Source organism: Selaginella moellendorffii, unplaced genomic scaffold (genome assembly GCF_000143415.4).
Source record: "Selaginella moellendorffii unplaced genomic scaffold, v1.0 SELMOscaffold_92, whole genome shotgun sequence".
NCBI lineage: Eukaryota > Viridiplantae > Streptophyta > Lycopodiopsida > Selaginellales > Selaginellaceae > Selaginella > Selaginella moellendorffii.
The window spans coordinates 132,170-199,085 of NW_003314353.1; the positions used below are offsets into that span (position 1 = coordinate 132,170).

Below are 66,916 nucleotides of genomic sequence, written 5' to 3' on the forward strand. Positions count from 1 at the left end.
AGATGGATTCATGGAGGATCGTTTGATGATCACTTGTTAAGCATAACTTCGTTATGTTTAGCTTTTGGATTGATGCAAATATGTTATTCATTAGCTTTGCATTATGAAGTTTAATTTATGGATGTGTTGAGGAGGATGTTATGGGTTATACCATGATTTTCTTCTTTAGCATTGAAGTTAGTTCATGCGAGACTCGTGATAATTGCTAAGCACGACTTGGCTATAGGCTTCTTCGAACTTTTGATTCCTTGAGCTTTTATGCTTGTGGTCCATTTGTTAAAAGTTGTTGGGGAAGGCATTTTGGCTCATAGTTTCAATGTTGAATTTAGTATTTGCATCTAGCAATCATTGGTGATGATTAACTATCATCTAAGATAATTGATTATCCGTTTTGCTTGATTGTTGTTGATATCGAATGATTTGCCATTATTTGGGATGGTAGATTCTTTCTTCAACGATGATTATGCATCTTGTTATTGATGGGATGATTGATGATCTTTCATGATAGTTAGTTGTTTTCTTTGATGGCTTTTGGCTTTCCGCAATACCACATGTTCTTTGTGGTTTTCTTTGGATTGTCTCTTGGGTTTGAGACATCAATAGGATGTTGTCGATGCTTGCTTGAGAAACTTTGGTTCCTTAGTATTATTGACCAAAATCTATTCAGATTGGCTTTTGTGATAGTTGGCATGAATGAATATTTGTTGGTCTTACTGCATTCATTCTATTCTGTTGATTATTGCTCGAGCTAGTTCTGATAGATTAGGATATTATTTCCTTCAAGTGATATATTCGTGAGTATTTTGCTTGCCAGTCGATGATATTTCGTGTTCTTTGAGTTATCTTTCGTAAGTTGTTTGGTATTCTATCTGCAATCTTCGATAGTTAAGCTTTATCATTGAGTTTACTTGATGATATACTTGCTATTGAATTTTGTTGGGTGGTGAATCCTATGTTTCCAAACATGATGATCTTGGTGGTTCCTATACTATAATATTAGTTTATCGGATGATAACTTATTTTGAACATTAAGATTCTAATCTAAGTCTCTAAGATATCATTGTTTATGACTTTGATATTGTCCATCTATTGATCTTTAAGTTTGGGCCAGTATAGGCAAACTGGCTTCGGCATTTTGTGTGCATGGTGAAATCTCTAGTCATGGGGTAGCTACTGTTGATTAGTCACATAACCCACCTCTTTGTCGATATTCCTTATTCATTTTTAAAGGGCGTGACCGTGTAAACAACTCTAATTGCCTGTTTATAGTAGTCTATCTAAACCTTACCGACGGGTTTAGTTTCTTTGCTCAGGAGGGTTGGGGTCTCTGGCTTCTCTCTCTATGTTCTTGCAGGCAAGGGCATATCACACTTTTGTAAGTTGGGTGACACCCAGAGCAGCAAGGGTGGCTGACTCCATTGGTCATTTCTTTGTCAGCGACGGCCGGAAGGTGTCTGAGTGGGTAGCACATCCGCGTTAGACAAAGAGGTTGCCTTCTAACTCATTTAAGTTGGTGCATTTCTCACATAGTGTGAATACTATGAACTTTTTCTGGAGTTTTTTCCTTGGCGGTATTCTAGACTCGAGTATGCATCGACGAGGACGTCAATCTTCCTTAGGAGGGGGAGAGTGTCGCAAATGTGACTTCGAGTATTGAAAGTTACATGTTGGCCAGTCCTTACAGACACTCTTTTCTTATTGCTACGACGGCAGAAGGTCGGTATTGCTAGACCCTTTATCAGCCCTTCTTGTGCTAGTGGAGTTAGTGGAATCACCACATCCAAGACTCAATGAAATCCAGCACCACAGACTAAACGTAACCAAATGATATCGACAAAGGTATAATTGATATGCCAACATGGAAAACCCATGTAAGTCTAAGAACACGATCCTCTGCAACATCATTCAGTAAAGTAAACCCATCACTAATGAATCTTCATTGAGTGAAGCAAGTGCCAACAGTCCTCAATGAAGTCTACAAGCAATCACTAGTCACAAAGAAACCAATAATCACTCTTCAACTTGCCTTCACAAGAACCAACACTAAACTCATGCCATTGAGTCACACACTTGTCCATCATGAACATAATACCTCAGGTATGAGATAAAGATTCATGGACAAGCACAAACTAAATAACCACTCAAATTTAACTCCATTGCAATAAGCTCACTAATGCGTTTAACCAACAGCTTTGAGCATGTCTTGAAGAGGCTAGCTATGCATGATCAACACTTAGTCAAAACTAAAGTGAAAACCATGTGATGGATTCATATTGGTACACAACCTTCTCATAGACAAAGCTATAGAACGGGTACCAACATCTTAACCTTAAGCAACTAAGTTGGACATCACCATCCTCAGCCAAGGTGCAAAACTACCAAGACTAAGTTAACATCAGTGAGTTCTCACTACTCTCATAGAGTCTTAATGAAATGCAAAGTGCAATTTGCCACCGAGCATAACGCTACAGAAGAAAGGCATAAGGGTCACCTTTCTAGAAAAGTGCAATGGCCACTTTTCTACATCAACTCTAGACTCTATCCAACTTAATTGTCTTAGTTTCAAAGTCAACATCCCTTTCGGGTCACATCATACAAACTACCTACTAAGGTTTAAGTTAACCAAAGTCAACTCCAACCCTTTCACTAGTTTGTATTGGCTTACGAAAATGGAATGTTTTTCGGGCAAAGTGATCAACAATTCAGCCATTGGAAAAGTCTAAGAAAATTTGTGGAAAAATTTTCCATCCTAGAAAAAGAATCACTCCCAATCTAGGAATGCAAACTTTCAAGACTCACCCAACTTCCTCCTACTAACAACTTCACATAGATTCACTTCAACACAAATTCTCAAGACCCATAGTATGCTTAAGCTTCGAATATCTTTTTGCCCATACTTGCCCATACATTCAATACCGATATCCACAAAATGCAAAATGAACATCCAAGTCTTGATCACGAAGACCATATTTTTGGATATCCATATTGCACTAACACTTTTCTTCAACCACCTTCAAAATCCAATGTGAAGCCAAAACACTAACAAGAAAAATGACATGGAAAATCAAGCTCCATGGAAAATTCCTCATCACTCGAAATAACAATGCCACTTCCACTAACACAAGTGTTAGTGATGTCAATGCCTCAATTACACATCTTCTCTATCCAATAATCTACTCTAAGTGTTAATAGATAAACTGACAAGCTATAACAAATAAATGCTATAACCCTTTCCAACACTTTATGGGCAAACCCTCAAGGAAACAAGGAACCAACTTAAGCTTAGCATAATAAACAACCATCGAGAATTCAGTTAAAGCTACTACAATGCTACTATATGTAAGTAGACTAGCGTCACCATCAACCACTTTGGGATTGATCATCATTTAACCAAGCAACTTCGTAAACACATTGCTCATTATCACATAAGAAATCACAATGATTTGATCATTAATTGAGCAACACCACAAGCAATGCCCATGTCACTACTACAAAGGTTTACGTGAGTATCAAGTGTCAACTCGATTCAACAAAATGCAGCATAAATGCCACACCCCATTGATAGAGATTTACAACACCTAACACCACTAACTTTTGTTCACAACACAGACAAGCTCATGTCACTTTCTTTCCAACCAAACTCAAAACTAATCCAACACCAAGCTACTCAAGGAGCAATAGCAAAGTTCCCCGGAAAAGAATTGAGCATTGTAACCTAAGTCTTCCAATAGCAAGCCTAGACAAAATGGTATAGCACTTCACTGCTATCCATCCCATGACTCACCATTTGTATGACTATCATTTCCAATGCATCAAGGTAGGGACTCTTGATTGCATAATGTGAATACGAGTAGTGAGTTAACACTTCGTTGCAAATCATATCTCCAAGAAGAGAAAATGATTTACGTGTTTGATCCTTCGTCCCTAACAACTTTCTTTTCGGTCTCATCTTTGACTAAACTTTAAGCTTGCGTTTTCACTACTTTCAGTCTAATCCAAGAAAAGTCTATGAGAGAGCACGGTAATGACTACCTGAACCAATAGACTAATCCCTATAGTCTTCGTTGATCCACTTGTAATCATGCCTAAGAAGGATCCACTAATAGCGTGCTAAACAGCTATGGACCAGCCTATTTGCCACTCATAGCAAACCCAGGGAAGGTTTATTTTCACCCATGGTACTTGGAACAATTCATGGAACCACCGATAGGCTAACATTAATCCTGCCAACTCAAAGTGTAATCTTGAGTTGCTAATGTGCTTTACTCACAAGCCCAAGCTCAAGCTCGTGCTAACCTGCCTCACTCACAAGCCCAAGCGCAAACTCGTGCTAACGGAGCATTTTAAATCCATCCTATGAGCCCAAGAGCAAGCTCACATCATAAGGTATAACAAGGTAACCAAATCCATACCCAAGGAACAATTGCGAAGCCTTTGCACCCAAACGTGTACCCACTCGGATCATCGTTTTCATCTCTGCATATACAATGAGACTAGTTGCCCAATCTCATTGGATAGTACTCGCTGAGACTCATCCTCTAATACTAAATGTAGCGCACGTGGTTTTACCCTTTATCCTATGGTGATTTACCATAGGATAATACCACGAAGCGGAACCTAAACCCTCTTTTTGCCACGTGACAGATGCCACGTGTCACATGCCATGTATCCAAAGGAACGTGGTGTGGAACCTGAGGTTCAAGGCCTTGGGCCACTAAACGAAGGAACGATGCTAAACTCCTAAGCATGGAGCCAAAGAGCGACGGAACCGGACCACAGAGCAACTCCCAAGCATACAGCCCAAGGAGCAAAGGGACAGGAGCCCGGAGTGACTTTGGAACAGTCCTGGAGCAACCAGCATCCCAATGCTAGGACCAGCACACAAAACAGAGCCAAACGGAGTCTAGCGCTATTTCGACATACCGGTGGCCTAACGCAAGGACATGGGTACTCCACCAGCTAGCATAGAATGGAACTTGGGCTTAGACTCAAGCCGAACACAAAACAAGGCCAAGCACACAAGCGGGAGCTACACTATGCCTCAGGTTAGTCAACCATACCCCCCCCCCCCCCCTCCCCCCTTGAGGAACATACGCTTTGGGCTTTCACCCCAAGCCTCCCTTAGTACCAGGAGTTAGTCTCTGGGACAAGCTTGAAACTTACTAAATATGGAATGGCGCTAGATTGCAAATTTGGACACGGGACGAACACCATTGTGTTTAGGCCGATCTCTACATTCTGTAGATATGCCAAATGAGCAAATCTAGACACTTTCCCTAAATAGCATTTGGGACCGAAATGAGACTAACACAAAGGCATGATAGCGAGGGTGTTTAGCAGACATGGTAAGTTATCATCCAGCGATATTGAGGGACTAATCTCAATACGCGAGGGTTCTTGTCACTAGCCAGTGCAAGACATAATGAGACGGGAACTCCTTACCGGGCTAAGTACGCTTAGTTAATAACACGTAGGAATTTCGTCCTTATGCTCATCTGGTCTAAGTACACTCAAAATGCCCAGTTAACTCCACTAGCACAAAAGGGGCTGATAAAGGGTCCAGTAATACCGACCTCCTGCCGTTGTGGCAGTAAGGAAAAAGTGTCCGTAAGGACTGGCTAACAGGTAACTTTCGATACCCGAAGTCACATTTGCGACAAAAGAGTACCCATGAGGCTCATATAAAGCCACGGTGTTCTGAAATGTTGTTCCAAAGTCCCAAACTATGGAAAGAAAGAGGATAGTAGGACTTAATGGTTAGTTCTGTGAGCCTTGACCCAGTGGCAGTGTTGGTGAACACGGCCATGGACAGAAAGGGATTCGTTGGGGACTGAAAAAGGGTATTAGGGAAGGCTATCCCCCATGTTTGTGTAAGTTACAAATTTTTCCTTTCCAATTTGTCAGCTTACCTCATCTATCCGACCAACATTGCCTTGGCTTTAGCTAAGTTCCCTCGCCAAGGTTCCCGCCTATGGTACCAGCTCCTACTTGGTCTTACTTGGTTTCAACTACTCACTGCACAAGCAACGGAGTGTTAGCCACCCATCCATAGATTCCCAAATCTCTCCCAATCTCCCTCCCCGGGTTAGACTAGACTTAAGGTTCGGCTACACTCCCCACAGGCACAAGCAGCCAAGCACACCAAGCCTCCAGGTTCCTAACATCCTTTGGTACCACAACACTTGATCATGGGACCCTCTAAATCCCAAGTCTTGGGTGCAACACATGCCTCGGGACGCTAGCGCGAAACACCGTGGCCTAACGGCCCAGCATGGGTACCTCTACCCCCCCACTTCCATCCCGAAGGGAAGGCCCAAGCCCCTAAGAAGGGCGAGGACCAATGAGCCGTTAGGTACTCAAGTGGGGCACCACTCCACATGAGTCGAGAGCACTACAGTCAGTTTCCCTTTCGGGAGTGGGAGTTGCTCTTGAGCACTTCCTTGGGTGACCCCTCCGGCACCACCCGAGTCCATGCTCACTCCCACCCAAGGCCCTTCGGTTCCAGTCTGAACCTCAAGTCAGTTTAGAAGCACCACTGGAGAGTTCTTTCAAAACTGGTTCCTAGACCTCACTATCCCTACTATACTTTTGGAACCCCCTAAAGGCCCCCCCCCCCCCCCCCCCCCTGGGAGACGCACGCTTTGGGCTTTCACCCCTTGACCTGTATTAGTACTCGGACTCGGTCTCGGACTCGATCGATCTCAGACTCGATCTCGAACTCGATCTTGGACTTGATCTCGAACTCGACTTCAGACTCAACCTCGGACTCGGTCTCGGACCCGATCTCGGATCTCGGACTCTGTTTCGAACTCAGTCTCGAACTTAGTCTCCGAGTTAGCCTTGGACTCGATCCCGGACTCTATCTCGAACTCGGTCTCAAAGTCGGTCTTGGACTCAATCTCAGACTCGGTCCCATCCGATGAACTCTTTGTCATTTTGGTCATACTTTTGGGGATCCTTTAGCCTACGACACCTCGGGGAGTTGGTTCCTTACAACTCCACCACCCATAGAAGAAGTTCAATGCCCATATCAAACGTCTCTTTTTTATCCTTCGACTTGTTGACCATGTCTTTAAGGGCATCCCCCCACTTAGCGGTGTGTCTAAATTAGCCTCCCCGGCCAAGAGCCCATAACAATGGAATATAGGTGTCCCTATACCCCTCACCCCACCACGCCCTAGTATAGGGTTGGGACTTGAACCCAACCTTGCTTTACTAGAGGGTTGGGACTTGAACCCAACCTCCATAGAATACGTTTATGGATTTGACATCCCCGTGGGGAGTCGGGTGTAGTTCTCTACGCCTGGTCGACCTAGCTAACCCATGCTAATTAGCTTACCTTTGGCGTGCCTTCGAGTCCCAACATATGCCATTGCTCAACTTCATAAATTTATACTTTAATTGAACTTAGCATAAGTACATAGAGTTCTACCTTGCAGAAATTCCTCCACTAGATCTCGCGCGTTTGCTAGGTTCTCCTTTGGTTCCCATGTTGCTTCACAGTGTGGAAATCCTTTCCTTCACATGGAACTCTCTCACTTCGCGTCCTTGTTGCTTGCTCTTGCACGCATTGAGGATGACTTCGACTTTGTATTCCTCCTCCCCTTGGATAACCTCAGGTAAAGGTCTTACTTGGTCCTTGCGAAGCGGATCCTCAAAGTATGGCTTGAGTAAATTCACATGGAACACTAGGTGCATCATCCCCATCTTGCGAGGATGTCAGATACAGTAAGCCACTTTACCGATTCGTGCCTCAATCTCGTAAGGCCCCACAAACCTGCTCATGGAACTCAAGATCAATTCATTTCCAAGAATACATGCATTTTTACCTTTGGGTCAACTTTCGGCTGATCCCACTTGGTAGCCTGAGGTTCTTGGTGTTCAGCCACACCTTCTCCCCAGCTTGGAACTCTACATCCCGACGCTTCTGGTTCGCGTACTTGGTTTGCCTTTGTTGAGCCCGTTCCAAGGAATCCCTTACTAGATTCCAAATGTTGAGTCTTTCTGCCATGAATGCCTCCACTGCGGGTAACTCTCTATGGTACTCAGCCACACTGAGTTCCATAAGACCTTCAATAGCTCGCCCATTGATGACTTCCCATAGACTCACCTCGATACTCAAATGTGGTGAGTTGTTATAACACATTTCCACAACTCCCAAATGACTTACCCAATCAATCTAGTCTCTTGAGACATAACATCACAAATAATCCTCTAGCTACCTATTCACCCTTTCCGTTTGTCTGTCTGTCAAGAGGTGTTAGTGCCATCAAACTTGATTTAATACCCCATACCTGTCTGTGGGTGATAGGCTGTGCTAAATTTCAACTTGGTGCAATACTGTTCTACATGAGTTCTCTAGAACCTACTAGTGAAGATCTTATCTCGATCTGAGATGATCTCCTCTGGCCTTCCCTGCACTCGAACCACTTGTTCGAAGAATAGCTTCGCCACACCTTCCGCATCCACTTCCGTTGTGGTGGGTATGAAATGTGCTATCTTCGAGAATCGGTCCACCACCACAAATATCGCATCGAACCCCTCACTTTGGGGGAATCCCATGATGAAGTCCATCGTAAGACATTTTTACTAAAAATCACTTTTCTTCTTTATCAAACTCCTCACCACCTTTCATCAAAGCCACCACCAATTCCTGCAACTTCCGCGTCCCATATCTCCTTTCTTTCACCAGACAATCAGGACTCAAGGCTCTAGCGCTACTGGACTCAGGTGCAACTTCCTGCTTTATGGACACGGACTTTGCTGCCCGACATCACGTTCCTCTTTCTCCTATCATACGGGATCTGAGGGTTGAAGGCATCGGCGGGCATTTTGTGTCTCCATCTTCTGGACTTAGGGAAACGTTGCCCGTTCGAGTACACATCGGGTCCACCATCACCGATATCGCCTTCAACATCATCAATAGCAAGTCCTCCTCTGTGGTGCTCGGTCTTCGTTGGTTTCAACTACATCAGCCTCAGATCTGTTGGAAGGACTTACAGCTCATCTCTCCCACATCAACATCATCTCCCACGGCTTCCCCTGCTGTTCATCGAGTCCGAATCAGGAAAAGTTCCCTAAACTCAAATCAGGGTTTTGTTCCTGACTCTACGCAGTTTTCACCCTCTTCTTTTTCCTCTTTTCCATCTTACACTAGACAGTATCCTCGTCTCATCACTCCATTCAGTCGTACACCTCCTCCTATCTCCACAATCACTATGAAAGAACTCCTTCATGAAGAACCTATTTTCCTTTTTGCTTTGCATGTTTTTCCTGTCAGTCTTCCTGAGAAGTATCATGATTTTGGGGATGTGTTTGACAAGAAAAAAGCTAGTGTACTGCCTGTTCATCGGCCTTATGACTGTCCCATTGATTTACAGGAAGGAGCGTCACCTCCGTGGGGGCCTATCTATGGGTTATCCCCATCTGAGCTTAAGGCCCTCAAAGAGTACGTGGATGAGAACCTTGCCTCGGGGTACATTCAGCATTTGCAGTCCCCGGCTGGAGCACCTGTCTTCTTTGTCAAGAAGAAGGATGGGAGTTTGCGGCTAGTTATCGACTACCGAGGTTTGAACAAGGTGACTGTTCGGAACCGTTATCCGCTGCCCCTGATCTCGGACCTATTGGAACGCCTCGGCGGTGCCCGCTTCTTCACCAAGATCAACCTCCGTGGAGCATACAACCTGATCCGGATCCGGCCTGGTGACAATCTGGAATTGGGATGTTTTGTAACAAGCCCCCACTAGCTTTAGTCACGGATTTGACCTGCTGACATGTTAAACATGTCTTTACATAGTCTTGGACATCCTTAGCCATATCTGGCCAGTGGTACTTCCTCTTGAGTAAGCCCATCGTCTTGGGCACTCTGCCGTGTCCCGCAAGAGGTCCGTCATAACACTCTTCTAAGGCTACCTTCCTTAGTTCCCCTTCTAGAATATACACCCTCGTTTATTTGTAATAGATGAGTCCATTGTGTTTTGCTTAGCCCGTTTTCTCTTCCATTGGCAGCTCACCTCTCTAGTGAGCTTCCCGCACCTCTAGATTCCTCAGCAACACTTCTTGTGCTAGACCATCTTTCTCATATACTATCCGCACATCACCTCAAAAGGTCGCTGTCGCGCTGGATATCACCAACTTCAAGCTCCCTTTTTGACTTAGAGCATCCGCCACAATGTTGCTCTTCCTAGGCTTGTATAGAATCTCGCAATCAAACTCGGCCAAAGCATTGGCCCACCGACCCTATTTCCCTCTCAGGTCAGGCTATGACAAGAAGTGTTTCATTGCCACATTGATCGTGTAAACCTTGAAGTGTCTCCCAAGGTAGTGTCGCCACTCCTTGAGTGCCTTGACCACCGCAAACAATTCCTTCTCGTGGGCAGGCCACTTCCGTTGAGCCTTGTCCAATTTTTTTGAGAAGAACGCTATTGGATGTTTGTCTTGCTTCAAAACTACGCCTAACGCAAAGTCTGAAGCATCCGTTTCTACCTCAAAATCCTTACCAAAGTCTGATAACGCCAACATGGGAGTCTTCCTCAACTTCCCTTTGAGGTGGACAAATGCCACCTCGCATTCCACTGTCCATACCATCTTCCCTTTCCCGTTTGGTCTATTAAGATCAAGGCCACTCTTGAATAGTGCTTGATAAACTTTCGGTAGTGGTTGCATAGCCCCAAGAATGCCCTTAACTCGTGTATATTTGATGGTCACTCCCAATCCTGGATCGCTTGGACCTTCTCAAGGTCCACCTTGAGCCCGTCCTTGCCCACTACATGCCTGAGAAACTTTACCTCTTGTTGAACAAAGCCACATTTGCTCTCTTTAGCATACAGCTGGTGTTCCCTTAGTTTCTCAAACACTTTCGTTAAGTGTTCGGCATGCTCCTCTAGCGTCTCACTATAGATCATAATGTCGTCAATATAGACAACCACGAAGTGATCTAGATAGGGTACAAAGATGTGGTTCATCAATGCCAAAAACATTGCCGACACATTGCATAGCTCAAAGGGCATCACCAGAAACTCGAAACTCTCATACCTTGTTCGATAGGTTGTCTTCTTGACATCTTCATCTACTACCCTGATTTGGTAATATCCTGACCTTAGGTCAATCCTCGAGAAGTATTTTGCCTTTCCCAACCTATCGAACAAGTCCTCAATCCTTGGCAAAGGATACTTGTTCTTCTTTGTATACTTGTTGAGCAACCAGTAGTCTATGCACATGCGCATAGATCCATCTTTCTTTTTCACAAATAACACCAGTGCTCCATACGGCAACTTGCTCAATCTAACATACCCTTTGTCCACCAACTCCTCTAGTTGGCACTTGAGCTCCTCAAATTCCTTTTCGTTCAAACGATAGGGGGGACAAACCACCACCTTAGCACCCTTGACCAACTCAATCTTGTGTTCTATTGGTCGTGCGGGGGGCAACCCCACCGGTAGCTCCTCTGGCATGGTATCCTGGAATTGGTCCAACACCCGCTAATCACTAAAGGTACTTCTTCCGTTCCCGTCTTTTTGTCACTCTTCACCGAGAGTAAGCACAAAAATGCTACCTTGGTTCCTTTAGTGAGTTGTCCTCTCATAGACACCAGGTTTAGGCAGGAATCTTTAGCCTTGCATTGCCCTACCTTTAGATCTTAGGCCTCCACCCTAGATCTTTCTCTTTGAGCATTCGCTAGTACCACAAGGTTCCTACCTTGTCCATGCATGGTTACCACGAATCGATTGAATCAATCCATCCTGAAGATTATGTCAAATCCTGCCATGTCCAACACGATGAAATCCATGTCTACTTTCCATGTCCCCACTTCGACTCTCGCTTGTCGAAGTATCTCATCGGTGCTTTGGCTACCTTGAACAAACTCTATCGTCCTTGATTCACCCAGCCGCTACACCTTTAGTCTGGCTTGCCGGACTATGTCTGCAGCCACAAAATTATCAGAAGCACCCATGTCAATAAGGATCTTAACAAAGCTACCTTCGAGCTTCCCTCAGAGGGCTAGTAGATGTCGCGAACGACTCTCTACTAAAGTTTCTCATGTAATGAGTAACTTTGAGTTAGGGACTGGATCACGTACCTCAGTTTGAATTTCACCCGACTTAATGGCCATATTGGCTCTGGCCTTCTTCGGGTAGGGACATTCCCTTGAGAAGTATCCTGCTTCACCACAGTTGTAGCATATATTGTTTCCCACACTGCTAGCCAACTTGCCCTTTTTATCCGTGGGTTTGTCTCTTTTTGCTTGACTCCCCCACATACTTGCTCGCTAGCCACCGGATTTGCCTTTCCGGAACCCCAAGGACTCATTCTTAGAGAAACTCTTTTTGAATTTCCCTTTGCTATATGTTCCCCTTGGTTTGGCCCCTTTGCTAAATGTGGACCCTGACCCCGTCGTGTTCCCTTTTCGCAAGTTATTGTTAAAATGCACTTTGATAGCCGCATCCAACGCTTCCTTGTAGTTGGTCGGGTTCCAACGCATCACCTCGCTGCAAGCCTAGGTTTGCAAGCCTGATATGAAGGCATGGAACACATCCATATCACCCATATTCGTGACCAGTATCCTTTTCGCCATAAACCCATTCACATACTCTTGAATGGTTCTGGTCTGCTTCAGCCTACTCAACTCATCCCTCAAGTGCAGAGTAGCATTCGGAAGAACATATGTCACGCGGATCCTCACCTTCATCATTTCCCAAATGGTCAGTGGTCCTTTGTTGGCCTCTGTTGTTCTCCACCAAGACTTGGCATTATCTGCCAAGTATGGTTTTGCACATAGAACCTTCTCCGAGCTTGGTAACCGCAATACTCGAAAGTAGTCCTCCATATCGTAAAATGAATCCTCCACCACCTTATAGTCATTCACTCCCTTGAAGACCGGTGAGGGCTTTGGTTTGTATTTCGGAATTGCTTGAGGGACTGATTCCACTTCGGTTTGTTTGACCTTGTTTGGTTCTGCCTCAATCCCTACCGAAGGGTCCGCACCTTCTGCACTGCCAGCATCCGCAGTCTTTTGCTTTTTCTTCCGCTTTTCGTCACGCTTTAGCTTGCATACGAAAGTCTCCAGCAGGGCATTGGTCTATGCCAATTGTCCTTCTAGAACGTCCAATCGAGCCTTGGACAATTGAACCTCGCCACTAAACTCCTGTTTGGAAGTTTCCTCACTAGAGTCCTCCTCATGCAAGGATTCCTCATTAGCCTCTTGTTCAACCAAAGGCTCCAACTCTGGTGAAGGTTACGTCTCCGCCTTGGTTCATTTACGCCATGCCTTTGCCATCTCCTAGCAATCCGCCTCTATCCTTCGCTAGAACTGAGGAAAAGGCTCTAATACCAAATTGTAAGCCACAAATTTTTCATTTCCAATTTGCCACTATCCGACCAACACTGCTAGCTAAGTTCCCTCGGTAAGGTTCCCGCCTATGGTACCAGCTCCTACTTGGTCCTACTTGGTTTCAGCTACTCACTACACGAGCAACGGAGCGTTAGCCACTCATCCACGGATTCCCAAATCTCTCCCAATCCCCCTCCCCGGGTTAGACTAGACTTAAGATTCGGCTACACTCCCCATACAGCCAAGCACACCAAGCCTCCAAGTTCCTAACATCCTTTAGTACCACAACACTTGATCATAGGACCCTCTAAATCCCAAGTCTTGGGTGCAACATATGCTTCGGGACGCCAGGGCAAAACACCGTGGCCTAACGGCCCAGTATGGGTACCTCTACCCCCCCACTTCCATCCCGAAGGGAAGGCCCAAGCCCTAAGAAGGGCGAGGACCAATGAGCCACTAGGTACTCAAGTGGGGCACCACTCCACATAAGCCGGGAGCACCGCAGTCAGTTTCCCTTTCAGGAGTGGGAGCTGCTTTTGAGCACTTCCTTGGGTGACCCCTCCGGCACCACCCGAGTCCATGCTCACTCCCACCCAAGGCCCCTCAGTCCCAGTCTCAACCTCAAGTCAGTTTGGAAGCACCATTAGAGAGTTCCTTCAAAACTGGTTCTTGGACCTCACTATCCCTACTATACTTTTGGAACCCCCTACAGCCCCCCCCCCCCACCCCCGGGAGACGCACGCTTTGGGCTTTCACCCCTTGACCTGTATTAGTACTCGGACTCGCTTTCGGACTCGATCTCGGACCCAACTTCGGACTCAGTCTCGGACTCGATCTCGGACTCGACTTTGGACTCAACCTCAGACTCGGTCTTGGACCCGATCTCAGATCTCGGACTCAGTCTCGAACTCAGTCTCGAACTCGGTCTTGAACTCGGTCTCCAGCCTCGGACTCGATCCCGGACTCTATCTCGAACTTGGTCTCAAAGTCGGTCTTGGACTCAATCTCAGACTCAGTCCCATCCGATGAACTCTTTGTCATTTCGGTCATGCTTTTGGGGATCCTTTAGCATACGACACCTTGGGGAGTTGGTTCCTTACAGTTTGCAAGCATCTTAAGGATGCTAAGGAGTGGATCTAGGATAATCACTCATGGACAAATAGCCTAATATTTGAAAGACAGGATTGTAATGTAAGTGGTATTGGATCACTAGTGTGATTAAAGGGAATGGGCATGGCCTTAGCGTAACCTGCTGATATGTCAGTGGTACCTTTGGGTGTTGGTCATAGGATTAGACATATGGAGCATTTGGACCAAGTGCAAAAGTTGAATGCATTCTTGGGGCTAGCAAGCCCCAAGTCCGAAATAAGACTTATGGAGGTTATGGTTAAGTGACTAAAGTAGAATGGAAAATTTAGTCAATTACAAAAGAAGTATCCAACAGTAGTTATAGATGCACTAACAAGAGCATCGACTTCCACCTACGGAGTCAAATAGTTAAAAGCATTAATGACATAATGGAAAAGGCCTCATCAGATCAAATACCACTAACTAAAATAGATGGGAAACTAAAATTGACTCCAACTGTTCTTTTGTAGTACGAGGGGGAATATTACAAACTTGGCACCAAACACAGCTATTCACATATAAGATAACATTATGTCGTATCTTCGGTAATATAAAAACTTATTCAATTTTTCAGTCATACAGTGATGTCCCATTTACCTATCTAGAATAGGAGAATCATTGTAAATATGGAGAAAACGTGGAATAAAGATCAAAGGCACCACAAATCATAAATAAGCACCAAAATCTATCCTTATAAAATAAAGAAAATCATCTTCAAAGTGGTATTGAAAATGTAAATGCCGAAAGGGCAACTTATTAGCAAGTGATGTAAGATTTTCAAACTCATTGCAAATCTTTTGAATCCACGGCTCAACTTTTTAAGTTTTATGAACTTTGTCAAGAAATGGTAAATTTTGGTTTACAACTTATGAACATGGAATATCAAGTATAGCAACTATTGATGGCATAAAATCCTTATCTAGAAAATTCACAAAATGTTGAAACAATAGATTTGTCAAAAACATAAAAAAAGAGTAAAGAAGGAAAAGGAGCTTGAGAAATGGTATTATCATCAACTATAGAATTCCTCAGACATATATTTGAAGCTTCAAAACCCACCAAACAATATAACTAACTAAGTTCTTTTATTTTAATAATGAAATAACTACAATATAATCACCTTTTAGTTATATCCAAAAACCATGTAAATATGCATGAAATTTCTCGAAACCCCAAACCACTACTAAACATTCTTTCTCTGTCATGGAGTAGTTCACCTCCATTAATTATAATATATGGCTAATATATGCAATAGGATGGTGTTGAACAAACATGTTTTCTATCAACACACTTCCAAAATTAATATCATAAACATCCACATCCAAAATGACAGCTTGAATGTATTTAGAATATGCCAAAATTAAAAGAGTTGTTAACAACTTTTTAAAATTTGTAGATGCCTACTCATAATCTATAGATTAAATAAAAGATGATGTTGACAACTTCAACAATGCTTACAATGGGGTAGTATGATCATAAAGATGATCAATGAAACAACTAAGATATTGCACCTTACCTAAAAAACATTACACATCATTCACACACTTCAGAATAAATAACTTTGAAAACAAATCAAAAAACCAAGTTAAATATTAAATATTTTCAAAGGAAATGGAAATAGAAGTTCTTTTGGCACCCTCTCCTCAGCAGCAATATCCTAGACATCACACTCAAGCAAGCTTGCAGGCACTCTTTGAAAATTACCAATATTTTCTTGGAATGGCTTTAGTAAGACGCTTGGCAGAAGGACCAGCTCTAACATTGAGAAGAAGGGCTATGAATCCAACACGATGGTCGCACTCTTCTCCACATGTATAGCAAGTGTCAGAGCTGCAGCAAGCCTTCAATGGGAGAACAGGGCCGTCATGGCAGACGATTGCCATCTCCATGTATGCCCAGTCCACAAGCCTTTGCAACTTTTTGGGGAGATGGGTCAAAGAAATAGCGCCTGGCAAGATTGATGCTTGCTCAAGTTCTTTGGAGTTGGAGCATGGAATGTTTTGCGTCGAAGAACTCAGCCATGAGTCACCTCCTCGTGGCCACTGCTCTCCTCAACATGTGTGAGTGGTGTAGAACTCTATGCTTGATGTTGCATGGTAAGCTTATTCATTCGTGTGTTGTTGAGAGTGGCTATCACGAGGTTCCTGACGTTGGTATTTTCCTTGTGAACATGTACGAAAAGTGCAATGCGGCCTTGAATGCTTTCCAAAGCTGGATCCGGTTCTATGGAACACTTTGATCGCAGCATATGCCAACACAAGCAATATAGTAGAGTTTGAATACCATTAATCCCGGCATTCGTTGCTATTGTCTCAGGCCCAGATATCACGGAGATGAACTTGATGGCTGTGTGATAGTCTCCACAGACTCCCAAGTTCTTCATGATCTTCAGTGGCAAAGCCCAAGCTTCTCGCTGTGATAGGTCCTTTTGCTCCTCCTCCACGCCGTGAGGCACCATCTTCGTATCTGGGACGTAGTCGGCATGTCTCATCTCCCTTGGCAGCGCTGCTCCTCCAGCTTCGCAAATCTCCGCGGCCTCTGGCCCCCCACCGCAAACTCATAAATTCTCCCGCCTAGCTCGACCTAGCTCCTGCCTTTCTCCTTTTGCAAGCCTCTCTCTGCCATGGCCTGCTGCAGCGCTGGCCGGTCGAGAGAACCGTGGACTCTACATGCGAGTCATCCACACGCTGGCCTCGGTGTCTTGTGGCAGCCGGTTTATAAACTCCTCGGCCTCGTCCAGTCGTCCCAGGAGATCGATGATGCAGCCGTAGTGTGCCGAGCTTGGCTTCACGTAGGGAATGGTGATGTAGCTTCCGCCCTCACATCGCGTTGTTGCATTTCGTAGCTTTGATCTTCTAGAGATTTAATGCATTTTGGAATGCAAACTACAGCCTTTAAAAACATGTTTTTTTAGTTTTAACCATGCTTTTTCCTCATGATCGAGCTTTCTTTCGATATACAACATCATAGATGAAAATGATAGTAACTTACCGATAGATCGAGCCTTGCGCTCCCACTCGATGGAGCGATCCATGAAGCTGTTGATGCGACGGAGATGGTGCTCCATCTCCTCCTTGCTCGAGAAATCCGCGGGGACGGCATTGTGAACAAAGAGCCGGCATGGCACCAGCCGATTCTTCTTCCTGGCAACCAAGCCGGCTTTGTCCGCCACCCTCTTCTTCAGCCACTTCTCGAAAGCCTCGTCCGTCCTCACAGTGTAGCCGGGTTTTCCAAGCGGGACCCCGATGTCACAGTTCCTCCGGAGGGACCTGTCTCTTGCTGCGCTCTCTCACCGAGATGCTCCACGATCACCTGAAAAGAATGGAGTGACAATGGATCATGTCATAAAGAGCGTCATATGGCCTTCTCGTGGCTCATCCCAGGCAATCCAGCACGCCTGGGACGCGCTGGTGCTCGTCGACCCCTCCATTTTCATGTTGGGGAAGATCCAGTTCATGCTGGAACTTACCAGCGTCCCGTTCTTCTGTAGCAGTGGCCCAAAATCACGTAGCACGCTCTCGAATCCCACGTAGTTTGCGTCGCAGATGTTGGAAGTCGAGATGGTGTGGAGATCGTTGCCACTTTTCTTGAGCGGCCGCAAGCATCGAGCCTGGAGAGGCGGATCTCTACGTCACAGCGCTGGACCAGCGACAGGAACCTCTCCATGAGGTTCTTGAGGTGGAAGAACAGCGATCCATGCAAGTCCCTGGATCCAGCCTCGGCTTCACCCAGAGCTCATCACCTCCGCGAAGTCCCAGCCGAGCTCTGCGTTGCTCATCTGCGACCAGCAGCCTTGCTCGAGCAGGACGTTGTTGCCGCTGGAGAAGCGCAGATCGGGTGCAGGAAAACGGCAGGAGCTTCCCGGTGATGTAGGAAGCTCCCATTGAAATCATTGTGCTGCGTTGCGGACCTCACTCTCGCCAGCTCCAAGTCCCGTGGCTTGAGCTCCGCGGTGAGATACTGCATAATCCCTCCCCAAGTGTTGTCCTCCATCTCGATACAAAGCTTGGAGCGTCGTGAGCTCGAGCTGGAAAAGGCCGCTTCCAGCACGGGTCCGGTTTGGTCGGAGAAGGAGCGCATGCGAGCGACCTGGATGCCCGAGCGTGTCCAATATCCACACGTGCGAGAGCGTCGTAGGCCACCACCTAGCAAGCCAGGTTCTGGGGCTTGGTCATCGCGAACGAATACCAGAGAGCTTGATCCCAGCAGCGCCATGCACATGTAGCATCTCCAGGATCATGAAGTTGCGCTCTACAACTTGGCTGTTGTGGTCATTGACGGATCTTCTTAAGTAAAACAGAGAGTAGATCAATCATCGTTCTAGTTTCATGAAGGAAAAAAAAAAAAAGAAAGAAAGAACGAGAGTAGCGAACAAAGAAGAAAAAAGAAGTGAAGGCAAGAAGTGGGAATAAAAGGAGAAGAAGAAAGACAGCCTTTCGTGTCTAAACGACCACGAAAAGTAAATCACTCCGCGTCTCAAGCCATCGATGGACTCATGCTTGCAAAGCACCAGGCTGGGCAGTCCTCCAGTGATCCTAAACCGCGCAGCCAGCTCCTCGTCGCTAAAGCCCAGCTCCAGCGTCCGGTTACACGCGAGGAGCTCGCACAGAGACCACGCCTCGAGGTGGCAGAGCTTGCCAACGTCTTTGGCGAAGTTGTGGTATCCTGCCCGGCTTGGATTCGCGCACTGGAGCGTAGGACCTATGTGACCGATGTCTCTGGATGGCCCATCCTGGAACGTAGTATCTCGGCCCGGTCCAGACGAGAGGATCTTCGAGAGAGAAGTCGTAGAGAAACCACTTATCTCGATCGCCATCGTCATCGCCATCGCCACCATGACGGTGGTCATCGCGATCGAGGCGGTGGATAACTCGCGTCTTTCGCCGCGCGAGCTTGTAGAGCCAGTACAAGGCGAAGTAGCTCTTCCCAATCCCCGGAGTCCCAACGACATGGAAGCACTGCCAGCGGGCTTGTTCCAGCTCGCGCTCAATCAGCTCCTCCAAGAGGAGATAGTTCGGATGGATCCAAACGGGCGATGGCGCTCCTTGTAGCTCCAAGATCCCATTTTCCAGCTTTGCCGCCGCGACATCCCTGGCAAAACGAAGAAGACAAAGAACAAACAAAGTCGTGACAAAGAAAAGAAAAAAAACAAAGCCTAGGAACAAAGGAGAAATGAAAGAATGTATATACTTCATTCTTAAGAAGATCATGAATCTGACTCTTAAGAATCTATATCATGAATCAATTCTTCATTCTTATAGATCATGAAAGAATGTATACGTTGTCAGTTTAGGAATGGACAAAAGGTGTCTCGCTAGCTTTGGAATGTATAGCACATTAGTAATTTCAAGGTGTAAAAGGGGAAAGAAAATTGTGCCAAATGCAATTATTCTCAACGCCTCACCATTTACTGTGCTTATGGAAATTGAGAACTACTTATTTTTTGGAAAAACAATTTGTCCGAGGGCACATGATGTGTTGCCCCATTATCCAGAAGACAGGTTTAGCTTTGACATTTCCCAAATTCAGCATAATCTGCAAAGTTTAAATAAGAAAAAAATACCATTCAACTCATCATCATCATTGATGTCAATTGTCATTACATTCACAAGATGCCATTTGAGATCTCCTTGTATGTTTGGACAGTTAGAGGCAAGATGACCAAAACTACAGCACTTATTGCATCTTGTGTTGCTGTACTTGATACAAGCTTGTGCCACCGAGTTCTGTTCAGCTGCTGTTCATGGGTGTTTGTTGGAGAATCAGTTTCTTAAATGTGCAACCAGAGTGGTAGATTCATCATCCTTGGAGTCTCCTCAGTATTAGCGAGCACTACTGTAATTAGATAGAGACTTAATAAAGATTGAAAAAAAGATATTAAAGAACAGTGATCCTGGAACATCCTAACGATGCTAAAGAGTGGTCACAAGATGACCACTTTTTTTTCCCCAAAGATGTTGAGACTTGTGTAGTGATATATGTTCGCAATCTTGAGCTTTTTCCTCTACTCCTTCGTGCCAATTGACCATTTGTCTAAAGATGTTCATCTCCATCGCTAAGACTGCTCACAATAATGCTGTTGAAGAATCTGCCATGCCTCAGTCAGAAGATATTCTCAAGGCACTGACTTGTTTTATGGCGCTTCTGGTATGCTTGCCACTGCTCCACTGTCATGTGAGCTCCATCCTCTGGAGAGAGAAGAATGGGGATGTGTTCTTATCCAATTAGAACTCCAAGCAGCTTCTTCTTGGAAAGCATGGCTTCTAGAATAGAAAAACAAAGAAATGCATTGTTATGAAGCTTGGAACTTGAGTTTTCTCCCTTCCATCTTTATTCTCTGATCTAATCTGATCTATACTTCTGCTACTACTATGTCCCCATCCTTTTGTTGCTTCCACCGATCCTGTTATGCCACAAAATTCCAAACATACCCTAAAAAAGGAAACTGACTGATGAACGATACGGAAAAATACTGGCATGCTTTGTCCATTACAACCCCAAGACTTTTATGCAACTTATCCTCGCCTTTGATTATGGTGATTCTGGTCCAACACTTTTGCAGCCAGACGGTGTTCTAGGCATCACAGCATAAGCAATCATTGGATCAGTATGAAACAAAGTTTTGATTTCAAAAAAGAAATCACCATGCGATCACAATCAATCAGTTGCTCGAAAGTGGCTCCTCCTGTGCTGCTAAAAGTCCCACGGAGAACAATGATATTGCTTGAGGACAACGTGAGCGAGCTGCGCTGCAACTCGCCCGAGCTTGTGGCGCACAGCAGCACCATCTCCACCCCGTCTAAGACAGAGGACACGAAGAAATCAGCCAAAAACGAGTACATATCCAGGAGTGGCACTGAGCTTGTGAAGCATGAGGCAAGGGAAGTTCCAAGCTACGCGTCCAACCCAAGGCAGTACCAGGGAAGTATCACGAAGGCATGCGAGGACTACAAGACGTAAATCGGCTTGTCTCCGGCTCCGCAAAGCTTAGATCCCCCTAAAGAGCTCTACTCGTCTTTTGCCTGCCGGAAAGCGATGATCGAGAACAGGTATCCAGCTCTCCATCTTAGTCCAGGATTCTCTCAAAGTTATCCTCTGCGAGGAATCATTGTTTCAGAACATGCTTGCGATCAATGACACCCAAGTTTTTTTATCCTTCTGTTACAAATTTTGTCATGATGACATGACGTGAAAGTTGACACAAGTTAAATGAAGGTTCGAATCCCACTCTTAACACAGCTTCAAGAAAGAACAAATCATGGTTAGTTTTGTATGTGACTGCTGTGACAAAATCCATGGTGAGAACAAGATGGATCAGCGCTGCTGTTTTCTTGATATTGTTTTTCAGTTTGGCATCCTGCTTGTCAATGCTGTCTACTTCGAAATGCATCAGTGAGTAAGTAGATTTGTGATTAAATCACAAACCCTTTCTTCAATCTCCAGTAACATGAGCCAGATCATGTTGCAAGGCAAAACAGGAGATGATGAAAGATCAACAGTAGCATGCATGAAATCAATAGAGGACCAAAACAATGGTAAAACTTGCAAGGCTAAAGGCTAAAACAGGCAATAATTGTAGGTTTGATGGATAGTATAATTAAGAATATTCACTATGTTTTAAAATTTAATATATACCATTTTATATACTTTATATATTTTTATTTTCTAATTATATATTGAAAAGTAATTAGAAAAAAATGTGCAAAAATATTTTTTCTTATAAAAGGTGAGAATATGCTCAAGAAAACCCACTCTTTTGCCTTTTGACATTTCCATGGCATATGCTCCACAGCTGGCCAAATGGTTTGTATTTTCTGCCTTTCTAAGGCATTGCTGGAAAGCACTTTTAATCTGCCCAAGACACTTGTTTAGTTTAAGGGATGGAACAGGTAAGGCATATTAAGGATGAAGTAAAAAATTTGACTTAACACCACCTATAACATGGATTCCATGATAAGTGCCTTACAAACATTTATTAGTATAAAATAAAATATTTTAAAAATTAACTTCATGGTTATTTTTGGAATTTGATGGTTATTGGGCTGGATCCCAATACTGTCGTAGTTGCTTCTAGAGCTCACACTCTTGGCTGTGTTCCTTTCAATTGTGGTTGCCATACTTTTGCGTTTTGACGTTTCTATGGGAGATTATATTCCATAGAAGATCACGTGTGACAAAATCCGGGTGCTGCCATTTGCAAAGGTCCAAGAAGTGGTACGGCTGTACCTTTTGTCAGAATTTAAACGAGTGGAGGTGAGCAATGCAGGAACCTCTTCAACATATACGTGAGGAAGGGGGAATCGATTCAAGAGAGTCGAGGGGAATGCAGATAAATCTTTTTTAGCTCAAGCGGCAAATCCACACCAAAGTACACAATAGTTCCGGGGTGCGAGCATTTACACAGTTTTGCGTTCGACATCAGCAAAGATCTTGTTAAGGGAATTGATCGTCAAGTTCGCCACTCAATCCATTTTGGGCGGACAACTATCGAAGTCTATGCGAAAGAGGAGGTCTCGCGGTTGACCAGAAAGAGAAAAAAGTAGCTCCGAAGTCCTCCGTGAATGCTCCAGATGTTTAGTGATAGAACACGCTTGTGCCATTCGTCCAGCATCGCTGAAAAGAAACTCGATCATAAAAGTCTCATACCTGGAGGATAGTCCTCTGATCCATGTTTCTACAACACATAGTTAGCGAAAAAGTGCCAAAGTTTGAACAAGTTTTTGAGCAGCATTGGTGGCTGGAGAAGCTCCACGATGTCCTGAAAGCTGGGTCAGTATTGTCTCAATGGTGCTTCTGGGCGCTTCTATTACGACCGCTTCCGCATAACTCGATCGCTCTCAACTAACGCTTCAACGATTTCTCTCCTTTTCTCTTCTCACCAGGCAATGGCTTTGTGTGTTTACGAGTTAGGCCCTCTCCATCGCCAGCGCTCTACCTCTCTTGCTGGTGATGGTGACGCTTGGCAGAGGGAAGAGCTCTACATGGTTACATCCTTGAGAAGGGCTATGAATCCAACACAATGTTGGCCACTCTTCTCCACATGTATAGCAGGTGCCATACGGTGCCAGAACTTGGAAGACATGCGGAAAGCCTTCGATAGGCCGTCGTGGGGTGGACGATAGTCATCTTTACACTTTTCACACGAGGCATTGCGGCTCTTTGGCGAGATGCGTCGAGAAAGTAGCGCCCAGCAAGATCACTCTCCTGGCGCTTGCTCGAGTTCTTTTGGAGTTGGGGCAAGAGATGTTTCTTGACCGGTGCATCGAAGAACTCACTGCTCTCCTCAACAGGTATGGGAAGTGTGGACAGCGAGGAGTTGCTTGACAAGATTACTCCCAGGGAAGTTCTGGTGTGGAACTCGCTGCTCGGTGTTTACTTGAAAGTCTGAATACCTCCGAGCTGCATCCTGTTGGCAATATATCATATATGCCGCGATCGTGGTGACCAAAGTCCCGATTGCTTGGCCCTCTTGGTTCATGCCCTGAAAGATCTCTACGCTGGAAATGCCCACGCTGCGTCTTTGTGACACCCCCGACGCTTTGCCTCAGGGACGCTTGTTCGTGACTGTATCATGGAGAGTCAGATGACATCGTACTCAACAACGCAATTGTAATTAACATGAATGCTGTAGGCTCCAAAATTGTTTGACAGAAACAAGTCCATTCACTGGTGGTCGAGCAGAGGCTCCGAGGAATCGAGGATGACGACTCAGTTGCAAATGCACTTGTAAGCCTGTACGAGGAATCTGGACGATTTCTACAGGACCCAGGACCTGGTCTCGTGGAATCGGAGCTTACGCACAGCACGGCCAGCATAACGACGTGCTCAGGCCCTTCCAAAAGAGATAACCTTCGTCACCATCCCAACGTGTGTGGGAGCTTGGCGAGCTTGACAGCGAGCAAGCATCTCCTTGCGCGTGCCGTAGAGAGTGGCCTCCAACACCGACAAGCCAAGTGGCCAATACCATCGTCAGCATAAAGCAGGTGTTGGCTCGTTCGTTCTTCGACAAGCTGAGAAAGAAGGACCTTGTCTCATGGAACACAATGCTAGCTGCGTACGCCTGCAGTGGCCGGGGTCTCGAAGCTCTCAAGCTCTTCTACCAATGCAACATATACAGGGCGGTGTGAAGTGAGCTACATCAGCATTCTCTCGCCCTGCAGCCCATGCCGGAATAGCAGCTCGGGCCTGCGACTACTACGTGACCCGTGAAGCCAAGCTCGGCGCACACCATCGATCTCCTACTTGGCCGACTGGGCGAGGCCGAGGAGTTTATATATCACAGGCCAGCTTGTGGGTGACTTTACTCGGGAGTGTAGAGCCCATCTCGCGACCGCGGCCAGCGTGCTGCGGAGAAAGTGTTGGATCTTACTGCTCACAATCCAGGGGCCTACGTCGTGCTGTGCGACATCTACGCCGCGGCTGGAAGGCACAGCGCCGCCGCTCAAGCTCCAGGGCCGCGGAGATTTACGCAAAGCTGGAGAAGCTTGCGAGGGAGATGGAGAGATGCCGTCCAGGATACAAAGATGGTCCATGGACTAGGACGATTGTTTCTTCGCCGCTGAGGATCATGAAGAACTTGCGAGTATGTGGGGATTGTCACACGGCAAGATCTCTGGACATATTGGCTTATTTAAGCATATTCCAAATAATGAGCACCATTTCTATCTTGATTAAAATTCACAAGGCGACCTCATGGTGGCCTTACTTTTCTCAATTCATGATCATCACACGATGATACTTCACGTGCTTAGAGATTCCTCAGGTCTTTGGCACTTTTACTTGTTGTAATTGTAGTTCTAATGGCTTGGTATGAGAATGAGGGACCATTCATGAAAAAAAAATTTAATCTTCCCCGAAGCTTGTAAGTTCGATAAAAAAGTCTTTATATTTTTGTCTTCCAGATCATTCAATGCAAGCAAGCAGCGCGAGCAAGCAAGCACCTCAAGCAAAAGATAGTAAACATACAGGAGAGAAATCATTTTCACCACTGTACGCCCCAACATGTGGTTTGTCACTAGCCCAGCACAACGTTATCACAGACTTTCGTGCTCGATTCTCCAACCATCCATAGCTGGCCTGGAGCAAAACCGAAAAATCAAATACAAAAACAAAAATTGGAAGAGCCAACCAAAAGAGAGAGAGAAAAAAAAAAGAGAGTTGAAAGTACCTTGCAGCATTCTCTGCAGCTTATATAATTCCAAGATCTCATCCCTGAGAAGTGAAAAGTTTAACCAACACCTACAGAGAAGAGAAAAGAGGAACTTACTTCTCTCCACGATCACAGGGCCAAGCCACCCTTTTGGTAGGAGCCAGAGGCAAGCTACCTCTTCTCGCCTTTAGTGTGGTGTCCATCCACCTCTCGCGACTACTTGTCTTGCAGTGCTAGAAGCCATGTCGTCTACGCTGGCCGAGGAAATCTGGCCCAGTCTGGATTCATAGCCTCGTCGTTTCCAGCTTGTTCACCGCCCCCCCCCTTCTCTGCTTCACTTCGTCCTTCTTCTGCCAAATTCTTTCCCGACGATCTCGTCAAGTAGCTCCTCTTCCCGTACGCTGCTCGTGAATTCTTTCCTTGCATGGATCAAGAGGCCCCGACCAATCCTGATCTCGTAGCGCCGCTGCTTGGCGTATCCGAGGATGATAAATCCAAGATCTTCCACAAAGGCGTGTCGCATCTCTCAGTCTTCCAGACACCGGATAGGCTTTTCGAAAGCCTGGACTACGAGTAAGTTACTCTGTTCCTTTTCCTCCTGTTCCTGATCTGCCTGGATCCCAATTCCCCCGCAGGATCATCGAGAACGATCTCTTCAAACAGGACTGGCGAGCGCGAAAGAAGGAAGAAGTCTTCCTCTACATTGTCACCAAATGGGCCTTCGCGTTCCTGACCGGATTCATTATCGGTGCCGCCGCACTTATCATCAACTTCAGCGTCGAGAACATAGCTGGAGCCAAATGGCTTGTTGCGTCGAGCTACATGACCTCTGGCAGGTAGAGTCACTCGGTCGAACTCTGGCTCCAATTCTTTTCGTTTGCGATCCATCTTTTCCCCCCTCCAAACCGTGCTGTTTTTCTCTTTAGGACCATGACTGCCTTTGCCATTTTCACCGCATTGAATACAGGACTGGTCTTCCTGGGAGCAGCCATGACTGTTTATCTTGCTCCATCAGCAGCCGGATCTGGAGTTCCAGAGAGCAAAGCTTATCTCAATGGGATTGATGCACCACGAATCCTGGAACCAATTACAATGGTCGTCAAGGTAAGCAAAAAGATAGATCTCCGAGGTAAAACAGGCACTGAAGATAATTACCTGTGGTCGCGTAGCTACTTGGAAGTATCTGTGTCGTCTCGGCAGGACTGTATCTCGGTAAGGAAGGGCCACTTATCCATATCGGATCCTGCGTAGCATATTTCCTCGGCCAAGGTGGCTCCCTGCGCTATCATATGAACTGGAGATGGCTGCGAGTTTTCAAGAACGATCGAGACCGGCGAGATCTTGTTACCTGTGGCTGTGCCGGAGGAGTTGCAGCGGCGTTTCGAGCACCGATTGGAGGAGTTCTATTTGCACTCGAGGAAGTAACTTCATGGTACGTTGTATCTTCCGCTCCGCTTTGTTTTCCTGATTCAAACCTGTAGGTGGCGGAGTGCTCTTTTGTGGAGAGCTTTCTTCACAACTGCCGTTGTCGCGGTCATGTTGCAGCTCGGCAAGCAATTCTGTGCCCAGGGAATCTGTGGTCTTTTCGGAGAAGGCGGTCTCATCATGTTCGATATCAGCCACGCTTACGGCCAATTTGGACTGCTCGACTTGTTCCCCGTTGTCATCTTGGGAGTCCTCGGAGGAATCCTTGGCAGCGTCTTTAACAAGCTCAACACTCGTGTCACCAAGTGCTACATCTACTGGTATCTCAGGTAAGAAACATTTCAAGTTTTCCTGCGAGAAATCAAACGCGGGGTTATTCACAGAAAGCCACCATACGTCAAAGTTATACATGCCTGCTTGATGGCCATTCTCACGTCCGCCTGCTGCTTCTGGCTTCCATTTCTGGTTAAGTGCAGACCCTGCCCCGATTTATCTGATATTCCAGGATATAAATGTCCAACCCACGGACAAACAGGAAACTTCAAAGGCTTCAACTGTCCTGCCGGCCAATATAACGATCTCGCTGGCCTATTCTTCGCCACCAAAGATGACGCCGTTAGAAACCTCTTCAGTTTTAAAACGTACCGGGAGTATCACTACAGGTCCATTCTGGTTTTCTTCGGCGTATCCTTCATATTTTCCCTGATAACTTACGGGATTGCGGTGCCATCCGGCCTGTTTATACCGTTGATCATCAATGGAGCTTCACTGGGCCGGCTGGTTGGCATGATTATGACCACCACGACCGGCAACAAAATGGACGAGGGCTACTTCGCTGTTCTTGGTGCTGCAGCATTCCTCGGAGGAACCATGCGAATGACAGTTTCTCTTTGCGTCATTCTTCTCGAGCTCACGAACAACATGCTGATGCTACCAATGATTATGCTGGTACTGCTTATTGCAAAAACGGTCGGTGACATCTTCAACTCCGCCATCTGGGAAATGTACGTCAGGATCAAAGGATATCCAATACTGGAAGCAAAACCCGAACCTTTCATGCAGCAGCTTACAGCCAAAGATGCGGTAACAACGTCCGTGGTTTCACTGTCGCCAGTCGAGCAAGTGTCAACGGTACTAATGGTTCTGAGGAACACAACGCACAACGCCTTTCCTGTCATCGGAGAGTCCAGCACGACTGGAAGGAAAGTTTTCCTGGGCCTGGTACTGCGATCACACTTGCTGGTACTGCTGAAAAACAAGGCCTTCCATTACGCATCAAGTGGCTCTGCAGAAAATTCGAAAATGTTACAGTTCACGGACTTTGCAAAACCAGCGACAGGGAAGTCTTTAAAGATCGAGGATATAGATTTACGTCCCGAGGAGGAGCTGGAGTTCATCAACGTCAGACACATCACAAACGGATCACCGTATACTGTCCTTGAATCGGCATCACTGGCCAAGGCCTACACGTTGTTCCGAGACCTGGGACTTCGACACCTTTGCGTAGTTCCCCGTGAACCAGAGGTAAGATACCGCTTTCTCAGCCTTTGGTATAAGCTCTATAAGGCTCTGTGCTTGCAGGAAGAGCCGATCATCGGGGTGCTCACTCGACATAATTTTCTCCACGAGAATCTACAGAACATGTTCCCATATCTTATGCCCAAGAAACAAGCCGCCGGCAAAACCATTCTTATGTAAGTAAACCTCGAGACTTGTAAATGAAAGTCGCAAGCAAGATTGTTGAGCTCGAAAGCTTGGAGCTTTTGGACCAGTCGATTCGAGATTTTTCAGGCCCATGCATTATCACTGTCGCCTTCGAGCTTTTTGGTGTTGTCGTAAACCATTGAAGTTTCCTGCAACTGCCTACCCATTCTTTCCTGCTTCTTGCCCCTTCCTGTTATCCTTTCCTCACCAAAGTCACCGAGATCTACACAGGTATTTAATCCAAGCCTGTTCTGCCAAATGGTTGGTTAACATCGAATCTTCATCAGCGTTGGTCAGAAAGACATTCGTTGAGTCTATCCATAGAACTCCAACGTCTAGCCCGGTCGGATAATCAGAGTCCTTGGGAATAACACTTGCGGCAATGTCCTGCGGTTGCATTTGAAGATCTTCCAAAACAGTCTCCGTAAATGCATGCCCCGTGTGATCGTAAAGTATGATAGATAGGGGTTGACCAGCCACTGGAAATAAAGAAAAGAAAGTGAATGATCAAATAATTAGACAACGGTATCACTCACCAGTATCTCTTGCCGCTTCAACGTCGCCAGAAAAATCACCGCCACATCCAAAGAGCGCAAACGTCCTACTTCTGAAGCAGTTCATGGGAACCAGCAGAAAGTACTCTTCACTACCTGCAAAGAACAAAAAAATCTTAGTGTGTAATAAAACACCGAAACACTTACCTTTAGCAGGAGTCACTGACGTGAGAATACTTCTACTGCAACCATTGCCGCCCTCAGACATTGACATTAACAGCTGACGTGCTTGAGCGGGAGTAAGAACCCGAAGTTTGTTCTTTGTGGAGCCCGGTGGCCTTTCTCTTTCTCCGCCTTTCCACGCTGCACAATGTTTCCGTAAGTGAAGGTGAAAATGCACGAAAGAAGAAAAAACTCCTTACCTTGCAGGAGCAACGCTACTAACAAAACGATCAAAACCATGAAGAAGCTCCCACCACCAGCAAGAACCCTGTACAAAAGATAGACTTGGTCTTCGAGCCTTCTCACATATTCTCCCACGGTTGCATTAGCATACGCGTTTTGGAGCCTGGACTACACAGCATTAGGAGAAAGAATCCATTGCTGGTGTACTTTACCTGCATGAAGCTAGAGCATCGTCCAGATATTCGACCTGTCCATCCCGAGAGCTCGATCGATCAGGCATGAGCTCCACCAAGCTTCGATCTTCATGGCACTTGACAGTAGCAGCGGCCTTCTTCTCCAACTCACACTGCGCAATACTGATCTTCTTCTCACACATTTGCTTCCAGTAGGCGGCGTTCGCCAGTGATTTCTCTTGAGCGGAGACGAAGCGCAGCTCCAGCGCTATTTTCTCTCGATCGCACTCTTGCTGGCAATCCCTTCGCTTCTCCTCGCAATATTTCAGCCCATCCCAGCACGAACCTTTCTCCGCAATGCTGCTCGCGAGATCCTCCCGTGCCACTCGCGCCTGTCTCACGGCGTCCTGCGCCACCGCATTGCACCAGGAATCCACCAGCGGCACCACAAACCCTGGCAAATCCTTCCCTGTCTTCCACATCGCAGCATCGCACAGCGCCGATCCCTTCACTGCCAATCCATCGCCATGGGACCCGTGGACGATCGCGAGAGGAGCAAGAAGGCGCAAGACAACAAATATTGCGCGCATTGCTCGTGAGCTCTAAAACCCTAGGAGTGACGTGGCGAGTGTGCGGCGTGGATGAATAGGATTGGCCCATTTCGTCCACGTCAATTGCGTAGCTTTTCTCGCGTTGTGTGAGAATGATCAAAGGAGAAATCGCGCTCGTTCTAGCGCTAGGTCACAAATTCTAGCCGAGAAATCTCGCTAGATGAGAGAGATCATCAGCATACACGTCGGGCAGGCAGGAATCCAGCTAGGGAATTCGTGCTGGGAGCTCTTCTGCCTGGAGCACGGCATTCAACCCAATGGAAAGGCGATCGATCGCAAGTAAGCGCGTGTCTTAATCCCCCGATTGCTCAAAGTTCCCCTCGAAATCTTCCTTCTCTTCCAGCGATCACCAGGAAGCCATGGCCGGAGCTACCAAGGAATCGTTTGGAACCTTTTTCAGCGAGGCGGCGTCCGCGACGAAGCACGTCCCAAGGGCGGTGATGGTGGATTTGGAGCCTACTGTGATCGATGAGATAAGAACTGGGAGCTACAGGGAGCTCTTCCATCCCGATCAGCTCATCTCTGGGAAGGAGGACGCAGCGAATAATTTCGCTCGAGGACACTACACAGGTATGTGATCGATCGATTGCTCCTAGAAATTCTTTTTCCCTCTTCCAGCTATAGTTGTGTTCTAGCTTTAGAACTCCATTGTGGTGATAGAAGTGCTCTAGAACACTATGGCTTTTCCCTCTTCTAGCTATAGTTGTGTTCTTCTAAGCCTCTAGCAGTATATAATTTGCTCTAGAACACTATGGTTTATATTTTTTACATAGTTCTAGCTAGCTTTTAACACTTTGGTACTAGCTAGTCCATGGCTAATGGTTGATTAACGTTATAGTGTTCTCCATTTTCCAGTTGGAAGAGAGATTCTGGAGCAGTGCCTAGACAGGATACGAAAGCTCGCAGACAATTGCTCGGGGTTGCAAGGATTTTTGGTTTTCAATGCGGTGGGAGGAGGAACTGGCTCGGGTTTGGGAGCGCTCTTGCTCGAGAGACTGACTTGTGACTATGGACGGAAGTCCAAGCTCGGGTTTTCCATATATCCATCCCCCAAGGTAAGAAGTTCCTTCTTACAAGGTGACCAAAAACTAAAAGTTCTTGGCAGATCTCCACGGCTGTTGTGGAGCCATACAACAGCGTTCTAGCAACGCACGCTCTACTCGAGCACTCAGACGTAGTCGCGGTTCTAGACAACGAGGCCATCTACGACATATGCCGAAAGTCCTTGAACATCGAGAGGCCGAGCTACACAAACTTAAACCGCCTCGTCTCGCAAGTCATCTCCTCGCTCACGACCTCGCTGCGATTCAACGGCGCTCTCAACGTAGACATCTCCGAGTTCCAGACCAACTTAGTCCCGTTCCCGCGGATCCACTTCATGCTCTCGTCCTACGCGCCGGTCATCTCGGCCGAGAGGGCCTTCCACGAGCAGCTCTCGGTTTCCGAGATCACCACGTCCGTCTTCGAGCCGGCGTCCATGATGGCCAAGTGCGATCCTCGCCACGGCAAGTACATGGCGTGCTGTATGATGTACCGCGGCGACTTGACGCCGAAAGAAGTCCAGCAGGCGGTGTCAAACATAAGGACCAAGCGCTCGGTTCAATTCGTGGACTGGTAAGGCTCCAAAGCTTCGCTTTTGCTGGCTTTCAATCGATCTAACTTTTTTGCTCACTACTTCCAAGGTGTCCGACTGGATTCAAGTGTGGCATAAACTACCAGCCGCCGACGGCGGTTCCAAACGGAGATCTGGCGAGAGTGAAGCGCGCAGTGTGTATGATCAGCAACAACACCGCGGTGGCGGACGTTTTCTCGCACATAAACCACAAGTTCGATCTCATGTTCTCCAAGCGCGCGTTTGTTCACTGGTACGTCGGCGAGGGGATGGAGGAGGGCGAGTTCTCGGAGGCCCGCGAGGACGTGGCGGCCCTGGAGAAGGACTACGCCGAGGTCGCCCAAGACGGCGACGAAGACGAGCAATCCCAAGTCAACGGAGCCGAAGCGTACTAGAGTCACAAGTCAACGACGTTGACTTGACTGTGAAAGCCAACCGATATTCTCGGTGTAAAAAACTTCGTACAAATAAAACATTCCGTACGAAAATATGTGGGTTCGAGTGTACGGTTTCGGCTCATAGAATATTCTATTTGGAGGGTAAGGATATTCTTCTAGTTTTTCGTACGGACCTTAATTCTTAGTGTTACGGAAACATCCCTTTGACATTCCGTACATAAAAGCCGTACACACCGAAAATTTAACACTCCCGATCGTTTTCTTTTCTCTTGCGCTGCTCCTAACTTTCAGGTCGACATCGCAATGAGCTGCTTGACATTGAATGGCGAGAGGTCGGAGGGCGGGCCATTGAGAAGCCTGTTGGTGATGAGCCTGTTAATGCTCTCGCTGGGATGGAACGCGTCCCAGAACACGTACTTTGTGCGGTCCGAGCACAGATTCGACAGCCCAGTGCACGTCAAGAGCCCGTTGTAGCTGCCTTGCCCGCAGCACGCCATGTTGGTGTACTGGAAGCCTGGAAGAGATGGACAAGTTTCACAGTGAAAACTTTAGATATTCACAGAGGAACTTGAGAGAAACTTGAGAGAAGCTTACAAACTTAGAGACCAACGTACCGTATTTGGATGGATTCTGGATGTACTCGTTGAGGATGTCGTAGCTGTTGACGTAGACAAATGTCGCTCCCTTGAGCTCCCGGTTGAGGCCCTCGATCATGGGTTTGAGCGCCGCATTGAAGCTCAGCGCGTGGTCATTGAGCTCCTGGATGCACTCGCCGGCTCTGGAGCTTCTCTGGAGCTGCGACGGGATACAGCCAATCGGTCCCATGTTGGACACGGTCACTTTGCGAGCGCCGAGGCTGTACACTGTCTGTAAAACCGGCGAGCGAGGAAAGGGAGTGGGGAATTAAAAGCAAAGGTGGGAAGGTAACAGCGACTTTACCTTGAGCTGGTTGCGCAGAGTCGCAATCAACAGCGCATTGAACTGCGATGGGGTGTACTGCCGAGCACGCTGCGCAAAGAGGAGTAAATAGTTGTTGATGTAGTCATTGCCACCGACTGTGAAGGAGTAAATCCCGTCCGAGATTAACTTCGCAGCTGCGGACGCTCCGGCCACAGCGGCCAGATCGCTTTTGTATTTTCTGAAGAGTCGGAATTGATCCGTCATTGTCAAGCGTTGAATCTGGAGATCAAGGAAGGACAAACGTGAAAACAAAAAAAAAATTCATTTGAGAAGTCGAAACGGAAGAGCTCACGAAGATGGTTCCAGTGTCGTCCAGGATCCCGGCTCCAGCCGACGCGAAGTTGACACCCAGCAGCAGATTCTGGCCCTTCGCCTGGGGATCCAAAACTGGGAGTATAGGCGGAGTCCCCATGTAATCACCTGAAACTCGAGATCATAGGTACGAAACTCCTCTATAGTGACAACTTACTCAACAGGTCTGATATGATCTTCCCGTTGCAGAAGCGGCCGGTGGCCGCGCTGTTCGGGAAGTCGATGCCGTTTGGTGCGAAGTTGGCTCGGGCGATAGAATTGATGAAGTTGTTGTTGCCAGCATCAACTAGCGAGTCACCAAACACGAACATCGCCTTCGCTTTGGACCTGCTTGCCGATCCAGCTGCCGCTACGGAGATGAGAAAAGTCAAGAGAACAAGGAGCTGGAACGCTTCCATTGTCCTTCGCTGCCCTGTTAGACAACACTTAGCAATCCAGCTTGAATGCAAACCGATATATGACTTTCGTACCTCTCGATGCGAAAGGTTCAACCCACAGCCAGCTTCGAAGCTACCGCATCGTACGTACGTCTGCAGCAAAATGGAGAGAATAGGAAGTGCAAGCTGCTCCTCGAAACCGAGCCTTATAGGCTTGAAACGGCTCTGAAGGAAAAAGAGAACAAACCAAGAGCATTTACCAGGCTCCATCCCACCACCACCACTTCCAGCTTTCTCGCTGCCATCGTCATTTGGCATACGTGACCAACCACCGTCATTGTTCACCCGGAACTAACTCAAGGCCTTGAATTCACGTGAAGATTATTAAATACACCGAGCAAACCGAGTTTGGTTGCGTCATGGAAGAGCTAGTAGCTGCCTGAGATTCATCGGGCTTATGACATTAGTACCACCAAACAGAGTTTGCTGAGCAATGAGAATGTTTGCCTTTTCGGTGGGATGGTAAGGATCCCAAAATACGTACTTGGTTCGGTCGTTGCAGATGGTAGAGAACGCAGTGCAGATAAAGAGGCCATTGTAGTTGCCTTGACCACAGCACGCTGAGTTGGATACTGTAAAGCCTGGGTCCAGCTTGAGCGTGTGAGCAAAACTTCAAAACAGGAAAAGAAAAACGAAAAACGAAAAACGAAAGGTCCTGATACATACCGTTTTTGCCTGGATTGGAGACCAAGTCTGAAAGAATGTCGTATGCGTTGACATATACAAAGAGAGCTCCTCTCAGTTCTCTGTTGAGTTCGTCAAGCATTGGTTTCAATTTGGAGTTGTAGTCCCTCGCGTACTCGTTCAGGTTCTGGACGCATTGTCCGTTGACACCTCTCTGAGTTATTTGAGAGGGGATGCAGCCTATTGGACCCATGTTGCCGACAGATATCTTGCGAGCTCCCATGTTGTACAGATCCTGTTGTTTCAATTCATCACTTCCGGCTAGAAACTCGAGTGGAGCTTGCCTTGAGTTGTTGCTTGAAAGTTGAGACGAGGAGAGTGTTGTACTGCGGGGGTGTGTACTGCCTTGCTCTGGCCGAAAGAGCCTGAAGATAATTGTTGATGTAGTCGTTTCCTCCAATTGTGAAAGAGTACAGGCCGGCTGCCACAATCCTATCTGCTGCTCGTCCTCCTACGAACGTCGCTAATTGGCCCTTGTACCGCCTGAACAAGTTGTATTGCTCAGAAACTCGCAAGCGTTGAACCTGGAAAGAAGAGTCTCCATCACATCCTTGAGCCGTGGACGCATTTTAACTTACAAACATCGCTCCTGTATCATCCAGAATCCCGGAGCCTGCAGAAGCAAAGTTTGCTCCCCTGAGAAGGTTCCTTCCAGTGTTCTTTGGATCTAGAATAGGCAGCACTGGCTCGGTCCCCATGTATTCACCTGCAAAAAGGTCATTCGGATCCGGAGAGCATCAGAAAACGCTTACTTATGTAGTCTGCCACTAGCCGGCCATTGCAAAATCTCCCAGTCCCGAGATGATTTGGCCAGTCCTCGCCATTGGGAGCAAAGTTTGCCTTCGCCAGAGAATTCAGGTAGTTGTTGTTCCCGGAATCCACCAGCGAGTCACCAAAGATAAAGATCGCCTTTGCACCGCGGCCACCACGACCACCACGACCACCATTTCTGTATTTCGCGTGTGACGTTTCTGCGGCAGCGAGAAGGATGACCAAGCTCAGAGCCAAAAGCTTCTGCATGGTGGTGCTCCTTCTCTAGATCCCTCTTGGCGAGCCTCTCTTAAAGCGGTGTTATGGACAGAGACCATCAATCCACCTGCATAAAAGAAGCAAATGAATCGTTACATCATGGACAAAGCTCATATGACAAAAAAACGTTATAACTTGCCAGTAGCTTTAGCTTGTGAGCTTGTGGAGTTAAAACCAAAGCTTGCCCATGGGCGCCAGTGGATCGACGCTGCGACCAAAGATCGCGAGGCTCTTCCATTGCGGATCACATGTAGTGTACTAGGCACGGCATACAGTGATAGCATTTCCTCGATTCAATGCCTGATATTGGGGTCCCTGTCAAGCCTTTAAGAGAAGAAATTTCTTGTCCAAGTTGATCTGCGCCAAGCCAAGCGGGATAAAAAAGACGATCGATTCATCAACTCTCTACCTGGCAGCGATTAGGGTCTTGAATCGATCTTCCAATCCCGCGCTAGCGCGAGTGGGCTCCAACATTGAAGGATCTCCCAATAGCTCTCTGGCTGCCAGGCACAATAATTCTAAAACCCAAGCGAGGTGGCAGTATCTCAGTGGTTTGATTTGAATAGCCCGCCCATTGCTAATAATCTAGCTAGGGTTCTTCCCAAATGGCTATGGCGATGGCGATGGCGCGGTGCTGTGGCGTCGGATGTCCACGAAGGCGCGATATCGCGCAGCACAGGGATGAATTCTTGAATCTGGCAGTGATTAAGCGGTACTCGCAGAGATTGGCTACGGCGCTAGCGATTTCAGGGCTTGTCTTTGTCGCTCCGCCCGCGGACGTTCGTTTCTTCACATCGCCATCGTTTTCTGCGCCGGCATTCGCCAGTGGACTTTTCCAAATGCCTCCCACAAGATTAAAGAACAGGCAAGTACTAGATGAAAATCTCTTCTTCTCTTTACGAATTTTGTCCTCTTATCAGATATTTTCTAGTGCGAGCTGGAGAATCGGAGTATGAGACCAGTGGAATTATTAACACCAATCCAGTCTCTAAAACTTCGCTAGAGAATGGCTTGTCCGAAGCTGGAAAGAAGCAAGCAGTGCAAGCTGCTGTGAAGCTCAAGAACTTGGGAGCATGCAAAGATAGTTGCTGGATTTGGCCTTCTATCACTCAGAGATCTTATCAAGCCGCGGAATTAATCGCCTATGTCAACGACATATCACGTAGGTGCATATCTTTTTCCTATGTTCTTCCTTGTTCTTGTTTTGTGACCGCTTCTTTCCTTTTATTTTTTATTTTTTGCAGTCGAATTGTCCCAGAGTATAGCTTTTTGGACGCTCGAGGACTCGGAGCATACGAGGGTAAAACTCTGGATGCTGTGAACGAGGTAAGCTAGTGCTTTTTCTTAGCCACTTTTCAATACTGGTTCCACAAGGTTTATGAGACCGACGTCGTGTCGCTTCAATCACGACCTCCGCCAAACACAAATGGAACTCCCAACGAAAGTGTCGCTGACGTGTTTGTGCGCGTCACTCAGCTCATGTCCATTCTTGAGACGCAGTACGCTGGTGATAGCATTGTCATCGTTTCGCCTGATTCCGACAATCTCTCTGTTCTTCAAGCTGGTCTATATGGCTTGGATCTTCGCAGGTGACTTCTTTCTTCTTGTGTAGAATCGTTTTCAAGTTTTCAATTATACAGGCACAGCCAGCTTAGTTTTGCACCTGGCGAGGTACGAGAAGTGGACATCAAATCTATTCCTAAACCTTCTGCGCCATTATCTGGTTATCTACCTAACTAGAAACTGAAAGTATGGCCCATTCAACTTTAAGAGAGAATCGGACTTTGGATTATGGTATGCGCTCTGAATCAAATGTTTTACCGGGTGCTCACGATTTTGCTTGTTCGCAGCTAGAACAATTTGGCAAACGCTTCTACCATGTCACTTATTCCTTCGACAAGGTTACCAAGCAGTTCGAAAGCGTCTTTGTCCCTGAGCCAAAGCAGCAACAAAACCAATACTAGCAGCGATAGAATTCAGTCTCGCTTGATTCTGACTGTGAGTCACGATTTAAGTATTGAACAAGAAGAATAAGCGCCAACAGGATTCATCAACCAACTATTTCTTTTCTTCTTTTTCCTAGCTCTCGACGTACCATCGAAAGATCAAGAAACCAAGAACAATCATCAGTAGCACCATGGGAGTTAACGGAGACGGAGAGGTACCTTCATTCATGTCTTACTTATTCCAAGCTCTGCATTCAGGTTTCCTTCCAAAGCTGTAGTTTTGACTGACGGAGCTCTGACATATTCTTGTATTGCCATCACGCCGACGCATCACTCTGGCCCTGAAGCCGAGGCAAGTTGCTGGAGACTCTTTAAAAAGTCGGTAAAGCTTTGTTTCTGTAAGTTTGGTTGTCCTTTTACATTCTTTTCCTGTCAGCCGAAATTGGAACGTATCAACTGTTTCGAATTACTACGCCGGCCAGAATCGACCAACAGTGTCTAGAATTTTACAAGCCAGATCGAGAAAGTTTCCCAGATCCTTGACAATGTCCGAATCCTGGATCCAGAGCAGCAGCACCAACGAAAAGAGTGCCAGCAGCAGCAGCTCCCTCCGATGCAAACGTTCTCCAACAATCCAGGAATAACAATACTCTCCGAGAAGAGAGGCCACTAGCAAGAGCAAAACAATCGAAGCTACATTGGACCATGAGCGTTTTTCCTCGTGGACGAGCTTGAAGAGATCACTTCTCCTGATCGTTATGATGTCTTCGCTATCGCCATCGCCAAAGTAGTAGTGATAGAGGTAGCGGAGCCTCCGGCGAATGTACCATGGACAGACGAGCAATCCCGCAACAATCGTGAGAACCACGAAGAGAACCATGATGGATCGGAAAGAAACATGACAAAGAAACTATGAAACTCCATTACAAAACTCGAGAGTTATATGAAGAACCTGAGACAACGAACTAAAAAACGCGAACAAAACGAAGACGTCACTTGCGTGTAGCTCAATGGTCAGAACTACAGCGCTCTCTCAAGTTGTGAAAATTCCGTGTGATTGCGATCGATCACACTTGGTTCATCACGTCAAACGCGGTCTCTACTGATCTCACAAGGGACGCGCAAAAAAGGCTTGGAAAAGTTCTCACTTTGATTGATTCACACAAAACTTTTTACATTGCAGAGCTCCGCTTGCCATCTTCCTCGATGAAACCAGGCAGGATCACCGCGTCGCGCTGGTTATCGAGCACGGCTTCCAAGCGCTTTGCGTCGACGTTGAAAGTCTTGGACATGATGTCCTTGCTGAAAGCCTTAAACACGGAGTTGGATCCTGCGAAAGATAAGAACGATCTTTTGAGGCCAAGAACTACGTGAAACACTATCAGACCTGCCAAGAACTGTGGACGGTTCCGCCGAGACGATGTGCTGAATCCAACGAACTCGAAATCACCATTCCGGGAAGCGATTTGGCACATCGGGAAGTAGCGAGGGACGAACACCACCTTGCTCTCGTCCAGTTCCTTGTCGAGCGCGTTGGTTCCATTCGGGTATGAGACTTGGATCCTTCCGTTGCCCTTGGTGATGAAGGCTACCTCGGCAGCTCTGGGATTCCAGTGCGGTGCGAGCATAGCTCCCTGGCAAAACCACGAAGTTTAGTTTCCTGGCAATAGAGATCACAGATGTTGGAACTTACTGGCTTCAAGCTGACTGCGAAAACTCCGACGTCCGCCTCTTTCAAGGGACTGAATTCCGCGCCATGGACAGCGATCGTCCAGCCGTTCTCGTTCTTAAAGTCGGGAGCTTTCTTGAGCAAGTTGAACGGCTTAGGCGCGTCACCACGAGCATTTGAAGCGGCCGAGTCTCCCTTCAAGAAATCATATCCAGCCCGTGATGTGTAGACAATGGGACCTTCGGTTTGGGAGCCCAGGATCTCTGAAACATCCTCGGGAGCCACCTACAAGAATCAAAGGTATTCATTCATGTAAGAGAAGGAACGAGCAAAAGTTGATATGCTTACCTTCAAAGCAGCAGCGACGGCCTCCTTACGAAATCCCGAGAGAATCGTTCGAGGATCAACTCCACCACCAACGAAAAACGATTGGAAGTGTCCAGCATCGAGGCTCTCGGATGTGTCACACATCCCATACAGACGCAGCCTCTGTCCCTCGTCGGTGTTGAGGACGTAGAACACGAAACCACCCGGGAGAGCGTAGATATCTCCAGTCTCTAAGTCCTGCCGGTTAAGGTAGTCTTGCTCGGCCCATCCCAAAGTCATTCGTCCTGGATTGATAGAAAGGATTTAGAGGAAACAAATCGAAATCCAAAAGAGAGAAGAGAGAAGCTTAGCTTACCTTTGTGGACGTAAAGCACGCAAGAGGCATCGAGGTACTGTGGAAGCAAAAGGCCCTTGGGCTCGATGGTGATGATGCTGAGACCAATGTGGTTCTCTGCAAGGGCTCCCAGCTCTTTGGGACCGGGAAGAACTTGGATATCCCCGGCTTCCGTACTCACCACCTGTACGGGTTCCTTGAGCACGAAAGGACTGGTCGCTTGCTTGTGATGGTCGCCTTCTTCGTCGCCACGGTCGTGGCGCTCATGGCGATCGTGTTCACTCGCGCTGGATGAGACGATAAGCAGGGCTAGCGCGCACAGGATCAGCGATTTTCGAGCCATTGTGTGAATCTGTAGAGAGATTTTAGAGAAAACTATCGACGAACGAACAAGAACACAAGAAAATCCACGAAATGTCGTCCAAAATCGAGAAGGGAACCACGAATCATCGCGATCAAAGAGGATAGCTCGATCGATGCAAGAATCCTGGCCAAGATCGCAAGAAAGAATGCTTACCCTGGGAGAGGAAGACGGAGGCGCTGCTTGGATGGAATGGCCGATCGATGGCCCTTAAAAATACGCCCTCGAGCGCCTCATCGTTTCCCATGCAAGCATTACATGCAGTGGGCAGGAAGGGTATATTCCTGTCATGATTCTTGAATAGATCCCAGCCGTTGCGCGTGGAATAGGGTTAGGGCTTCGCGGAGCGATGGCGGAGCTCAAGACGGAGGCCTCGGCGCGTCCTCACGCGGATCGCGATCGCAATTGTGAGTTTCTAGCTGATTCTCGGGAGGATCCTAGTTCTCGGGTGGAAGAAGAAGGTGTAGGGCTAGATTCTAGGAGGGATGATGTTCGCAAGGATGAGCAGCTTGATTTGGAGCGCGCCTCGGTAGCTCCTGGTGCCAGTGACGCTGAGGAGGACAAGAATGTCGAGGTAGTGAGGAGGGTAGATGGTCCTGGAATTGATCAAAAGGAGGGAGAAAGGAGGCTTCATGGAGAGAAGAAGGTCGAGGATGATTTGAATGAGGGAGAGAAAAACATCCAGGACGATGGAAGTGAGGAAGAGAAGAAGCTCGAGGATGAGAGGGAGAAAAAGATCCAGGAAGAGAAGAAGCTCGAGGATGAGGGAGAGAAAAAGATCCAGGAGGAAGAGGAGAAGGTCGAGGATGATCGAAGTGAGAGAGAGAAAAAGATCCAGGACGAGCAAGAGAAGAAGATCGAGGATGATCGAAATGAGGGAGAGAAAAAGCTCCAGGACGATGGAAGTGAGGAAGAGAAGAAGCTTGACGAGAAGCTTCAGGACGATCTAGAAATCGCTGGGAGCCAGGAGGAAATGTCGATGGAGGCTGCAGGTGACCCGACCAAGCCAAAGATCTTGCGGACGTTTGAGAGGAGGAAAAAGCCAATGAAGGTGTTCGAGAGAAGGAAGAAGAAGGTAGATGGTGAGGCTTCGGGTGGGAACGAGGACAGTGAGAAGAAGGAGGCCATAGATGCTGAGAAGAAAAAACTCAAGAGGCCGAGGCCGGATGATGGTGAGGATACAAAGCTGGCGCAGGAGGGCAAAGTCGCGAAGAAACCGAAGGAAGGAAAGCAGCGCAACCTGAAAGAGAAGCTAAGGGAAGAAAAACAGAGCACTTCCAAGGAGCAGTCAAAGGAAGGGAAGCTGAAAAACGTGAAGCAGACCAAGAAGCTGTTAAAGTGTCAGTCCGATGGCTCAAAGAAGGAGTCGGGCGATGCAAATGGTTTATCGAGCGAGCGTAAAAGAACTCAGGACAGCGAAAAGAAAAAGGTCGAAAAGAAGAGATCGAGTGATGCTGACATTAAGGATACAAAGCAGGCGAAGAAGAACAAGGCCTCGAAGGAGACGACGGAGAAGCAGGACATTTTGAAGGAGCAGCTGAAAGAAGGGAAAAAGGAGACGCTGAAAGAAGGAAAGAAGGAGAAGCTGAAAGAAGGATTGAAGGAGAAGGAGAAGGAAAAGTGGAACGATGTGAAGATCAAGGATCGGCCGAACCTGTTCAGGTCCCAGTCCAATGATTCAAAGAAGGAGGCGAAAGTGTCTACTTCCAAAGAATCGAGCGACGGCAAAAGACCTGAGGTGGAAGATGCTAAAAAGCCCCTGAAGACTCTTCATGTGGAGCCCGAGGCCCTGAATAATGCGTTGGAGGCAATCTCTACTCCGGTTTCGAGGCTTCTTGACGGTGGAGGTTCAAACAAAGTTCGTGAAGCGTAAGTACAGTTTTTGTCACATTCTACAACCCTTGTTCTGACTGGTTTTTGCTAATTCACAGTTACGAAGCTGCGAAAGAATTGAAGCAGCGTCGCCTAGCCCTGAAAGAGGAAACGGCGTCGGCATCCATGAAGTTTCTGAAAGCAGCGGCTGAATCAAAGCAGCAAACGCAATCGGACTCGCCTGTTTTCAAGGAACCTACACCGGACAATACAAGTCCCGCCGAGAAAGAGAAGCATGGAAGCGACGCTAAGAAACTCAAGGAAAGGGAGAAAGGAATAGCGCTGGAGACTTTCCAGGGGATGCTTGAAACGCTCACGCGAGCCAAAGAGAGCATTCAAAAAACTACGCTCTTTGCGATGGATTGCGCAAACAAAGGAATCGCCAAACAGGTATGGTCTTGGTTTTACGTTCCATGGCTGACGGACGGTTTTACCAACAGGTCATGGATGCTATAATGCGCAAACTTAAGAGGGAACGCGAACACAAGAAGCGCGTAGATTTGTTGTTCTTGGTGGATTCCATGGCGCAGTATCATCATCACAAAGGTGGAAGTTTGTTGTCAGAGTTTTACAAGATTCTGACTCCGTGATGGTCTCCAGGTGGACCGGATTATGCTTCTATCGTGGAAGGCTGTCTTGCTCGTTTCCTGACTGCCGTCGCTCCTCCAAACAGCCCCTCGGAAAATCGCCAGCAGTGTGTGAAGGTAAACTTCGTGTGCTTTCTTTCCACCGTGGCTTGAGTCGTTTCCATCAGGTGGTGAACTTGTGGGTGAAGAGGAACATCATGAAAGAAACTCTCCTCAAGGACACCATCGCCAGGCTCGGCATGGAAGCTGGTCTCAACACCACGCAGCGGCAGTACCAGCGTCACGACCGTGCATTCCACGATCCCATGCGTGAGATGGGCAGTGACATGCTTGTGGACGAGTACGGCAGGTATGGCTCACAAGCGTTTCTCTTTCACACTCCCGAGGCATGGCTGACGTTTCCTTGTGGGCTTGTAGCAACACAAGCTTTCAGCTCCCTGGATTTCTCGTCCGGAGGGACGACGAGGAGGACGAAGAGATGGAGATGGAGATGGAGATAGGAATGGATGTGTCTCCGGTGAAAGACCATAAGCTCCAGGTGGCTATGGAGGAAGCGGCAGAGCCCCAAAACGGTAGGACCCTTATGGTGAAAAGAGGCGTAGAGAGGCTTGCGCCGCTACCAACGTCGCCACCACCATCGCCCCCGCCGCTACCAGCGATGCCACCGCCATCTCCTCCTCGGCCTCCGAACTCGCCGCCCCCGCCATACCCGTCGACCACGATCCAGCAAACTTGGCAGCAGCATCGACGGCAGTGATTACCTTCCTCCTCGTATCTTGTAAAAAAAAAAATGGAAACCGGTGGTAAGTATGAACTCGTGCTAAGTTCTCGGCGGTCTAACGGAGTGCTACAGGGGCTGGTTCTTCCTTTCTATATACTCGAATCGCTCTCTCGTTTTTAATCCTGGGAAGAGATATCAGATGCGAACGAAGTGATATCTATCCGATCATTTTGCAACGCCGCGATGAGATGATGCTTTGCGGTAAAATCCCAGGGACCAATCCTTTTTTGTACTTGACTACTGTTAAACGAATATTCAGTCAAAGTCAAAGGGATATGCTTCTTGATTCGAAAGAGAGGTATGGCTTCTCGCACACTACTTTTTAATTTTATCGACTGACAAAACCGTTCCCTGTAGTGATCAAAAGAAAGCCGCGCGTTTGCACGTAAAAGAGAGAGTACTGTGCTTATATATGGTACGGGGGAAACTTGGCACGCACAAACTGCGTGGAGGGCTTGTTTATATACGAACTGAACGTGAACAAGTCTCAAGCGTGAACGTAACAGGTCTGTGTCTGGCTGTTTCAAGTTATCTACTGATTGTTTTGTTGCGTTCCTTAGCTACATTGATGGATCAGATCATATGAACAAACTTGGCGAGCGAAACGCTTGAGCTGAGCACGAACTAGTGCCGTGGTCCTTTTGGCTCCGTGAGGAGTGAAGTGAGCTTCACTGCTAAGCGGAGCCAAAAGCTCTGCGGCACTAAGCTTGTCTGCAAAGCAAAGCGCTCGCAAGACACCAGTCGGCCATTCAACACGGCAGGATCGGCGATTATGCTGCTACTAGAAGAAGAGAAAAAAAGAGTGGAGCACGAAAGTACAGACATTCTGGTGATCACATGGAGAAGACGTCAGCTGCGTGCGAGTTAGGAAGAGTCATGTGGAGGGTGTCTTTAAGGTACTGCCATCAGATTCGCTTCATTAGTTAGACAATCGTTGGCAGTTTGCGCCGGTTTGTTTTGTTTTAGCTCTATTTTATCCTTGCGATCTTGCCGTTTCTTTCATTGTCTGAGCGTGATCTCTTTTGGTCCTCAGGCACAACTCGCTGGATTTGTATGATACTCCACCGTGGTACCACCGGTTGCGTGAACTTTACCACCGTTTGCCATTAAAGCTGTGGTGTCGCAGGGAATAGTAAGACGGTGGTGTTTTCCTTGTTGGGCTTTTGGTTTGCTTGCTGTGGCTTTTGTTATTCTTTTCCAGGCTTTTTTTTTCGTAGTGAATTGATTCGTTCTGTTTTCATGGTATTGTTTGGTAGCTGCTTATACTGGGTCTTTGGTGTCGACTAACTACCTCTCTCCACCCATTTGATCTGGTGTCAGGTCTCAATCAATTCACTGTGGATCTGTTCTTTGTATTTAAGGACAATGGCTATACGAACACTCTTACAGCTCAAAGGTGAAGCTAAGCTAGCTCTTCTCTCTCTTCTCTCTCGCGGTTCTTTCGACACAATGTGAGTGAGAGAGGATTGTTGTAAAGCTTGTTTTCTCTTCCCTGTCGGCTAACGACATGATGAATTCATGGTATTCCAGGTCGCCAGTTCTCGCTGCTCTTGGTTTTCTTCTCCACTGTACGCTGTTCCAGTTCGCTCAGGGACAAGGGTGGACAAGCGCTCATGCAACTTTCTATGGGGGAAGCGATGCAGCAGGGACAATGGGTACGTAATGCGTGAAGTTTTCTACAGTGAAGAGTTATAATATATGTGTGATGCTCTTCTTTTGTTTGTAGGTGGAGCTTGTGGTTATGGTAATTTGTACAGCCAGGGATACGGCAACAACAATGCCGCACTGAGCACTGCTTTGTTCAACTCTGGATTGAGCTGTGGTGCGTGCTTTGAGATCCGGTGTGACAGTGCTGCCGATCCAAGATGGTGCATTGCCGGGACTTCCGTTGTTGTCACTGCAACCAACTTCTGCCCTCCAAACTACGCTCTCGCAAACAACAACGGAGGATGGTGCAACCCTCCACTGGAACACTTCGACATGGCGCAGCCTGCGTGGGAGCAAATTGGCATCTACAGGGGAGGCATTGTTCCCGTCCAATACAGAAGGTAAAGTCGAAAGCCTTTAAAAGCCGCTCATAACTTTTTCTCGTTTGGTGGATAACAGAGTCAGCTGCGTCAAGAAGGGAGGAATCCACTTCACAATGAACGGCCACACGTATTTCAATCTGGTGCTCATCAGCAACGTTGGCGGAGCCGGCGACGTGCACGCCGTGTCCATCAAAGGCTCCGGCACCGGTTGGCAAGACATGAGCCGGAACTGGGGACAAAACTGGCAGAGCAATGGCCAGTTCCAGGGGCAGAGCCTCTCGTTCAAAGTCACCACGAGCGATGGCAAAAGCGTGGTCTCCATGGACGTGGCTCCCGCCGACTGGCAGTATGGACAAACCTTCGAAGGGTCCCAGTTTGATTGAAAAGTACGTTGTTTTTCTCTGGAGCTTTTCTGGTTCGTCCTGTACTTATGGCTGGCTGTGTTGCAGGGATGGAAGGAAAGAGATGGAAGAGATGAAAGACATGCTGGAAGATGGAAGAGGAGGTAAAAGTTTCATTACATTCATGGAGGAAACGAAGAGCGTAGAGGGTCTAGAAAGGATGGGTTTTTAGCGCAGATTTGAGGATGGGGATGAGATGAAGAAACGACGGCCAACCTCCCCGCCGCTGGAAGAGATTTTAGAGATTCTAGAGAAGCTCGAGGAACAGTTTGCAAAGTCCAAATCGAGCAGACGAGCTCCACCACGCTGTCGGGAGTTTGCAAAGAGTCACGGGGAAAAATAGAAGATAAAAGGAAACGAGGCGAGCGTTATGAAGCTCTTGTGCACTGCATCGAAACCAAAAGAGAAAAGCTTTCTTAAGAGTTTGCGAGCTTCAGTCCAAATGTATCTAACTGACAGCTTTAAAATCGAGGAGCGGGTTGTGCTTCTCACATGTTGTTCTTGTTTGTTGCCCCACGATGGGCCTTAAAATAATGGGTGGCGATTTTTCTGGTCATGGGTCGTGTGAAACATAAAGGAACACTACACATGGCTTTGGGATCTGTTTGAAACGATGAAAGGCCGTGAGGAATATGGAAGATTTCAAGTGTTTTTCTATTCTTGGACGTAAGATCGGAAAGAGACCTTTGCTTGAAGTTCAAAAGATCACTGCATTTACATTGACAACTTGTTTTCAAGTGCAAATTTGATTATTGCAAGTTTTGAAGAGCTTGTGCGTTGAGGAGGGCAATTTTCAAGCAAACCACCTCTAAGATTCCTCCGCAAGCTGGGCTTATTTTTTTCATATGTACAAAACGGCCATCTTCTTCAATCGTCGGATCGTTGCTCCTAAACTTTTAAAAACTCATTAGCAGCAGCAGGCTCCACATTTGCAAAGCTCTTGCATGCTGTGAAATCCAACCAATCAATGGCAAACTCAATCGCCCATCAATCCTGTTGTCAAGAGAAACTCTCCCTAGAATCGCTCCTCGCCATGAACTCTACCACCTTTCCTATCCCACCTGATCTTAGAAACTACGAAAGAATCAAAAGAACCACTCCATGAGCCGCGCAATGTCATGAGAACCACGAGAGTTGACCCGCAAACTAGAACTGCTCGCCCTCGAACGTCTGCCCATACGCCCAGTTTGCCCCGGCGACGTTGTAGGCGATGGTGGTTTTGCCATCGCTGGTTGTGACCTTGAAGGAGAGGGCCTGGCCGCCCAGGAGAGCGTTGCTCTGCCAGTTTTGGCCCCAGTTGCGGCTCATGGGGATCCAGTCGGTGCCCGAGCCTTTGATGGAGACGGCGTGCACGTCCCCGGCACCGCCAACGTTGGTGATTAGCACCAGGTTGAAGTAGGCGTGGCCGTTCATGGTGAATCGGATGCCACCACTCCTAGAGCAAGAGACTCTGCAAGAAAACCAGGAAACTTTTCTTAGTTTGGAAAAAGAAGAGATCCAAGAGAGAGGAAGATGGATGAAGTCAAGTCAGTTTGAAAGAATCTAAACTCTAAAGAGACTGGCAAGAGAAACAGTAAGGTAGAAAAGCTTTCTGGACACCAAACGTGAGCAGCTCCCGAGTTCAGACAGAAAGTGAAGGTGGGTCTCAGAAAAACTCCAGGAAACGCTCTGAAAGAACAGGGGACAAGATGTCGGACAGTGAGGGGGATGGGGTGTCAAAGTTCAGACGACATACTCAAAATGGGAACAGAGGTGACTGGATTTCTACCTTCTGTAGGAGATGGGGACAATCCCAGCAGAGTATTGTGCAATCTTGAGAAATGCAGGCTGGGCCATGTCAAAGTGCTGGAGGGGGGAGTTGCACCAGCCCCCATCGTTGCTGGGTTGGGAACTTGGAGGGCAGAAGTTTGTGGCTGTGACAACCACAGAGCCTGGGAGGCACCACTTGGGATCACTGCCACTTGCACACTTGACTTCAAAGCAGGCTCCGCAGCTCAGCCCATCTTGAAACAGAGCAGTGCTCAATGCTGCTGTGTTGGTGCCATATCCAGCACTCACCAAGTTTCCATAGCCACAGGCACCACCTGGAACAAATAGAAACCCAATATGTTAAAATGTTGGAGGGAAAGGATTTGAAGATTTTTACCCATTGTGCCTGCTGCATTGGATCCACCATAAAAGGTCGCATGGGCATCAGTCCAACCACTTCCATAGCCACCACCATGGACTACTCTGCTTAGCAAGAGTGCCATGAAGATCTTGAAAGAGGCAGAAAGGCTGGCCATGGAAACTGGAAAGGTCACTCGTTTAAAACTAGCTTTAGCTACAGGGAGGCTGCTCCTCCACAAACAAACGAATGAATGAATGAAGGGACTGCTGCAAATGTGTGAGGCTTATATAAGACTGGGCTAAACAACCACAGATTTTGTCAAACTTGCTGAGCTAGTTTATTTGGTTTTCTTCTTGGGTGTTTGGTTTGGGGATGTGTGTCAGCACATGATGCTACAGTATCCAAGGTCCCGCCTTCCCTCTTTTCAAGTCGCTGACACCCATGTAACACCAAGCTGTTCAACTGCAAGCCATCTTTGATGCCATTTTGCTACATTGACAATTGTCCTCTAGCACATTTGTCTTTGAAAACTTTCTTGGCCCCATGATCAACTGGGCATAATCTCAAAACTGTTTCCATGCAGCAAGAAAGTGACTCGCCATCCATCTCAACTAATAACTACTGAGGAACAAGAAGATCTTTGGATCAGCTGTGCAGAGCTCCAATCATCCCTGCTGCAATGCCATCTATTCATCCACACATCACCATCAGGAACATTTCTCCTGTCAAAAAAGAAATTTCTTCCTTTTCTCTTTTGGTTTTTTTGAAGTTTTATAAAAAGTGGAAAAAAAAGAGAGAGGCCATGTTGGCCCATGTGGGGTACCTGTTCACTTGACTGCCACAATGCAACCACATGGGGATGTCAGTAATTGTCTTCCATTTTCCCAAAAAAAACCCTCTGGGCTTCCTCCCAAGAAACTCTCCTCTTTGCAATGCAGCTGTGCAGTTTTTTGGGTGGGGGTCCAGTCAGTGAGTTCCATGAATGAGAGAAAAAGAATCAGACAGTCTGGGTCTGGGCAATTGCAGAAGCTTCAAAACTTAGCCTATGCTCCTTCAAGTTATAATCTGAAACTTTGAAGCTTGATGGTAGATTCCATTCACAGAGGCCTTGTTTGTTTTTTCGCTCGGGGTGGAAGAAGTACATCACAGACAAAACGTCATGTCCTATTTGCACTGCACGATTTCAAAGAAACAATAGTATAACAATGTTTAAGTTGACGAATCCGATCAAACTCGAACATGTTACTGAAAGTACTCTTGTTTTAGGAGATCAAGAACGATCAGTGAAAGTCATAAACGTTTTAATCTCAACTAGCTCTTTGACTACATTGTCTTAAGTAGATTAAAAAAGCATAGCAAATCTAACAAGAGCATATGAGATTCAAGTAAGCTCCAGAAAGTATAATTGCAGGTGTGTAGTTTTTCTTACATCGTGGTTGTCAAGGGATACAAGATCGATTTATGTAGTCTTTGTTTACGTCGTGGTTGTTTCCATCAAGCAAGGGAATTATATCTCCTTGGAACTTTCCTTCCTTCCACTGCTTGAGCGACGGCCTCAAATCCTCCAGCCCCGCGATCCCTTCCAGCAGCGGCAGCAGCTTGATCAAATGCCTCTCGCGCTCTTCCTCCTCCATGCTCCACTCCGAAAAAGGCACGATCGCCAAGCCATTCTCCTCATTGCTCGCAAACGTCAGTGGGTTGTCATCTATGGCCACCACTCTCGTCAAATCCTGCCCCAGAATCACCAGGGGCTTGGTGCCCCGGACGCAGGAATTGCAATAGAACCGGCGTGCGATGCTCACTTTGAGAATGTGGTCGATGATCCGATCCGCGCGCTCCTGGTTGCTGGACGTGAAGATGACGATCTCGTAGAGCTTGCTTACTCTGGCCAGGAATTCATCCAGCCCCGGCCGTTTGGTCGCCCTTCCATACACTAGCGTGTTGTCAATGTCTAGCACAAGCGTAGGCTTGGTGCACGCCATAGCCCTAAACCCTAACCATGAACCAGGAATATCCTCCAATTCCCGCCAATTTCAAACTCTTGTGTGAGAGAGAACACTTCCGAAAGCCTTGCCTCAAAAGTAATTATCTTCCCCAAATTGCTGTGGAGGATCCAAGCAATTTGTGCTGGTCCAACTTGATGCACTGCTTGGTACGATGTTTGGAAACTGTTGGACACCATGTAAATGGACAAGATTGATGTTCAAATGACCTCATGGCCCAATGGATTAGGTGCTGGTCTACAGAACCAGAGATTCTGGGTTTGATCCCCAGTGAGGTCGAACCCAGTATCTCTTTTGCCATACATGCATCTGAGCAAAATCTGTCGAGGAAGATGAGACATGCTTAATGGCTTCAAGCTTGGGGTAGCTTGTCTAACCATAATACTCGAGCTTGGATAATTGGGGTAGCTAGGGGGAGTTTACCTCTCGAGCAGAACCATAATAGGGTAATCTGTTTCATCAACCACTAAGTCATCCTTAAAAACACACAATCTATCTTGTCAATCTTGTACATTTCATCCTTTGCGAAAGGCCTGCCAGAGATTTGGATCTCTACGTGTAGACTACAAAATAGCACCTGGTCGATCTCTGGGACAAGCAGCCAAAGTAGAAGCTTTGATGGCTGGAATGGCATTTCCTCACACTTTGGTGATGCTAAAGTCCATGATGGAAGGTGAACTCAGACTTACAAAGTGGATGATTTACCAAGAGATTACGAGCATCTCTCACGAGCCACTGGATCTGAGGGGTATGTTGTGGTGTAAAAAGGGATGGACATAACACTCATGAGCTCGTTCATTGAGTTCCGACTCTTTTTACATGACTCAAGGGACATGACTCATGACCACGTGGACATGCCACGTCAGCTGATCGAGACTGACATCTCGACACTCCCACTCTGGCTCGATCAGCTGAGAGGATGGACTACCCCTCCCACTCAGCCGAAACAGATGGAGAGCAGACTCCCAGTGCAGCGCGATGGCGTTCAAAGGAGTCTCGAGCCAAAGCCTTCGTGAGTATATCAGCCACCATTGCCTCGGTGGGGCAATATTCCAGCAACAACTTTCCATTTTGGACTTGTTCCCGCACGTAGTGGAAACGAATCTCGATGTGTTTCGTCCGAGAATGGAAGCGCGGATTGGCGGCCAGTGCAAGAGCACTTTGGTTGTCCGAGAACAGCACCATAGGGCCGGTGCAAGCAGGAATCTGGGGCAGGTCACGGCAGAACTGGGTCAACCAAATCGCTTCTTTGCTGGCAGCGGTTAGGGCAATGTACTCTGCCTCTGTCGAGGACAGAGCCACCAGCGGCTGGCGCTTACTGCTCCAGGACACAGCAGCCCCATGGAGCAAGAACGTATACCCGGAGGTAGAGCGCCTTGAGTCCTGGTCGCCCGCCCAGTCCGCATCCGAGTACCCATGAAGTTCCTGTGACACAGCAGCGCCATAGTGAAGCTGCAAATGCAAGGTACCTCGAACGTAGCGGAAAATCCGCTTCACAGCTTGCCAATGTCCAGGTCCGGGGTTCTCGAGGAACTGGGAGACCATCCCAACAGCATAGGCGAGATCTGGTCGTGTGCCCAGCATCAAATAAACAAGACTTCCCACAGCTTGACGATATGGCACCGTGGCCATGTACTCGCGTTCTTCCTCTGTGACAGGGGCCATGTCACGGCTGAGTTTGTGATTGACCTCAAGAGGTGTGGCCACGGAAGAGCAGTCCAGCATATTGAAGCGTTCCAAGATCTCCCTTGCATAGTGAGCTTGTGTCAAACTCAAGGTGCGTGCTCCTCGATTGCGTATAATTTGGATGCCAAGGAAATGGCGAAGCTCGCCCAGGTCAGACATCTCAAATTCTTCACTCAGCTTCTTTTTCATCTCGTCCAGCAGGTGGCGGGTTTTTGCACCGAGAATGCAGTCGTCAACGTACACAGCAATGGTTTCACCCGTTTCCATGTGAAGCGCCAAGAATTGTTGATTCAGCAGCATGGAAGAATTTGCGGCTTGGGCCACGAAGATCGTGCGAAGCGACGTCCAGATTTCAGCAGCGGTCTTGGTGAGATCAATCAGCGGCAAGAATTCATCGCTCAATCCCAAGCCAATGACGGTGATGGCAAAAATCCCAATCTGATTGTAGCGTCTGCTCAGCGGGACGAGGCTCAGTCCCATCAACGATGTTCCACGCTCGTTTCGCAGAGAGGATCAGCCTGATTCTTGTCGCCCATGTGAAGAAATTCGTGCCACTGAATTTCTCCACCTTCTCGGTGGAAGCCACGAGAACTTGAGCAGCAACCGGTGGCAGCGGCGGCGGCAGCGGCAGCGGCGGTGGTGGTGGGGGCGGCGGAGGTGGTGGTGGTGTTGAAGCGGCCATGACAGCAACGTCAAATCAGCCAACCAGGATCGTCCCCGGAATCCGATACCATGTTGTGGTGTAAAAAGGGATGGACATAACACTCATGAGCTCGTTCATTGAGTTCCGATGTGGACATGCCACGTGGACATGCCACGTCAGCTGATCAAGACTGACATCTCGACAGGGTATGGGTTCTGCTGAGATCCAATCAAGCTGGCAGTCTTGGCAAAGCTGATCCAGTGCCTGAGTTATGGATCGCCCAAAAGAAGATGAGATCTGACAAGGATAATGATATCACTGAAGAAGTCCAGCCTTAGGTGCCCATCCTACAGCAGAACAGCATGTTATAGCTATTTGACTTCATGGCAGCGGGTGCTAGATTTTCTCACATTGATAAGTATGAAGCAATGGGAAAAATCCTAAAACTAGAGTTTCTCTCTATAATCCATCACCAATGTATTCACCAAGAGCGCATCCATAGACAGAGCAAAGCTGAGCAGCAGTAAAGTTGTGCTCTCCCTTTACAGCCACCCATGCCAGGATCAATAGCCTCTTCCTCATGCATCGCAAGAACACACACACAAAGTGCAGTTTTGGGTCTCATCCAAAACAAACTAATGCCCAACACCAAGGTCAAGAGGAGTACGGTCACCTTCCTGGCCGTGCACAATTGGGCATTGGATGATCGTTTTATGCTCTCGGTTCTGACTCCCACTCATAGGAGTATCTCACAGCCAAAACTCCAGATCCCACAACAGCAACATATGGGGCTAGTCACAGGTAAATCTCATGGTGTCAATTGATCCATTGTCTAGCTCCCCCACAGAAAAAGGATGGGATGATGGCAACCAAACTGGATAGTGAGATTCATGAGGCAATGGAAAGGGATTAGGTTGAGCACTTTCTTTAGAGTCTAGTGTTTTATGTGCAGCCTGGATATGTAGTTGAGTACATTGGCAGTGCAAGTCTTGTTTTCTTTTAGAAGCCTATCTTTGTACTTTTTGGACAAAAACAAATGAGAGAGCTAGCTGAGATTGCATTATTATGATACAGATACCCCCGGACACCCAAACTGTAGGAGGTGACATAGGAAAAATTGGATTTATTGCGCATTCGTGATTAATACCAGGTTACCAGATGGATGTACACCCCAGACAAATGTAACCAGAAATGGCCTAGTCAATGTACTTAACCAAAAATGGCCCACTTGGAGCTTGCATTTGTGGCTAGGGCTATTCTCCATTGGGCTTATTCATCACCAAAACTGAAGAGCACCTATGGCTGCCACTGCTGCCACACTGCCCCTGTGCCCAAATGCCACACAACACAAGCAAGACAAGTGATGGAAAAAGGAAATGGTTTAGGGTTCTACCCCATTCCATAGCATATTCTGCCAGCCTGCCAGGATAGCATACTCTGTTGAAAGGTATTTTAGCAAAACTCTTACCATGGCAACTCAGAAATGGAGAAAGATTTCTGCATCAACTCTAATGCATCCTAAGTTCTTCAGGGAGAAATCCAACTTGCAAATATATATATTTGATTTTGCCATTCATTAGGGTTCCCTGGTTCTTTCCACTTAACTCGAAATCCCTGAGAGAGGGGAATGAGATCCATGAGTTTATAATTGCTACCATGAGCTATGCAGATCTGCAGAACAATGCCAACACATAAAATTCTTTGGATCACTCTTAATCAATTGACAATGTAGCAGGGAAACTACAGTGATACATGATTGGAACATCATCAAAGAACCCTAAAGTAGGGAATTACAATAGTGGTAGTTGTGAATGAGGTAGATGGTGCTAGCATCATCATCTCAACAGGAACCTTGGTCTCCACAAGAAACACTACATAATAAAGAAAGAATAAATCCCAAGAAAATTTATTAAAAAACTTTAAAATTATATTTATAAGTTATACCACAAGATTAACCTAAATATAGATTGGCTTGAATATCAGGTATCAGGTATATTCACAATCCCATATATAGAATATTCTAGGTATATCCACCATCCCTTAAAATATATATATGTGTGTGTGTCTATATATATATATATATATATATATATATATATATATATATATATATATATGTATATATATATATATATATATATATATATATATATATATATATATATATATATATATATATATATATATATATATATATATATGTATATGTATATGTATGTGTATGTGTATGTGTATGTGTATGTATGTATGTATATATCTATCTATCTATCTATATATATATGTATGTATATGTATATGTATATGTATGTGTATGTGTATGTGTATGTATGTATGTATGTATGTATCTATCTATATATATATATGTATATGTATATATATATGTATATGTATATGTATATATATATGTATATGTATATGTATGTATATAAATCAACCAAGCATTTCTGCATGCAGCAAAGTTTTCATATAGGGATATTTGTTTTTGGCAATTATACTACTTAATTTATAATTTTTAATATTATCTGAGTATCTCTGCTAAAATAAATAATGTTTTAAGACTTTAATAGTATCTCTAGTAAAATATTTTAGGTTTTAAATTTTTTTATTCTAATTGTAGAAAAGACTTTACAAGTATTTCTAGTAGAAGCATTATTGGCTTGAAGTGCTTGCATTATTTCTTACAACAAAGAACACCAAAACTATTGTCTATAAATATAATTATTTTCTAAAATAAAAAATAATTTATTGTTTATTGGATTGCAAAAATGTTTAGTTTCTCTTGTTTATCTGAATATTATTTACTATAAAATATAGTTGTTATATATTATAATTTTAGAAAAATATAACCTTTATAGTTTTGTGAGTGTATGGAATACATAAATATGCATCTTTGATTACCCCAAAAACCCTTATTGATACAAGAGAGAATGAGTGTGCCTAGTCAATATCATCCTATAGTGTATATCAGTTGTATATTGCAACTAGCAGAGGTGGATTACTCTATGACAAAGAAGTAGCAATTTGGGATTTTAATAAGTTTTATACATACTTACATAGTTCTTGGACATGGTGATCATACTGTATTCACTTCATTATTGAAGTGGAACAATTAAGTTGGTTAGTAGGCTCACTTTAGATTATATATGACTTTGAGGTTGTTCATTATTTAAAGAGTTTTATAGTTGATGATGACAATTTTTCTCAAGCTTCTTTCCCTTCTTTGCTCTTTTTTTATATTTATGATGAGTCTATTATTCTAACATCAATAAGTTTTCTAAACAAAGATTTGCTATTATTGAAGAGGAAGCCCCTCAACACCAATCTATCATCACTCAATTGTTGCTTAAAATCTTTTGTGTGAACTCTCTGAAACCCTAGTAATGTGGGAGAAGGGGCTGATCTGTTGATCATTTTGCTTGAAAACCATTTCGTTTTCGTAAGCTAGTACAAACTAGTGAAAGGGTTAGAGTTGACTTCAGTTGGCTTAAACTTTAATAGGTAGTTTGTATGATGCAACTCGAAAGGGATGCTGATTTTTGGGGCTAAGGCAATTGAGTTGGATAGACTTCTCAATTGCCTAAGCCCTCAATTTAAAAACCCTGGAGTTGGTGTAAAAAAATGGCCATGTGCTTTTCTAAGAAGGGTGACCTTTGAGCCTTTCTTTTATAGCATTGTGTTTGGTGGCAAGTTGCACCTTGCATTTCATTAAACTCTATGAAAGTAGTGAGCTCTTATAGATTTTGACTTAGTCTTGGTAGCCCTACACCTTGACTGAGGATGGTGATATCCAACTTAGTTGTTTGAGTTTAAGATGTTGGTACTTATACTATAGCTTTGTTTATGAGGAGGTTGTGTACTAATATGAGTCCATCTTATGGTTTTCACTTTAGTTTCGACTGAGTATTGATCATGCATAACTAGCCTCTTCAAGGCATGCTCAGAGCTGTTGGCTAAATGTATTAGTGAGCTTATTTAAGTTGAATTGGATTTGAGTGGTCATTTAGTTTATGCTTGTCCATGAACCTTTATTTTGTACCTAAGGTATTACGTTTATGTTGGCCAAGTATATGACTTAAGTTTAGTGTTTGGGTCTTATGAAGACAAGTTGAAGAGTGATTGTTGGTTGCTTTACAACTAGTGATTGCTTGTAAACTTTGTCAAGGACTGTTTGACACTTGCTTCGCTTGATGATGATTTAGCAGTGATGGTTTACTTTACTGGATGGTGTTGTGGAGGATCATATTGTTAGCATTACATAGTTTTTCTATGTTGGCATATCGATTCCTCTGTTGATATCATTTGGTTGTGTTTAGTTTATAGTGTTGGATTTCATGGAGACTTGGATGTGGTGATTCACTCCTTAAGAAAGTGTTATCTGTAACTGAGTTTTGCTGAAGGATTAATCTCAGATACTGACTAAAGTATCTTCGACTTTGGTTAGCTTAGTTACTAGAGAGTTTTGAGTGGTGATTCACTCTTGCTTTCTTCTAACCTTGTTTTAGTGTCGATAGCATTGAAGTGATGCCTTATCATTGACATTATTAATGTTGAGAATCAAATGAAATGAAATGTCTCTCTTTAAGATTGATGTCAGGTTTCATTAGTCTCGATGAAGATAGTGTTGATGATTTGGCTATCGCTTTGTATTATTGGCATTCGTGCATTTACTAGTTAGCAACTTTATTGACATTCAAACGAGCTGAGTGGCAAGTTTGAGTTAGTTGTGTTTTAGATGAGATTATTTAGTAGGGGTTGAGCTTTGGCTTTTCCTTGAAAAGTGATTTAGTCGTGGACTATGCTAACTCTACAAGCGGATGAGTTAGTGATCGATATTGGAATGTTTGAATCCTTATTGGATTTGAGTTAGAATATATCGATCATTGATGATTCTTCTTGTACTTGTTATGAAGTGACTTACATCTTGCTTTAGATGGATTCATGGAGGATCATTTAGTGATCACTTGTTAAGCATAACTCCATTGTGTTTGGCTTTTAGATTGATACAGATATGCTCTTCATTAGCTTTGGCATTATAAAGTTTGGCTTATGGATGTGTTGAGGAGGATATTGTGGGTTGTACCATAATTTCTTCTTTAGCATTAAAATTAGTTCATGCAAGAGTTGTGATCATTATTAAACAAGACTTGGCTATAGACTTTTTTGAGCTTTTGGTTCCTTGAGTTTTCATGTTTGTGGTCCATTTGTTAGAAGTTGTTAGGGAAGGCATTTTGGCTCATTAACTTCAATGTTGAAGTTGGTTTTTGCATCTAGCAATCATTGATGATGATTAACTATCATCTAGAATGGTTGATTATCCTTGTCAAAAGGTTTTACTTGATTATTGTTGATATAGACTGATTTGTTGTTCTTCGAATGGTAGATTCTTTCTTCGATAATGATTATGCATCTCTTTATTGATGGGATGATTGATGTTATTTCATAATAGTTAGTTGTTTTTTTTGATGGCTTATAGCTTTTTGCAGTACCACATGTTTTTTGTGGTTTGCTCTGGATTGTGTGAGATATAAAATCCCTAGGCCCCAAGGTGGAGCCGAAAGGGTGCCACGCGGTAGTGGCCGAAGCGAAAGCCAAACGAGTGTAACACGTTTGAACTAAAAAACTCCGACTTGAAAGGTCAAGAGCGGGAGTGGAACTCCCAACAAAGTGCTCAAGGAACAAGCACGAAGCAAGCAATGAGTGAGTCTCTTGGAAAGGGACATAAGAGGACCAAAACATGACACGTGGAGGAATCCGAGATGGATCCGAGATGGAGCTGAGATGGAGTTTGAGATGGATCTGAGATGAACCCGAGATGGAGTCTAAGGTGGAGTCCGAGACGAACCTGAGATGGAGTCCAAGGTGGAGTATGAGGTGGAGTCCGACATGGAGTTTGAGATGGAGTCCGAGAGGGACCCGAGGTGGAGTCCAAGATGGAGTCCAAGACGAACCCGAGATGGAGTCCAAGGTGGAGTCCGAGATGGAGTCCGAGATGGGCCTAAGATGGAGTCCAAGATGGATCCAAGATGGACCCGAGATGGAGTCCGAGATGGAGTCCGAGACGGACCTGAGATGGGACCGAGACCAAGACTGAGACCGAGTTTGAGTCCGAGTCTGAGTTTGAGTCCGAATACTAATATAAGCAGTTGGGTGAAAGCCCAAAGCGATCATCCCCCAGGGGCAGAGGGGGGTTCCAAAAGTATAGTAGGGAGAGTGTGGGGGTTGGAGCCTAGTGGAGCTAGTTTGGCTAGGAAAGGCTAGTTTGGCCTAGAAAGGCCATACCCAGTGTTGGGTGATGAGCTGACCACTGGGAAGTCCAAGACTAGAGTTAATACGGACCGACAAGCGGGGTAGCTTGGTGAAGTGTTCAAGAGCCAGCTCTAGTTCCCCCAGGAGATCGAATGGTTGATGCTCCCAGTCCAAGTGTGGGTGGCACTACCTACTTGGATACCAGGCATGGCTCAATGGAACCTCGCTCTAAGCTCATAGCTAGAGCACCTAAAGGTGGAAGGCAGGGAGAGTACCCATGAGGCCCACATAGGGCCACGGTGTTCCGAAATGTTGTCCCAAAGTCCCATATTATGGAAAGGAAGAGGAGTAGCCCTTTGGTGTGGTGACCAAGGACACAGTCACACGGTGAGGAAGTCCCAGAGGACCGTGGGACTTAGTGGTCGGGCTTGTGGGCCTTGATCCAGTGGTAGTGTTGGTGAGTACGGCCATGGACAGAAAGGGACTTGGTGAGGACCAGAAAGGAGATATTGGGGAAGGCTATTCTCCATGTCTGCGGGCATCCTAAGAATGCTAAGGAGTGGATTTGGGATGACCACTCATGGACGGATGGCCCAGTCTTGGAGAGATAGGATTGCAATGCAGGTGGTGTTGGACCATCGATGTGACCAAGGTGAATGGGCATGGCCTAGCGTAACTGGCTGATATGTTGGTGGTACCTTGGGGTGTCAATCATGGGATCGGACACGTGGAGCACTTGGACCAAGTGCAAAGGTTGAGTGGCATGGATGCCATTCTCGGGGCGAACAAGCCCCAAGTCCTGAATTGGACTTATGGAGGTTGTGAATGAGACTCCTCCAAGTGGTGGGAGGTATAGTTAAGTGATTAAAGTAGAATGGAAAAATTAATCGCTTACAGATTGGCCTTTTGGGTTTGAGACATTAATAGGATGTTGCTAACACTTGCTTAAGGAACTTTAGTTCCTTCGTATTGTTGATCGGGATCTAGTCAGATTAGCTGGTGTGATAGTTGGCATAAATGGATGTTTGTTGGTCTTACCGCATTCATTTTATTCTGTTGATTGTTGTTCGAGTTAGATTTGATAAATTTGTCCTTCGGGTGATACATTCACGAACATCTTGCTTGTCAGTCAATGATACTTTGTGTTCTTTGAGTTATCTTTTGTAAGTTGTTTGGCATACTTTTTACAATCTTTGGTAGTTAAGCTTTATCATTGAGTTTTTTCAATGATACACTTGCTATTAAGTTTTGTTAGATAGTAAATCATATGTTTCCAAACATGATGATCTTGGTGGTTTCTGCACTCTACTACTAGTTTATTGAATGATAACTTACTTGGAATACTTTTGTGTTCTAATATAAGATTTCATCACTGATACTTAGGACTCTAAGATATCATTGTCTATGAATTTGATATTGTCCATTTATTGATCTTTAAACTTGGGTCAGTATAGGCAAACTGGCTTCGACACTTCGTGTGCATGGTGAAATCTCTAGTTATGGGGTAGCTACTGTCGACTGGTCACATCACCCGCCTCTCTGTCGATGTTCCTTATTCTGTTCAAAAGGGCATGATCGTGTAAACAACTCTAACTGCCTATTTATAGTATTTTATCTAAACCTTACCGACGGGTTTGGTTTCTTTGCTCAAGAGGGTTGGGGCCTCTAGCTTCTCTCTCTATGTCCTTGCAGGCAGGGGCATATCACACTTTTGTAAGTTGGGTGACATCCAGAGTAGTAAGGGTGGCTAACTCCGTTGGTCATTTCCTTGTCAGCAACGGCCGAACGTTCCAAATGTATAGTAGGGATAGTGGGCAGGTCGGGCATGGCCGACCAACCTAAGGCATAGTTTAGCTCCTGCTTACGTGGCTGTCCTTGTTCTGTGTCCAGCTTGGGTTTAAGCCCAAGTTCTACACCATGCTAGCTAGTGGAGTACCCATGTCATTGCGTTAGGCCACCAGTATGCTGAAAGAGCACTAGACTTTGTTTGGCTTTGTTTTGCATGCTGGTTCTGGCATTGGGATGCTTGTTGCTCTAGGACTATTTCAAGTTGCTCCAGGCTCTTGTCCCTTCGCTCCTTGAGCTGTATGCTCAGAAGTTGCTCCGTGGTCCGGTTCCGTCACTCCTTGGCTCCATGCTTGGGAGTTTGGCACCGTTTCTTCGTTTAGTGGCTCAAAGCTTTAAATCTCAGGTTCCACACCACTGTCCTATGGACATGTGGCATGTGACATGTGGCACATTGAAGGTTTAGGTTCCGCTTCGTAATGTTATCTTATAGTAAATCACCATAGGATAAAGGGTTAAAACCATATGTGCTATATTTGGTATCAAAGGTGTTATGCACAATGAAGTGGCTATCAATCCTGATGTGGGCAAAAAAGTTGTGTGGTTGTACTAGCACACACTTAACCTTGCTTTGCTTGTGGATGCGCTCCTGGAGAATGTGGCAGTAGCAGATACAAGCGAGAAACCCTAACATTAGGGTTTTCCCTATCACTTCATACCTTTTGGTGTGAGAAAATCTAGTGTCCATAGCCATGAAGTTGAATAGCTATAGCTTGTAATTAGGTTTGCCTAGCCATACAGCGTGCCTCTCAGTGCAAGATTTTGAGAAGAATCCAAAGTTTTTTTTTAGCATGCTACGTCTACTTATATGTCCCATTATCATGTTGATGGGATGAAAGAGTTTATGTAAACAAGACTTTTTGTTAACAAAACTTTATTATCAAGCCATAGAGATTATCCCATCTTGGTGAAAATGAAATTATGTTGTATTTTCCAATTGTTAAATAAAACATAAGTTTAATCGATGGTTTGCTTATACTATTTGCTCCAAGCACAACCAAGGAATTCATGGTAAGTTTGGGGAACACATCCTTTTGTTGTTCTTTATCCAAAAAGACATAGAAACAGAATTTATTATGTTTTGATAAAATGCCTAAGGAGTAGAATCCATTGAGTAGAGGATAGAATCTCCTACTCTCAGCTTAAGTTGGCCGAGTAGCGCACATGAATTTGGAGCCGAACTCCAAGCCTGTTGTGCTACGAAAAAAAGGGTCTGATACAATCCCACGAGCACTAGCTCCCCGTATTTAGCACCTACACGTAAAATGGTGTCAAATGGAGTCTGGCACAATTATGGCATACCGGTGGCATAACGCAAAGAGGAAGGCACCTCACTGACTAGAGCAGGGTGGAGCTTGAGCTTAGACCTAAGCCGGACCAAGAACAAGGAGCAACACAGCTTAGCAAGAGCTAAACTAATGTCTCAGGTGGTCGGACATGCATTCCAACCACTATCCCTATTATATATTTGGAACCCCCCATAGCCCCCCCACTAGTGATCTACACTTATCATACTTTGTCGTTAGAAAAGTATTTGGAAGCACCACTAGAGAGTTCCTTTAAGATTAGTTCCTAGATGTAGCGCACGTGGTTTTGACCCTTTATCCTATGGTGATTTACCATAGGATAACACCACGAAGCGGAACCTAGACCCTCTTTGTGCCACGTGACAGATGCCATGTGTCACATGCCACGTGTCCATAGGAACCTGAGGTTTAGGGCCTTGGGCCACTGAAGAAGGAACGGTGCCAAACTCCCAAGCATGGAGCCAAGGAGTGATGGAACCGAACCATGGAGCAACTCCTAAGCATAAAGCCCAAGGAGTGAAGGGACAGGATCCTGGAGCGACTTGGAACAGTCCTAAAGTAACCAGCATCCCAATGCTATGACCAGCACGCAAAACGGAGCCAAACAGAGTTTGGTGCTATTTCAGCATACCGGTGGCATAACGCGAGGACATGGGTACTCCACCAACTAGCATGGAATGGAACTTGGGCTTAAACCCAAGCCGGACGCAAAACAAGGACAGGCACGCAAGCGGGAGCTAGACTATGCCTCAGGTTGGTCGGCCATGCCTGACCTGCCCACTATCCCTACTATACATTTGGAACCCCCCACAGCCCCCTCCCCCCTGAGGAACACACGCTTTGGGCTTTCACCCCAAGCCTCCCTTAGTATTAGGAGTTAGTCTTTGGGACAAGCTCGAAACTTACTAAATATGGAATGGCACTAAATTGCAAATTTGGACACGGGACGAACACCATTGTGTTCAGGCCAACCTCTACATTCTGTAAACATGCCAAATGAGCAAACCTAGACACTTACCATAAATAGCATTTAGGACCGAAATGAGACTAACAGTAAGGGCATGATAGCGAGGGTGTTTGGCAGACACGGTAAGCTATCATCTAGCAATATTGAGGGACCAATCTCAATACGCGAGGGTTCTTGTCACTAGCCAGTGCAAGACATAACGAGATGGGAACTCCTTACCGGGCTAAGTATGCTTAGCTAATAACACATAGGAATTCCGTCCTTATGCTCGTATGGTCTAAGTACACTCGAAATGCCCAGTTAACTCCACTAGCACAAGAGGGACTGATAAAGGGTCCAGCAATACCAACCTCCTGCCATTGTGGCAGTAAGGTAAGAGTGTTCGTAAGGACTAGTCGATAGGTAACTTTCGATACTCGAAGTCACATTCGCGACACTCTCCCCCCCTAGGGAAGATCAACATCCTCGTTGATGCATACTCGAGTCTAGAATACCGCCAAGGAAACAACTCCACAAAAAGTTCACGGTATTCACACTATGTGAGAAATGCACCAACTTAAATGAGCTAGGAGGCAACCTCTTTGTCTAACACAGATGCGCTACCAGCTCAGACACCTTTCGGCCGTCGCCGACAAGGAAATGACCAACGGAGTTAGCCACCCTTGCTGCTCTGGGAGTCACCCAGCTTACAAAAGTGTGATACGCCCTTGCCCGCAGGTGGCATAGAGAGAGAAGCTAGAGGCCCCAACCCTCATGAGCAAAGAAACCAAACTCGTCAGTAAGGTTTAGATAGACTACTATAAATAGGCAGTTAGAGTTGTTTACACGGTCACGCCCTTTTAACGAAATAAGGAACATCGACAAAGAGGCGGGTTATGTGACCAGTCGACAGCAGCAACCCCATGACTAGAGATTCCACCATGCACACGAAGTGCCAAAGCCAGTCTGCCTATACTGGCCCAAACTCAAAGATCAATACATGGACAATATCAAAGTCAGAAACAATGATATCTTAGAGACTTAATTATCAGGGAATATATCTTAGATTAGAACATAAAAGTATTCCAAGTAAGGTATCATCCGATAAACTAGTAGTATAGTACAGGAACCACCAAGATCAGTATAAGTGGTAAACATAGGAATCACCATCCAACAAAAGTCAATAGCAAGTATATCATCAAGGAAACTTAATGATGAAACTTAACTACTGAAGATGGCAGATAGTATGCCAAACAACTGACTAAAGATAACTCAAAGAACACAAAGTATCATCAACTGACAAGCACATTGTTCGCAAATGTATCACCCGAAGGAAATAACATCCCAATCTATCAGAACTAACCCGAGCAATGGTTAACAGAACAGAATGAATGTGGTAAGACCAACAAACACTCATTCATGCCAACTATCGCACTAGTCAATCTTAATAGATCCCAGTCAACAATACAAAGGAACGCAAGTTGCTTAAGCAAGTGTCAGCAACATCCTATCGATATCTCAAACCCAACAAACCAATCCAAGGCAAACCACAAGGAACATGTGGTATTGCGAAAAGCCATAAGCTATCAAAGAGAACAACTAACCATCATGAAAGATCATAAATCATCGTCAAAAAAACAATCTACCATCTCGAAGAACGGCAAATCATTCTATACTAACAATAATCAAGCAAAATCTTTTTAACAAGGACAAACAACTATCCTAGATGATAGTCAGTCATCACCAATGATTGCTAGATGCAAAAGCTAACTTCAACATCGAAGCTAATGAGCCAAAATGCCTTCCCCAACAACTTCTAATAAATGGAACAATGAGCGTAAACTCAAAGAACCAATAGCTCGAAGAAGCCTATAGCCAAGTCGTGCCTAGCAATGATCACAAGTTTTGCATAAACTAATTTCAATGCTAAAGAAGAAATCATGGTGTAACCCACAATATCTTCCTCAACACATCCATAAGCTAAACTTCATAATGCTAAAGCTAATGAAGAGCATGTTTGCATCAATCCAAAAGCCAAACACAATGGAGTTATGTTCAACAAGTGATCACAAAACGATCCTCCATGAATCCATCTATAGCAAGACGTAATTCACTTCGTAACAAGCACAAGAAGAATCATCAATGATCGATATATTCCAACTCAAATCCAAGCAGGATTCAAACATTCCAATATCGATCACTAACTCTTCCACTTGTAGAGTTAGCATAGTCCACGACTGAATCACTTTTCAAGGAAAAGCCAAAGCTCAACCCCTACTAAATAATCTCGTCTAGAACACAACTAACTCAAACTTGCCACTCAGTTTATTTGAACGTCAACACAGTTGCTAACTAGCAATTGAACAAATGCTAATAACACAAAGCTATAGCCAAATCATCAACACTATCTTCATCGAGACTAATGAAACTCAATATCAATCCTAAAGAGAGACATCTCATCTCACTTGAATCTCAACACCAATAATGTCAACGACTAGGCATCACTTCAATGCCATCCAACACTAGAACAAAGCTAGAAGAAAGCAAGAGTGAATCACCACTCAAAACTCTCTAGCAACCAAGTTAACCAAAGTCGAAGATACTTTACTCAGTATCCGAGACTAATTTTTTTGCAAAACTCAGTTACAGATAACACTTTATCAAGGAGTGAATCACCACACCCAAGACTCAATGAAATCCAACATTACGAACTAAACGCAATTAAATGATATTGACAGAGGTAGAGTCGACATGCCAATATGGAAAACCCATGTAAGTCTAACGACATGATCCTCTGTAACACCATCTGATAAAGTGAACCCATCACTACTAAATCATCATCGAGCAAAGCAAGTATCAGAGGTCCTCGAAAAAGTCTATAAGCAATCACTAGTCGCAAAGCAACTAATAATCACTCTTCAACTTGCCTTCACAAGACCCAAACATTAAACTTATGCCATCGAGTTATATACTTGTCTAATATCCCTAGGTACGAGATAAAGGTTCATGGACAAGCACGAACTAAATGACTACTCGAATCCAACTCAACCGCGATAAGCTCACCAATGCATTTAGCCAATAGCTTTGAGCATGCCTTGAAGAGGTTAGTTACACATGATCAACACTAAGTCGAAACTTAAGTGAAGACCATGAGATGGACTCATATCGGTACACAACCTCCACTTAGACAAAGCTATAGTATGGGTACCAACATTTCAACCGCAAACAACTAAGTTGGACATCACCATCCTCAGCCAAGGTGCAAGGCTTCCAAGACCAAGTTAAGATCAGTGAAAGTTCACTACTCTCATAGAGTCTTAACGAAATGCAAAGTGCAACCTGCCACCAAGCATAACACTACAAAAGAAAGGCACAAGGGTCAGCCTTCTTAAAAAAAAGTGCAACAGCCACTTTTCTACACCAACTCCAGACTCTATCCAACTTAATTGCTTTAGCTTCAAAAGTCAGCATCCCTTTCGGGCCGTATCATACAAATTACTTACTAAGGTCTAAGCTAACTGAAGTCAATTCCAACCCCTTCACTAGTTTGTAATGGCATACGAAAACGGAATGGTTTTTGGGCAAAGTGATCAACAGATCAGCCATTGGAAAAACCTAAGAAAATTTGTGGAAAAATTTCCATCCTAGAGAAAGAATGACTCTCAATCTAGGAATGCAAACTTTCAAAACTCAACCAACTTCCTCCTACTAACAACTTCACATAAGTTCACCTCAACACAAATTCTCAAGACCCATAGTATACTAAGCATCGAACATCATGCCCATTTATTCGACATCCAACACCGACTTCCGTAAAATGCAAAAATGAATATCCAAGGCTTGATCACGAAGACCACATCTTCAGATATCCACATTGCACTAACACTCTTCTTTTAACCACCTTCAAGATCCAATGTGAAGCTAAAACACTAACAAGAAAAATGACATAGAAAATCAAGGTTTAAGGAGAA

The 66,916-nt window shown here is 45.8% G+C and overlaps 10 protein-coding genes, 1 long non-coding RNA gene, 1 other non-coding gene and 1 pseudogene across 16 annotated transcripts; 7 read left to right on the forward strand and 6 right to left on the reverse strand.

Moving 5' to 3' along the window:
• Positions 1-25,324: 25,324 nt before the first annotated feature.
• Positions 25,325-25,840, reverse strand: LOC112341865. The gene is made up of 3 exons (XR_002990715.1): positions 25,725-25,840; positions 25,626-25,669; positions 25,325-25,534 (listed from the first exon to the last, which is right to left on the reverse strand). It is a non-coding gene; the product is annotated as an uncharacterized LOC112341865 (long non-coding RNA).
• LOC9662271 (chloride channel protein CLC-c) lies at positions 25,687-28,784 on the forward strand. 2 transcript variants are annotated; one of them, XM_002988859.2, is made up of 7 exons: positions 25,687-26,180; positions 26,243-26,443; positions 26,534-26,711; positions 26,777-27,039; positions 27,089-27,361; positions 27,416-28,556; positions 28,614-28,784. In XM_002988859.2, exons 1-7 carry the CDS (start codon positions 26,032-26,034, stop codon positions 28,728-28,730), a joined length of 2,322 nt encoding a protein of 773 aa, XP_002988905.1. In that variant the 5' UTR covers positions 25,687-26,031; the 3' UTR covers positions 28,731-28,784. The 2 variants fall into 2 exon arrangements, with proteins under 2 accessions (XP_002988905.1, XP_024518507.1); XM_024662739.1 differs by lacking the exon at positions 25,687-26,180 and having other exon boundaries at positions 26,340-26,443; positions 26,575-26,711.
• Positions 28,624-30,413, reverse strand: LOC9661859. The gene is made up of 5 exons (XM_024662740.1): positions 29,848-30,413; positions 29,653-29,798; positions 29,438-29,593; positions 29,273-29,386; positions 28,624-29,215 (listed from the first exon to the last, which is right to left on the reverse strand). The coding sequence occupies exons 1-5, from the start codon at positions 30,396-30,398 to the stop codon at positions 28,950-28,952; spliced, it is 1,233 nt and encodes a 410-aa protein (XP_024518508.1). The 5' UTR covers positions 30,399-30,413; the 3' UTR covers positions 28,624-28,949.
• Positions 30,414-30,467: 54 nt separating this feature from the next.
• On the forward strand, positions 30,468-32,519 carry LOC9662272 (tubulin alpha-2 chain). Its single transcript, XM_002988860.2, has 5 exons — positions 30,468-30,698; positions 30,763-30,989; positions 31,275-31,474; positions 31,525-32,033; positions 32,102-32,519. Exons 1-5 carry the CDS (start codon positions 30,580-30,582, stop codon positions 32,424-32,426), a joined length of 1,380 nt encoding a protein of 459 aa, XP_002988906.1. The 5' UTR covers positions 30,468-30,579; the 3' UTR covers positions 32,427-32,519.
• Positions 32,520-32,616: 97 nt separating this feature from the next.
• Positions 32,617-34,245, reverse strand: LOC9661860 (GDSL esterase/lipase At4g28780). Its single transcript, XM_024662741.1, has 6 exons — positions 34,172-34,245; positions 33,859-34,113; positions 33,682-33,809; positions 33,369-33,608; positions 33,044-33,296; positions 32,617-32,943 (listed from the first exon to the last, which is right to left on the reverse strand). The coding sequence occupies exons 2-6, from the start codon at positions 34,097-34,099 to the stop codon at positions 32,717-32,719; spliced, it is 1,089 nt and encodes a 362-aa protein (XP_024518509.1). The 5' UTR covers positions 34,100-34,113; positions 34,172-34,245; the 3' UTR covers positions 32,617-32,716.
• Positions 34,246-34,418: 173 nt separating this feature from the next.
• Positions 34,419-35,876, reverse strand: LOC9662273 (GDSL esterase/lipase At4g28780). The gene is made up of 5 exons (XM_024662732.1): positions 35,575-35,876; positions 35,401-35,528; positions 35,107-35,346; positions 34,805-35,057; positions 34,419-34,719 (listed from the first exon to the last, which is right to left on the reverse strand). The coding sequence occupies exons 1-5, from the start codon at positions 35,840-35,842 to the stop codon at positions 34,496-34,498; spliced, it is 1,113 nt and encodes a 370-aa protein (XP_024518500.1). The 5' UTR covers positions 35,843-35,876; the 3' UTR covers positions 34,419-34,495.
• A 524-nt stretch (positions 35,877-36,400) lies between these two features.
• On the forward strand, positions 36,401-38,974 carry LOC9662274. 3 transcript variants are annotated; one of them, XM_002988861.2, is made up of 8 exons: positions 36,401-36,716; positions 36,772-37,017; positions 37,096-37,177; positions 37,226-37,440; positions 37,492-37,645; positions 37,702-38,012; positions 38,056-38,175; positions 38,234-38,974. In XM_002988861.2, exons 1-5 carry the CDS (start codon positions 36,457-36,459, stop codon positions 37,589-37,591), a joined length of 903 nt encoding a protein of 300 aa, XP_002988907.2. In that variant the 5' UTR covers positions 36,401-36,456; the 3' UTR covers positions 37,592-37,645; positions 37,702-38,012; positions 38,056-38,175; positions 38,234-38,974. The 3 variants fall into 3 exon arrangements, with proteins under 3 accessions (XP_002988907.2, XP_024518514.1, XP_024518515.1); XM_024662746.1 differs by having other exon boundaries at positions 38,070-38,175; XM_024662747.1 differs by having other exon boundaries at positions 37,702-37,849; positions 37,935-38,175.
• Positions 38,927-40,696, reverse strand: LOC9661861 (vicilin-like seed storage protein At2g28490). The gene is made up of 5 exons (XM_024662750.1): positions 40,645-40,696; positions 40,149-40,479; positions 39,815-40,077; positions 39,491-39,751; positions 38,927-39,431 (listed from the first exon to the last, which is right to left on the reverse strand). The coding sequence occupies exons 2-5, from the start codon at positions 40,468-40,470 to the stop codon at positions 38,970-38,972; spliced, it is 1,308 nt and encodes a 435-aa protein (XP_024518518.1). The 5' UTR covers positions 40,471-40,479; positions 40,645-40,696; the 3' UTR covers positions 38,927-38,969.
• A 141-nt stretch (positions 40,697-40,837) lies between these two features.
• LOC9662275 (ENHANCER OF AG-4 protein 2) lies at positions 40,838-44,021 on the forward strand. Its single transcript, XM_024662712.1, has 7 exons — positions 40,838-42,357; positions 42,420-42,750; positions 42,801-42,906; positions 42,961-43,064; positions 43,115-43,296; positions 43,365-43,750; positions 43,801-44,021. The coding sequence occupies exons 1-6, from the start codon at positions 40,838-40,840 to the stop codon at positions 43,702-43,704; spliced, it is 2,583 nt and encodes an 860-aa protein (XP_024518480.1). The 3' UTR covers positions 43,705-43,750; positions 43,801-44,021.
• Positions 44,022-44,369: 348 nt separating this feature from the next.
• Positions 44,370-46,715, forward strand: LOC9661862 (expansin-A10). Of its 2 annotated transcripts, none has more exons than XM_024662705.1 (6): positions 44,370-44,624; positions 44,762-45,179; positions 45,259-45,383; positions 45,455-45,776; positions 45,835-46,144; positions 46,208-46,715. In XM_024662705.1, exons 2-5 carry the CDS (start codon positions 45,094-45,096, stop codon positions 46,139-46,141), a joined length of 840 nt encoding a protein of 279 aa, XP_024518473.1. In that variant the 5' UTR covers positions 44,370-44,624; positions 44,762-45,093; the 3' UTR covers positions 46,142-46,144; positions 46,208-46,715. The 2 variants fall into 2 exon arrangements, with proteins under 2 accessions (XP_024518473.1, XP_024518474.1); XM_024662706.1 differs by having other exon boundaries at positions 44,567-44,624; positions 45,049-45,179.
• Positions 46,716-46,878: 163 nt separating this feature from the next.
• Positions 46,879-48,537, reverse strand: LOC9661863 (annotated as a pseudogene).
• Positions 48,538-50,478: 1,941 nt separating this feature from the next.
• Positions 50,479-50,551, forward strand: TRNAC-ACA. The gene has a single exon. It is a non-coding gene; the product is annotated as a tRNA-Cys (tRNA).
• A 1,447-nt stretch (positions 50,552-51,998) lies between these two features.
• LOC112341858 lies at positions 51,999-52,579 on the forward strand. The gene is made up of 2 exons (XM_024662707.1): positions 51,999-52,108; positions 52,160-52,579. Exons 1-2 carry the CDS (start codon positions 52,091-52,093, stop codon positions 52,478-52,480), a joined length of 339 nt encoding a protein of 112 aa, XP_024518475.1. The 5' UTR covers positions 51,999-52,090; the 3' UTR covers positions 52,481-52,579.
• The last annotated feature ends 14,337 nt before the right edge of the window (positions 52,580-66,916 follow it).

Coding starts and splice junctions, on each gene's coding strand:
- LOC9662271 (XM_002988859.2), top strand. CDS start 26,032: ATGGATCAAGAGGCCCCGACCAATCCTGATCTCGTAGCGCCGCTGCTT. Junction 26,444..26,533: donor AGCTACATGACCTCTGGCAG/GTAGAGTCACTC, acceptor TTTTCTCTTTAG/GACCATGACTGCCTTTGCCA. Junction 28,557..28,613: donor TAGTTCCCCGTGAACCAGAG/GTAAGATACCGC, acceptor CTGTGCTTGCAG/GAAGAGCCGATCATCGGGGT.
- LOC9661859 (XM_024662740.1), bottom strand. CDS start 30,398: ATGCGCGCAATATTTGTTGTCTTGCGCCTTCTTGCTCCTCTCGCGATC. Junction 29,799..29,847: donor GATGCTCTAGCTTCATGCAG/GTAAAGTACACC, acceptor TGTGTAGTCCAG/GCTCCAAAACGCGTATGCTA. Junction 29,594..29,652: donor AGTAGCGTTGCTCCTGCAAG/GTAAGGAGTTTT, acceptor AACATTGTGCAG/CGTGGAAAGGCGGAGAAAGA.
- LOC9662272 (XM_002988860.2), top strand. CDS start 30,580: ATGAGAGAGATCATCAGCATACACGTCGGGCAGGCAGGAATCCAGCTA. Junction 30,990..31,274: donor CGCTCGAGGACACTACACAG/GTATGTGATCGA, acceptor TCCATTTTCCAG/TTGGAAGAGAGATTCTGGAG. Junction 32,034..32,101: donor TCGGTTCAATTCGTGGACTG/GTAAGGCTCCAA, acceptor ACTACTTCCAAG/GTGTCCGACTGGATTCAAGT.
- LOC9661860 (XM_024662741.1), bottom strand. CDS start 34,099: ATGGAAGCGTTCCAGCTCCTTGTTCTCTTGACTTTTCTCATCTCCGTA. Junction 33,810..33,858: donor GATCATATCAGACCTGTTGA/GTAAGTTGTCAC, acceptor CTCGAGTTTCAG/GTGATTACATGGGGACTCCG. Junction 32,944..33,043: donor CCAGAATCCATCCAAATACG/GTACGTTGGTCT, acceptor CATCTCTTCCAG/GCTTCCAGTACACCAACATG.
- LOC9662273 (XM_024662732.1), bottom strand. CDS start 35,842: ATGCAGAAGCTTTTGGCTCTGAGCTTGGTCATCCTTCTCGCTGCCGCA. Junction 35,529..35,574: donor GCTAGTGGCAGACTACATAA/GTAAGCGTTTTC, acceptor ACCTTTTTGCAG/GTGAATACATGGGGACCGAG. Junction 35,347..35,400: donor ATGATACAGGAGCGATGTTT/GTAAGTTAAAAT, acceptor TCTTCTTTCCAG/GTTCAACGCTTGCGAGTTTC.
- LOC9662274 (XM_002988861.2), top strand. CDS start 36,457: ATGGCTATGGCGATGGCGATGGCGCGGTGCTGTGGCGTCGGATGTCCA. Junction 37,018..37,095: donor GTCAACGACATATCACGTAG/GTGCATATCTTT, acceptor TATTTTTTGCAG/TCGAATTGTCCCAGAGTATA. Junction 37,178..37,225: donor CTCTGGATGCTGTGAACGAG/GTAAGCTAGTGC, acceptor TGGTTCCACAAG/GTTTATGAGACCGACGTCGT.
- LOC9661861 (XM_024662750.1), bottom strand. CDS start 40,470: ATGGCTCGAAAATCGCTGATCCTGTGCGCGCTAGCCCTGCTTATCGTC. Junction 40,078..40,148: donor CGTGCTTTACGTCCACAAAG/GTAAGCTAAGCT, acceptor CTATCAATCCAG/GACGAATGACTTTGGGATGG. Junction 39,752..39,814: donor CCGTCGCTGCTGCTTTGAAG/GTAAGCATATCA, acceptor TGATTCTTGTAG/GTGGCTCCCGAGGATGTTTC.
- LOC9662275 (XM_024662712.1), top strand. CDS start 40,838: ATGGCGGAGCTCAAGACGGAGGCCTCGGCGCGTCCTCACGCGGATCGC. Junction 42,358..42,419: donor TCAAACAAAGTTCGTGAAGC/GTAAGTACAGTT, acceptor GCTAATTCACAG/TTACGAAGCTGCGAAAGAAT. Junction 43,065..43,114: donor ATCGCCAGCAGTGTGTGAAG/GTAAACTTCGTG, acceptor CGTTTCCATCAG/GTGGTGAACTTGTGGGTGAA.
- LOC9661862 (XM_024662705.1), top strand. CDS start 45,094: ATGGCTATACGAACACTCTTACAGCTCAAAGGTGAAGCTAAGCTAGCT. Junction 45,384..45,454: donor CGATGCAGCAGGGACAATGG/GTACGTAATGCG, acceptor TTTTGTTTGTAG/GTGGAGCTTGTGGTTATGGT. Junction 45,777..45,834: donor GTTCCCGTCCAATACAGAAG/GTAAAGTCGAAA, acceptor GGTGGATAACAG/AGTCAGCTGCGTCAAGAAGG.